Source organism: Lolium rigidum, chromosome 1 (assembly GCF_022539505.1).
Source record: "Lolium rigidum isolate FL_2022 chromosome 1, APGP_CSIRO_Lrig_0.1, whole genome shotgun sequence".
NCBI classification, from domain to species: domain Eukaryota; kingdom Viridiplantae; phylum Streptophyta; class Magnoliopsida; order Poales; family Poaceae; genus Lolium; species Lolium rigidum.
The window spans coordinates 19,873,456-19,944,528 of NC_061508.1; the positions used below are offsets into that span (position 1 = coordinate 19,873,456).

At 45.9% G+C, this 71,073-nt stretch overlaps 4 protein-coding genes and 1 long non-coding RNA gene across 6 annotated transcripts; 1 reads left to right on the top strand and 4 right to left on the bottom strand.

Moving 5' to 3' along the window:
- Positions 1-28,840: 28,840 nt before the first annotated feature.
- Positions 28,841-31,692, bottom strand: LOC124705011 (putative transferase At4g12130, mitochondrial). The gene is made up of 5 exons (XM_047237032.1): positions 31,232-31,692; positions 30,482-30,735; positions 30,289-30,387; positions 29,452-29,610; positions 28,841-29,372 (listed from the first exon to the last, which is right to left on the bottom strand). Exons 1-5 carry the CDS (start codon positions 31,690-31,692, stop codon positions 29,128-29,130), a joined length of 1,218 nt encoding a protein of 405 aa, XP_047092988.1. The 3' UTR covers positions 28,841-29,127.
- Positions 31,693-32,068: 376 nt separating this feature from the next.
- Positions 32,069-33,348, bottom strand: LOC124668696. Its single transcript, XR_006991799.1, has 4 exons — positions 33,299-33,348; positions 32,779-33,196; positions 32,529-32,626; positions 32,069-32,330 (listed from the first exon to the last, which is right to left on the bottom strand). It is a non-coding gene; the product is annotated as an uncharacterized LOC124668696 (long non-coding RNA).
- A 3,061-nt stretch (positions 33,349-36,409) lies between these two features.
- Positions 36,410-39,365, bottom strand: LOC124668704 (collagen alpha-2(I) chain-like). The gene is made up of 7 exons (XM_047205790.1): positions 39,186-39,365; positions 38,682-39,105; positions 38,409-38,575; positions 38,246-38,326; positions 37,835-37,910; positions 37,633-37,731; positions 36,410-36,870 (listed from the first exon to the last, which is right to left on the bottom strand). The coding sequence occupies exons 2-7, from the start codon at positions 39,079-39,081 to the stop codon at positions 36,740-36,742; spliced, it is 954 nt and encodes a 317-aa protein (XP_047061746.1). The 5' UTR covers positions 39,082-39,105; positions 39,186-39,365; the 3' UTR covers positions 36,410-36,739.
- An 8,099-nt stretch (positions 39,366-47,464) lies between these two features.
- On the top strand, positions 47,465-48,916 carry LOC124668741 (uncharacterized acetyltransferase At3g50280-like). Its single transcript, XM_047205795.1, has one exon. It carries the CDS (start codon positions 47,477-47,479, stop codon positions 48,866-48,868), a length of 1,392 nt encoding a protein of 463 aa, XP_047061751.1. The 5' UTR covers positions 47,465-47,476; the 3' UTR covers positions 48,869-48,916.
- A 620-nt stretch (positions 48,917-49,536) lies between these two features.
- On the bottom strand, positions 49,537-55,288 carry LOC124668715 (ATP-dependent DNA helicase DDM1-like). 2 transcript variants are annotated; one of them, XM_047205793.1, is made up of 14 exons: positions 55,235-55,288; positions 54,695-55,063; positions 54,480-54,578; positions 53,639-53,985; positions 53,379-53,565; positions 53,112-53,287; positions 51,986-52,242; positions 51,792-51,896; positions 51,602-51,696; positions 51,370-51,489; positions 50,366-50,485; positions 50,083-50,181; positions 49,902-50,003; positions 49,537-49,781 (listed from the first exon to the last, which is right to left on the bottom strand). In XM_047205793.1, the coding sequence occupies exons 2-14, from the start codon at positions 55,058-55,060 to the stop codon at positions 49,554-49,556; spliced, it is 2,301 nt and encodes a 766-aa protein (XP_047061749.1). In that variant the 5' UTR covers positions 55,061-55,063; positions 55,235-55,288; the 3' UTR covers positions 49,537-49,553. The 2 variants fall into 2 exon arrangements, with proteins under 2 accessions (XP_047061749.1, XP_047061750.1); XM_047205794.1 differs by having other exon boundaries at positions 49,641-49,788.
- Between the last annotated feature and the right edge of the window lie 15,785 nt (positions 55,289-71,073).

Sequence of the window (71,073 nt, forward strand, 5' to 3'; positions counted from 1 at the left end):
TCGACTCCTCTTCGGTCTTCCGGAAGCTTCGTGGCAAAATAGGACCCCGGGCGTTGATTTCGTCCAATTCCGAGAATATTTCGTTACTAGGATTTCCGAAACCAAAAACAGCAGTAAAACAACAACCGGCTCTTCGGCATCTTGTTAATAGGTTAGTTCCAGAAAATGCACGAATATGACATAAAGTGTGCATAAAACATGTAGATATCATCAATAATGTGGCATGGAACATAAGAAATTATTGATACGTCGGAGACGTATCAGCATCCCCAAGCTTAGTTCTGCTCGTCCCGAGCAGGTAAAACGATAACAAAGATAATTTCTGAAGTGACATGCCATCATAACCTTCATCATACTATTTGTAAACATATGTAATGAATGCAGCGATCAAAACAATGGTAATGACATGAGTAAACAAGTGAATCATAAAGCAAAGACTTTTCATGAATAGTACTTCAAGACAAGCATCAATAAGTCTTGCATAAGAGTTAACTCATAAAGCAATAAATCAAAGTAAAGGTATTGAAGCAACACAAAGGAAGATTAAGTTTCAGCGGTTGCTTTCAACTTATAACATGTGTATCTCATGGATAATTGTCAACATAGAGTAATATAACAAGTGCAATATGCAAGTATGTAGGAATCAATGTACACAAGTGTTTGCTTCTTGAGGTGGAGAGAGATAGGTGAACTGACTCAACATAAAAGTAAAAAGAATGGTCCTTCAAAGAGGAAAGCATCGATTGCTATATTTGTGCTAGAGCTTTTATTTTGAAAACATGAAACAATTTTGTCAACGGTAGTAATAAAGCATATGAGTTATGTAAATTATATCTTACAAGTTGCAAGCCTCATGCATAGTATACTAATAGTGCCCGCACCTTGTCCTAATTAGCTTGGACTACCGGATCATCGCAATACACATGTTTTAACCAAGTGTCACAGTGGGGTACCTCCATGCCGCCTGTACAAAGGTCTAAGGAGAAAGCTCGCATTTTGGATTTCTCGCTTTTGATTATTCTCAACTTAGACATCCATACCGGGACAACATGGACAACGGATAATGGACTCCTCTTTAATGCATAAGCATGTAGCAACAATTATTATTCTCATATGAGATTGAGGATATATGTCCAAAACTGAAACTTCCACCATGAATCATGGCTTTAGTTAGCGGCCCAATGTTCTTCTCTAACAATATGTATGCTCCAACCATTAAGGTGGTAGATCTCTCTTACTTCGGACAAGACGGACATGCATAGCAACTCACATGATATTCAACAAAGGGTAGTTGATGGCGTCCCCGAAACATGGTTATCGCACAACAAGCAACTTAATAAGAGATAAAGTGCATAAGTACATATTCAATACCACAATAGTTTTTAAGCTATTTGTCCCATGAGCTATATATTGCAAAGGCGAATGATGGAATTTTAAAGGTAGCACTCAAGCAATTTACTTTGGAATGGCGGAGAAATACCATGTAGTAGGTAGGTATGGTGGACACAAATGGCATAGTGGTTGGCTCAAGGATTTTGGATGCATGAGAAGTATTCCCTCTCGATACAAGGCTTAGGCTAGCAAGGTTATTTGAAACAAACACAAGGATGAACCGGTGCAGCAAAACTCACATAAAAGACATATTGTAAACATTATAAGACTCTACACCGTCTTCCTTGTTGTTCAAACTCAATACTAGAAATTATCTAGATTTTAGAGAGACCAAATATGCAAACCAAATTTAGCAAGCTCTAGGTGTTTCTTCATTAATGGGTGCAAAGTATATGATGCAAGAGCTTAAACATGAGCACAACAATTGCCAAGTATCAAATTATTCAAGACATTTTAGAATTACTACATGTAGCATTTTCCAATTCCAACCATATAACAATTTAACGAAGAAGAAACTTCGCCATGAATACTATGAGTAAAGCCTAAGGACATACTTGTCCATATGCTACAGCGGAGCGTGTCTCTCTCCCATACAGTGAATGCTAGGATCCATTTGATTCAAACAAAACAAAAACAAAAACAAACCGACGCTCCAAGCAAAGTACATAAGATGTGACGGAATAAAAATATAGTTTCGGGGGAGGAACCCGATAATGTTGTCGATGAAGAAGGGGATGCCTTGGGCATCCCCAAGCTTAGACGCTTGAGTCTTCTTAGAATATGCAGGGGTGAACCACCGGGGCATCCCCAAGCTTAGAGCTTTCACTCTCCTTGATCATATTGCATCATACTCCTCTCTTGATCCTTGAAAACTTCCTCCACACCAAACTCGAAACAACTCATTAGAGGGTTAGTGCACAATAAAAATTAACATGTTCAGAGGTGACACAATCATTCTTAACACTTCTGGACATTGCATAAAGCTACTGGACATTAATGGATCAAAGAAATTCATCCAACATAGCAAAAGAGGCAATGCGAAATAAAAGGCAGAATCTGTCAAAACAGAACGAGTCCGTAAAGATGGATTTTATTGAGGCACCAGACTTGCTCAAATGAAAATGCCCAAATTGAATGAAAGTTGCGTACATATCTGAGGATCACTCACGTAAATTGGATTAATTTTCTGAGTTACCTACGGAGAATTAGACCCAGATTCGTGACGAGCAAAGAAATCGTTTCGCGCAGTAATCCAAATCTAGTATTCACTTTACTATCAAAGACTTTACTTGGCACAACAAAACATAAAACTAAGATAAGGAGAGGTTGCTACAGTAGTAAACAACTTCCAAGACTCAAATATAAAACAAAAATACTGTAGTAAAAACATGGGTTGTCTCCCATAAGCGCTTTTCTTTAACGCCTTTCAGCTAGGCGCAGAAAGTGTATATCAAGTGTTATCAAGAGATGAAGCATCAACATCATAATTTGTTCTAATAATAGAATCAAAAGGTAACTTCATTCTCTTTCTAGGGAAGTGTTCCATACCTTTCTTGAGAGGAAATTGATATTTAATATTACCTTCCTTCATATCAATAGTACTCCCTCCGATCCGGAATAAATGTCGGACTCCTAGTGCAGTTTCGTTTTATAATTAAACCCTTTAAAAATCAGTATTTAATGCTTTCCTTGGATGACCATGCACCGTCTGTGTGCATTGATTACCCTGCCTGTGAATTAATGCGGAAGTTTCTCTCCTTGTTTCATGCGGCCGATGGAGTGCGGGTTAATGAACAAATAAATGCGAGGATGTTTTGGTAAAATGGTCGGTCCGACATTTTTTACGGACCGGAGGGAGTAGCACCAACGGTTCGAAGAAAAGGTCTTCCCAATATAATGGGGCAAGATGCATTGCATTCAATATCCAAGACAACAAAATCAACGGGGACAAGGTTATTGTTAACCATAATATGAACATTATCAACTTTCCCCAAAGGTTTCTTCTTAGCATTATCAGCGAGATTAACATCCAAATAACAATTTTTCAATGGTGGCAAGTCAAGCATATCATAGACTTTCTTAGGCATAACAGAAATACTTGCACCAAGATCACATAAAGCATTACAATCAAAATCATTGACCCTCATTTTAATGATGGGCTCCCAAATTTCTAGGAATAGAAGTTTCAAGTTTTAGTTTCTCTTCTCTAGCTTTTATGAGAGCATTTGTAATATGTTTTGTGAAAGCCAAGTTTACAGCGCTAGCATTGGGACTCTTAGCAAGTTTTTGTAAGAACTTTATAACTTCAGAGATGTGGCAATCATAAAAATCTAAATCATTATGAGCTACAGCAATGGGATCATCATCCCCAAGGTTGGAAAAAAATTTCAGCAGTTTTATCACAGGCAGTTTCAGCAGTTTTAGCAATTTCAGGTAATTTTGCGCGCTTTGTACTAGGAGTAGTAACATTGCCAACACCAATTATTTTACCATTAATAGTAGGAGGTGCAGCAACATGTGAATCATTAACATTGCTAGTGGTGGTAATAGTCCAAACTTTAGCTACATTTTTCTCTTTAGCTAGTTTTTCATTTTCTTCTCTATCCCACCTAGCACGCAGTTCAGCCATTAATCTTATATTCTCATTAATTCTAACTTGGATGGCATTTGCTGTAGTAACAATTTTATTTTCAATATCCCTATTAGGCATAACTTTCGATTTCAAAAGATCAACATCGGAGGCAAGACTATCAACCTTAGAAGCGAGAATATCAATTTTATTGAGCTTTTCCTCAACAGATTTGTTAAAGGCAGTTTGTGTACTAATAAATTCTTTAAGCATAGCTTCAAGTCCAGGGGTGTATTCCTATTATTATTGTAAGAATTCCCATAAGAATTAGCATAACCGTTACCATTATTATAAGGATATGGCCTATAGTTATTACTAGAATTGTTCCGATAAGCATTGTTGTTGAAATTATTATTTTTAATGAAGTTTACATCAACATGTTCTTCTTGGGCAACCAATGAAGCTAACGGAACATTATTAGGATCAACATTAGTCCTATCATTCACAAGCATAGACATAATAGCATCAATCTTCTCATTCAAGGAAGAGGATTCTTCAACAGAATTTACCTTCTTACCTTGTGGAGCTCTTTCCGTGTGCCATTCAGAGTAATTAATCATCATATTATCAAGGAGCTTTGTTGCTTCACCAAGAGTGATGGACATAAAGGTACCTCCAGCAGCTGAATCCAATAAATTCCGCGAAGAAAAATTTAGTCATGCATAGAAGGTTTGGATGATCATCCAAGTAGTCGATCCATGGGTTGGGCAATTTTTAACCAAAGATTTCATTCTTTCCCAAGCTTGAGCAACATGTTCATTATCCAATTGTTTAAAATTCATTATGCTACTTCTCAAAGATATAATTTTAGCAGGGGGATAATATCTACCAATAAAAGCATCCTTGCATTTAGTCCAGGAATCAATACTATTCTTAGGCGGAGATAGCAACCAATCTTTAGCTCTTCCTCTTAATGAGAAAGGAAACAATTTCAATTTAATAATATCACCATCTACATCCTTATACTTTTGCATTTCACACAATTCAACAAAATTATTGAGCTGGGCAGCAGACATCATCGGAACTAACACCGGAAAATTGCTCTCGCATAACAAGATTCGAGTAAAGCGGGTTTAATTTCAAAGAATTCTGCTGTAGTAGCAGAGTGGAGCAATAGGTGTGCATAGGAAATCATTATTATTTGTGGTTGTGAAGTCACACAACTTAGTATTTTTAGGGGTGGCCATTTTAGCAGTAGTAAATAAAACAAACTAGATAAAATAAATGCAAGTAACTAAATTTTTTGTGTTTTTGATATAGAGTGCAAGACAGTAAATAAAGTAAAGCTAGCAACTAATTTTTTTGTGTTTTGATATAATGCAGCAAACAAAGTAGTAAATAAAATAAAGCAAGACAAAAACAAAGTAAAGAGATTGGGAAGTGGAGACTCCCCTTGCAGCGTGTCTTGATCTCCCCGGCAACGGCGCCAGAAAACAGTTGCTGGCGTGTAGTTGACGTGGGAGTTAGAAATCTTTGTGGTGTAACTTTTCTTCAGTTCCCCGGCAACGGCGCCAGAAAACACTCTTGATGCGCGTATAATTGACACGTTCGTTGGGAACCCCAAGAGGAAGGTGCGATGCGCACAGCAGTAAGTTTTACCTCAGTAAGAAACCAAGGGTTAATCGAACCAGTAGGAGTCAAGAAGAACGTTGAAGGTTGATGGCGGCGGGATGTAGTGCGGCGCAACACCAGAGATTCCGGCGCCAACGTGGAACCTGCACAACACAACCAAAGTACTTTGCCCCAACGAAATAGTGAGGTTGTCAATCTCACCGGCTTGCTGTAACAAAGGATTAACCGTATTGTGTGGAAGATGATTGTTTGCAAGAAAACGAGTAAAAACAAGTATTGCAGACAGATTTGTATTTCAGGTATAAAAGAATGGACCGGGGTCCACAGTTCACTAGAGGTGTCTCTCCCATAAGATAAAAGCATGTTGGGTGAACAAATTACGGTCGGGCAATTGACAAATAGAGAGGGCATAACAATGCACATACATGTCATGATAAATATAGTGAGATTTAATTAGGCATTACGACAAAGTACATAGACCGCCATCCAGACATGCATCTATGCCTAAAAAGTCCACCTTCAGAGTTATCGTCCGAACCCCTTCCGGTATTAAGTTGCAAAACAACGGACAATTGCATTAAGTATGGTGCGTAATGTAATCAATAACTACATCCTCGGACATAGCATCGATGTTTTATCCCTAGTGGAAACAACACATCCACAACCTTAGAACTTTCACATCACTCGTCCCAGATTCAATGGAGGCATGAACCCACTATCGAGCATAAATACTCCCTCTTGGAGTTAAGAGCAAAAACTTGGCCAGAGCCTCTACTAATAACGGAGAGCGTGCAAGATCATAAACAACACATAGGTAATAACTTGATAATTAACATAACATAGTATTCTCTATCCATCGGATCCCGACAAACACAACATATAGAATTACAGATAGATGATCTTGATCATGTTAGGCAGCTCACAAGATCCAACAATGAAGCACAATGAGGAGAAGACAACCATCTAGCTCCTGCTATGGACCCATAGTCCAGGGGTGAACTACTCACTCATCACTCCGGAGGCGACCATGGCGGTGAAGAGTCCTCCGGGAGATGAATCCCCTCTCCGGCAGGGTGCCGGAGGAGATCTCCGGAATCCCCCGAGATGGGACCGGCGGCGCGGCGTCTCGGTAAGGTTTTCCGTATCGTGGCTCTCGGTGCCGGGGGTTTCGCGACGGAGGCTTTAAGTAGGCGGAAGGGCAACGCGGGGGCCACACGAGGGCCCCACACCATAGGTCGGCGCGGCCAGGGCACGGGCCGCGCCGCCCTAGTGTGGCGGCGCCTCGTGGCCCCACTTCGACTCCTCTTCGGTCTTCCGGAAGCTTCGTGGCAAAATAGGACCACGGGCGTTGATTTCGTCCAATTCCGAGAATATTTTGTTACTAGGATTTCCGAAACCAAAAACAGCGAAAACGACAAGCTGGCTCTTCGGCATCTTGTTAATAGGTTAGTTCCAGAAAATGCACGAATATGACATAAAGTGTGCATAAAACATGTAGATATCATCAATAATGTGGCATGGAACATAAGAAATTATCGATACGTCGGAGACGTATCAAGCACACAACTATAACATTTGGTATAATCCTAGCATGTAATGAATAGTGGTTGGTTTTAGCATTACATGGCATGGTTAATGATTAATTATCATATACTTCAAAAGAATAACTTTTGAAGAACATGTTCTTTAATAAAGAACAAGTATGATAATTAGGGTTGTGGAGTTCTATGGTTTATTATGGTTTCAACTAATTTACGGAGTAAGGTTTAGATGGATCTCAACAAAGTTGGATTCATTAATAACTAGGGCTTGTATGGTTTTAGTGAAGCATAATTATCTTAAGCAATTAATGTTTGCTATTATGGTGATATATCTTAGTGGTAATAGATAGCTAGGGTTGATAGGTCCTGTTAGGCAAGGTTGATGACTACTTCCTATTTACTTCAAAAGAATAACTTTTGAAGAACATACTTCTTAGAGAATAAGAAGTATAACAATTAAGGTTGAGGTTGTCTTGCTTTAGCTATTGGATCTCTGAGTAGAGAATGGTTGGTTCCTAAATAGGATGGTTCATAAGTATCTCACACTAGTAGGGTTTAGTGGACTATAGTGATGTAATGGTAAATAATTGGTGTGGTTGCTACTAGGGTTCATCACAATGGTGTGATGCTAAATCAGGATGAGTAAGGATAAGATTCTTGATAATAAGGACTAAGGTTGATCCTATTTGATCATCTAGGTAGGATAGGTGTGCATACATGGAATACGGAATTATGGATAAAAGGGCTCCTACATTTTATGTGACCAAGACTAGTGTTTAGTTGCTACTATGGTTCTAGGATTTGGAAGAAGGTACCATGATCACATGTTCTAACCTAGGGTTTAGGTTATAAGCAAATTAAGATTTATATGAATTAATGGAGCTAGGGTTTGGTGCATAATTGAATTAGGGTTTTAGGATTCACATGAAATGATAGGGTTGTAATATCATTCAATATGGAATTAGGGTTTGCTATTTAGCATGTAGTTCTATGATTAATAACTTCATTTTTAAAGTTGAAGTTATTAGTAACTTGGAAACAAAAATAATATTGAATTTGGCATTTTATTATTTTTAAACAATTAATAATTAGGGTTATTATTAATTAGGGTTTAAATCTCTCTAATAATTATTTAACAAAATAACAAATATAGAAAATTAGTTTTAATGTTTTCTTTATTTATTTACTGGTTTTCATTTAATTTGGACACTTTTCTTAATTACTGAATTTTAATTGCATTCTGAATAAAAGAAAAGACTTAATCATTAAGTTTAAAACAATTAAATTTTTATTAAAAATAAAAAATTTCAAATTATATTTTTAATGGATAGAGTTTATTTTTAGGAACATTTTGATATCTCATTTGTATTTTTCTGAGCTAAATTGAATTATATATGAATTTATAAAGTTTCTGCTATTTTCAGGAATATTGAAATAACTATAAATGCTAAACGTACCGGTTCGGGTTTACCCCAAGTCACAGACATGTGGGGACAAGGCCAGGTTAGATGCCACATGGGCAAAGACTGGTCAAAGGCCTCGTGGGGGACCCACTGGCCACGTTGGTCTCGCTGGTCAACCACTGCCGGCGAGCTGCGCACGACGGCGACGGCGATTCTGGCCGCCCGAGAGGGGTAAGTGGGTTCACTGGATTCGCCCAGACGCGTTGAGTACGATGGTGGTCACGCCGCTAAGAAAAGGTCACCGGAGACAACTCCGGCGAACATCTCCGCGGCGGCGAACTCCGACCGAGTATCGGGATTGCGCTACGGTTGATCCTAAGACGCATAAAGAGGTGCATGAGATGCGCAAGATCAACCTGAGGCGGTTGGTGAGCTCGGTGAAGCCTCGGGTAGTCGGAGGTGGTGATGAGGTCGCGAATTCCGGCGATGGCCGGCGGACTGGATTGGCTTGATTGCGGCGATAGAGCTTTCCCCTTCTCGATTCCTTTCTCCTAGACACTCACCGCGGCATCGCGCTCCTCCTCATGTACTTCACGGACGGCGGGGTGCTTCACACCGGAAGCTAGCCGGAATTTCTTTCGACAGAGGTGGTGGTGGTGTTTGGAAGAGATTGAGAGATAGAGAGAACGAGAGTGAGATAGAGATGATGGCAAAGATTAGGGGCGTCTCGGTGCTCCTCTCCGTGCTATTTATAGGACGAGGCGAGCTCGGCAGCTCGGTCACGGCGTCGACGACGGCGCAGATGCGTCGATGATCGCGAGCTCGATCCAGCCGCAAATCTTGACGCTACGAGGATAAGGATGGATGCTTTGATCTTGCAGAGCACTCCAAGGTGGACGCGCGAGCTCGACATGGTTCGAAGCGGTGGCGCGGGACGTGGCCGAGGTGCTCCTCCGCCGTGTCGTTCCCAGGGAAGAAGAAGAAATGGCTTCGCTTTTTCTCCTTTCTTTTTATTTACACCGAAACGTTATTTGGGTCGGGTTGGTTCTGGTGGTGGGCTAGGCCTTGTTGGTGGGCTGCTGCTGGGCTCAGTGGCCGTTCAGGTAAGTTAGGTAGGCTCCCTCCTCTTTTCTTATTTTCCATTTTCTGTTCTTATTTTTTTCTGTTTTAATTTTCTATTTTGAATTCAGATTTGAATTTAATTCTGTTTGCAGATATTTGTACTTCTTTAACCTGACAAATACCACTTAGATAATAATTCTACGTGAGACATACTATTTGATTTTTAATATAATGATAGTTTCAAAATACACAATATTTCAAATAGGTATGTTGATAATTTATAATTTCCATTCTCTTTCTTTTGAATTCCAAGTATTGATAATACTTGAAATACTTGTTAATAGTAGATTAAATGTTTGCTTCGCTTTATCTAACAAGAATTAATTAATGGATTGTGATCTTAGTGCTTAATCTCCTATTTTGAAATAGGATTTCAAGAGTGTGATTTCATGTGTCCTAAATTTTATAATTCCAGGAAATGATCTTGTGACATGATTTCATGTACCTAAGTATTTCTAAGGATTTGATCTCTTCTTTGAGAATTTGATATCTTATTTATGATTTTATGGGAACACTTATTTATTAAGGTCTTGGTTTATGAGGATAAGTGGTTGATCACCACACATGGGTTAAGTATATGGTTTAGCACTAGGTTTTTCTTATGTTCTACAATTGGAAACATAAGCATGGATTTACTTATGATCACTAAATGATTCATAGGTTAAGGTTAAGCTATAGGCATAGCTTCTATGTGGATGTTGATACCATGTTAGGTTGACTAGAGTTTGGTTTTCCTCACCACTCATAGGTTATTTCAATCCAAGATCATTTAGATTGATTTAGGGCTGGACTAGACAAAGGTTTGTTACTATTCAGTTGTCTCTCTAATTTTCATATGGGAAATGGTTTAGGTTTGCTAGTAGTTCCCCTATGATTTTATGTATTGAATTATATTTGCTTTAACCCTCTAGGGTTTAATTGGTAATTATTTATCTCCAAGGTTTGATCATGGATTAGCTATGATCAACTTTTTCTTAAGGTCTCTACCTCAAGTTCTTAGGGTTTATGCTCATTACTCAATTTATAATAATCAAGGTTTGGCTTCCTAAGGTATCTCTCATGAATTGGGTTTCTCACTTCCATGATCAAGCATTGTCTGGATCAACTAAGGTATAGCACTCCTATTTTACTTTCTAAGATGGGCCTACTATGGTTACCTCTATAGTTTATATCCCAGGAAATACCTGAGATAATTACTTAGAGTTCTTCTCAAGGTATGATGATATAATTATCCTGATGATAGGTTAATTATCTCCCTAAGGTTTTATTTGTTGCCTCAACTACTTAAGTGTAACTCCATAGCTTGATCCATCCCATATAGGAATAGTTATCCTAGGGTTCCTCTTAAAGATGATGATTTGAATACTTGGATGTATATCCAAGGTTTAGCTTAAGGTTTTCCATTGCTTCTCTAATAAATACTATAGAACTCTCTCATCTCTCTAGGTTTGATGTGTATTAACTTGGAATAGAGAAGAATATCTATTCCTGGGGTGGATCTTCTTGTTATAATTCCAATGTTGAAGTGGAATGAATACCATGAGGTTTCATGGTAGGATCATAGATTAATCTTAGGACATGGAACAGATAAGTGAAGAATGGTTTCTTCATTTATTATTACTTGATTTCCATTTAAATGGATGTTCATATGTTATGGCAAGTAATTCCATGTTATGATCTTTAATAAGATCAAGTAATTGATCCTTGATTAACATGTTATTGTGTTGTTTTTAATCTCATTTGATCTAACCCCTTAGATCAAATCATCTCTACCCAAAACAAGGTTTTACCAAAGTCACATTGAGGTTTATAGCGCTTGACTTGATGAGCTACTTCAATTCCACCAAGGTCAAGTGAAACTTCAGTTACTGTGACTGTTTTACTTTAAAGCGCGAAAATTTCCCAGATTTTCTATGCATGAATGCAATGCACACATCTGTTTCCTCTATTTTTGTAACCTCATTACCTAGGTTATTACATCTCCCGACTTTCACATGTAGCTTGATATATCTTTTTATCTCCAAAAAGAAATTCTCCACGAGCTAATTTTCCTAAATTCTCATGAGGCCATGTGATATTTTTTTCCCCACGGTCTAGGCAGCCGACCTTCCCCCGATCCCCATCACCGGTCGCTACCTTCGTGTTCCCGAATTTTCTCCAGGACAAGACGTTTGGATGAGACGTCCTACACGGTCTAAATCTTATTTGGTTATTGACTTTTTCTAGATAAAAGGCTCACAGAACCCGACTTTGAATTAACAAAGACCTCAGCTGGTCAGGAGTTACAACTTACAACATAAAAACACCGTTGGGGTTACCAGCTTACCATACAAGCAAAAAGATAAAAACGACACCCATAACCAGAGGGGCACAACTACAACGAGCTAAGCTTGAAGTCTTTGTCTCGAACAGTTGAAGAGCGGAGGGTGTCATAGGCGGACAACACCAGAATCCCCACCAACCAACTACACAACTGCACGCGCCGACCACATGTGACCACACAGTAAGTAAGAAAGAGAACAACGAGATCTCCAAGGCAACGCCTCCAGGAAGGGGAGCGACACCGTTGCTTGACCTAAAAGGTCAAGGTTTTCACCTAGAGACATCCGACCATGATGGAGGTAAAGTCGAGGCTTCACGAAGATGCCTCCAAGGAGGAGAATGGTGCCCACGAGTATCAAACAACAGTTTTAGGGTTTGTGGCACACCTCCAACGTGGGGTGGCCTTTGCATTATATAGGGGTACAATACAAGTACAGGTAGGATTACAACACACGTATATCCTAATATATACAGAATCTAACACCCTCCCTCAATCTCAACCAATCTCTGAAGAGTTCGGTAAGTTGAGATTGCGCCTACAACCTTCAAGCTGAGGTAATGGCAGTGGCTTCGTGAAGATGTCAGCAAGTTGATCCTTTGAAGGGATAAACTTGATAAGAAGCAGTTTCCGAGCAACACGCTCTCTAACAAAGTGGAAATCAACCTCGATGTGTTTTGTTCGGGCATGAAATACTGGATTTGAAGACAGATATGTAGCACCGATGTTATCACACCAAAGGACCGGCGGCTGCCTTTGAGAGATTCTCAACTCTCGAAGCAAAGACTGTATCCAAATAATCTCAGCTGTGGCATTTGCAACTGCTTTGTACTCAGCTTCAGTGCTACTGCGAGACAACGTCGCTTGTTTCCGAGCACTCCGGGCGATCAAGTTTGGACCAAAGAACACCGCATGTCCCCCGTGGATCGCTCTGTCCTCCGGACTACCGGCCCGGTCGGCATCGAGAGAATGCGAGAGCACTCCGAAGGCGCCGGCTGCGAAGCAAGCCATAGGAGGCGATGAACCGAACATAACGCAATATGCGTTTAACGAGCGATAAAGTGCGAATCCCGAGGAGCATGAAGAAAGCGACAGACACGGTTGACAGCATAAGAGACATCAGGACGGGTGATAGTCAAGTACTGCAAACCTCCAACAATACTGCGGTACTCGGTAGCATCATCAGCAGAAAGGAGAGCACCATCGAGAGCAGACAGTCTGTCAGTAGAGGACATAGGCGTAGTAGCAGACTTGCACTCAAGCATACCAGACCGGCGTAGAAGATCCATAGAGTACTTCGCTGAGTGAGAGTCAAACCAGAAGCGAGTGAGAGACCTCTAAACCAAGAAAATAATGCGGACGGCCAAGGTCTTTAATAGCAAAGTCACCACTCAAAGCCGAGACTAGACGATCCGCGGCGGTTGCCAAAGAGCTGACCGAGAATGATATCATCAACGTAAACCGGCAGATACATAGTAACCGTCGGACGCCGAAGAAGGAACAATGAGGTGTCGAGTCGTGGAGGGAACAAAGCCAAGAGCCCGAAGAGCTGTGCCAAGACGTGCATGCCAAGCACGCGGAGCTTGCTTCGGACCATAAAGCGCCTTAACAAGACGACACAAATGTTGCGGATGAGCGGGATCAACAAAACCAGGTGGTCGACGCATGTATACCTCTTCTTCAAGAACTCCATGCGGAAAAGCATTCTGAACATCAAGCTGACGAAGAGACCAGCCTCGAGTAACAGCAATAGAGAGCAGAAGACGAATAGTGGTGGGCTTGACCACCGGGCTGAAGGTATCCTCATAATCAAGACCATAGCGTTGTTTAAAACCTTTGGCCACCAGCCTAGCCTTGTACCTCTCAATAGAACCGTCAGCATGTTTCTTAACCTTGAACACCCACTTGGAATCAATGATATTGACACCGGGTTTTGGAGGGACCAAACGCCATGTCTCATTCTTGAGAAGAGCCTGATATTCTTGTTCCATAGCGGTGCGCCGATGAGGAATACTCATAGCAGCCTTAAAATGCCTAGGTTCAGCGGTAGGATCCTCCCGAGCACTGCACCATACATGTCGCAAGCCACGCAACGGTCCCATCGGTGCGTTTCTTGGGACGAACCACCCCACTTGCTGCGCGTATGAGGACGCAGCACGGGAGGGCGGAGGAGCAGGTGACGAGGTAGTCGGCGACGGTGCGGGAGCGGCGAGAAGAAGCGAAGTCGACGATGACGCCGACGAACCCTGCTGTCGAGGAGACAGTGCAGGAGGTGGCGATGGCGTCGAGGCAGCAGGGGACGCCCGACCCGGGGACATCGGCCCAGGTGAGCTGGGCGTAGAAAACCGCACAGGCGAGGCGGTTGGCGGTGGGCTGCCAGGCGGAGTCGGCCCGGCGGGCGGTGTGGGAGGCGCAGGGGCGGAGGAGGTAGGCGGCTGGGCCGTAGCGGTGAGACTCGGCACAGGCGCCGTGGGCAGCAGCTGCGGGGCAGCGCTGGCGGTCGGCACAGGAGCCGAGGGCGGGCATGCTGCATGGGGCATGCAAGCCGGCTGATCGACGTCAACGCCAGCAGAGGAGGCGAGGAGCGGATGCGGCTTCATCCAATAGGCTGCAGCCGTGCGCATCTCCCAATACCTGCACCATGGTGAGACAACAAAGAAGGCGAATGTGCAGCATCTACAAATTGATCAGGCAACATGGGTAATGTGTGTACTGGCGGTGTGGAAATAGTGGTGGGTGGTAGAGCAGAAAACGGGAAAACATGCTCATCAAAGACAACATCACGTGAGATATACACACGATTAGACGGTACATGAAGGCACTTATACCCTTTATGAACTGAACTATACCCAAGGAATACACATTTTTTGGAACGAAACTCGAGCTTGCGATTATTATAGGGGCGGAGATGCGGCCAACGAGCACACCCAAACACTTTAAGGAAGGTGTAATCCGGAATCCGACCAAGCAAGAGTTCAAGAGGAGTTTTCATGTGAAGGAGGCGTGATGGAAGCCTATTAATTAGAAAACAGGCTGTGGTAAAGGCATCACTCCAGAAACGAAACGGGACAGAAGCATGAGCTAGCAAGGTTAACCCAGTTTCTACAATATGTCGATGCTTTCTTTCAGCTGAACCATTTTGCTGATGTGTATGTGGACAAGACACACGATGAGCTATACCAAGTTTCTCAAAAAAAGTGCTAAGATTGCGGTACTCACCCCCCAATACGGCTGAACATAAATGATTTTGTGGTTAAGAAGACGCTCAACATGGGCTTGAAACTTTAAGAATACATCAAACACATCAGATTTGCGCTTAAGAAGATAAATCCATGTAAAGCGACGTAAGCATCAATAAAGCTGACATAATATTCATGACCACTAACGAGACATTTGGGCGGGACCCCATACATCCGAAAACACAAGCTCAAGAGGAGTTTTAACTACATGAGTGGAAACGAGAAAAAGGCAATTGATGACTCTTGCCTTGGCGACGGGCATCACGAGATGGCAACATCTTTATTACTAGACTCGATGGTAACTCATGGCGGTGGAGGACATGGCGAACAATGGGTGAGGTCTGGATGACCGAGGCGAGCGTGCCAGCTGAGATGGAGACACACGGACACCACCGAAGACTCGAGACGCGGCAGCGGAGAGCGGGGAGCAGCGGATGGTTCATCAAGAGCATATAGGCCATGGCGGTAGCGACCTCTAAGAAGAACGTCCCTCGTAGCACGGTCCTTAACAAAGACGAGAAAACGGGTGAAACTCACAAAACACGTTATTATCCTGGGTAAGTTTAGGAACGAGAGAGTAAGTTACGTGCAACGGTGGGAACACGAAGAATATTTACGAGATGTAATTTTCTAGAGGTGTTTGTGAGAAGTGATGCACGACCAACATGTGAGATGTGCATACCTGCCCCGTTAGCGGTGTGAACCTTGTCATGCCCATGGTACGGTTGCTTGAACCGCAAGCTTATCCAGCTCATTCGTCACGTGATCCGTAGCACCGGTATCCATGTACCGGGAAGAGTCGACGGGGTAGGATGGCGTGTGACCCTGGTGCGCCATGTGGACCTGGCGATCATTGCCTTTGCCATTGTTACCAAGACCGAGGAAGTCGGTCTTGAAGCGACGATGACGGCGGGAGGCAACATGATTGAGCAGGCCGCGGAGCTGGCACGGCTGAGCTGCACCACATGCGGCACGGCAAGCACGAGGCCGGCCATCGACAACGACCACCGAGGAGCCCGGACGCGCGGCTCTGTGGCTGGACAGGTGAGGCGCCGGGCTTGGTCGACCCGCCGGGCGAGGGTGCGATAGGAGGACCACGGCCACCTCCTTTGCCGCGATACGCGGCATTGACGGATGTGTCGGAGGAGACGTCGGGGCGGCGCGCATTGAGCCGGCTGCTCCGTTGAGAGGAGGCGGTTGTAGAGGTCCTGAGGGCGAATAGGAACCGTGCGTTCCTTAAGAACCTCGGCAAGGGAGTCATAGTCACCGTCGAGGCCAGCAAGAATGTAGGCGGTGAACTCGGAGTCGCGGAGAGGCTCACCAATGGAAGCAAGGGTGTCAGCCAGCTTCTTGACCTTGTTGTAGAAAGCGGTCATAGTCCCATTCTCCTTGCGAGTTTCGCTAAGCTTCGTGCGGATAGCCATGGACTGAGCCGTCGATTGAGACGAGAAGCTCGACTCCAAGATGTCCCACACCTCATGTGACGTTGCAGCAAAGAGGACCAGCCCAGCAACACCCTCGCCAAGGGAGGACTGTATCGCCGAGAGAATGGCTTGGTCTTGAGCAATCCACGCACGGTACATCGGATGGTGCGAGGGCGGACACGGCAATGTGCCAGCGACGAACCCTTCGAGGTAATGGCTGCGAAGAAGTGGGAGCACCTGAGCACGCCAATACAGATAGTTATCCGGCTTAAGCTTTACCGGGAGAAGATGCGAGAAGATAAACGGCGGCGACGGGATCGCGGCCAGAGCAGCTTCGACATCCAGCGCCGAAGGAGATGGCACCGCAGCGGCAGGGTACAGCGATGAAGCGCCGTACGGGTGCGGGGCCCCAGACGGCGGGACACCATAGGGCGACGGGGAGGCACCATAGTGTGGCGGCTGTCGCATAGGCACCGTGTCCATGGAACGCGCCATACGAGGGCAGCGGCGTCGGCGGAGGTCCATATGGAGCTCCATAAAGAGGGAAGCCCGGGTAGCCACCGTAGCCGGCATAGGCGGCCGGAGGAGGGGCGGAATCAGCGGGGCCCGCTGCGGAGTAGATGGGGGCAGCGGGGGCGGGAACGACCGCGCGCATCATCGGATGGGCAGCGGGCGGAGGCGGCTGTGTGGGCACCGGCGAAGGTGCGACGGCCGGAGGTGGCGGCGGCGCGAGGCACCTGAGAGGGCGGGGCAGTTGCTGATGGCAACGGAGGCGGAGGCCGAGCCGCCACGGGCGAGGACGTCGAGGACGCACCCGCGTACAGTGAGGAGACGGGCCCGGCGAAGAGAGCCCCGGCAGATCGGGACTGCAGGGGGCCGAGGGAAGCCACCTCGGTATAGGGCGCCGTCCCACCATTGAGAAGGTGCGCGAGGAACGGCGGGACGAACGCATGGTCCAGATGAACAGGGGCCGGCAGCACGGCGGCGGGGACGGATGCCAAGGCGGCGATCGTGTCGGAGGCGACGACGTCGGCGGCCGTGGCAGCGGCGTCGCCGGAGGCGACGGCGGCGGAAGGCGGAGCGGAAGACATGTTTTTAGGTTGTAGATCGATTGTCGTACGATACCATATCAAACAACAGTTTTAGGGTTTGTGGCACACCTCCAACGTGGGGTGGCCTTTGCATTATATAGGGGTACAATACAAGTACAGGTAGGATTACAACACACGTATATCCTAATATATACAGAATCTAACAACGAGTGTCACCGTCATCGGCTCCAGATAGACCGGCCATGGCTTTCACCCGAGCCGTCAGCTTTAACCACACATCAACCACTCCACCGAGCGGGTACTGCATTGACATTCAGGAGCACCTACTGAGCGACAACCACCTCACCAGAGAAGCATCGAGAGCACATAAAGTTGGGACCTTTTCCTCGTTCGACCAGAGGAGGCCGAGTGACGACCGGGAGGAGGATGGGACCGAGACGTCGCTCGAACGGTGTCGGTGAGAGAAAACATGGGAGAGAAGGAGGGACCGAGGGAACCACTGCTCCGGTCCCTCCAGAGCGACCCGCAACCAAGGCAACTGGGCAGGCACACCTCACCGAACCCCTCCACCTCTATATCAACCCATCAGCCCCCAGGTCTGAAATCTGCACAAGCCGAGGTGGCATCTCCTGCAGCAACGAGATCTCCAAGGCAACGCCTCCAGGAAGGGGAGCGACACCGTTGCTTGACCTAAAAGGTCAAGGTTTTCACCTAGAGACATCCGACCATGATGGAGGTAAAGTCGAGGCTTCACGAAGATGCCTCCAAGGAGGAGAATGGTGCCCACGAGTGTCACCGTCATCGGCTCCAGATAGACCGGCCATGGCTTTCACCCGAGCCGTCAGCTTTAACCACACATCAACCACTCCACCGAGCGGGTACTGCATTGACATTCAGGAGCACCTACTGAGCGACAACCACCTCACCAGAGAAGCATCGAGAGCACATAAAGTTGGGACCTTTTCCTCGTTCGACCAGAGGAGGCCGAGTGACGACCGGGAGGAGGATGGGACCGAGACGTCGCTCGAACGGTGTCGGTGAGAGAAAACATGGGAGAGAAGGAGGGACCGAGGGAACCACTGCTCCGGTCCCTCCAGAGCGACCCGCAACCAAGGCAACCGGGCAGGCACACCTCACCGAACCCCTCCACCTCTATATCAACCCATCAGCCCCCAGGTCTGAAATCTGCACAAGCCGAGGTGGCATCTCCTGCAGCGGCCGAGCCGCACTTGCCCAGATTTGAAGAGGACAAAGACGGCGCCTCAATCACCGTCACAGAACGACACCGGGCCCTAGGCCACAACTGCTGCGACGAGGTGCCAGGCCAATATAGGGGCATAGCCGCATAGCCACTACACAACACTAAAAACAACCTGAGGACCAAAAGTAAGTTCCTAGTCCAGGGAGGTGACGACAAACTAGATGCAAGGGGTTACATGGATGCCACTTTTTGAACAGACTTAGATTACTCGAAATCTGGCAAAAAGTAATTTGCTCATCTTATGCATACATTTTGTATGATTATGCTATATCAGCTATCATTTTAGATTAAATGATATCATAATTTTCTTATATATTCAACACCTATGTCATAATAATTTTCTCAACTAACTAACTTACTGTATGTTTTTATACTTTGGTATATACTAGTAAAAATGCCCGTGCGTTGCACTGGGTGAGAGGGTGGTTGTACCCCCAGCCCACTAGAGGTCAAATCCCAGGTTTGACACTTCGGTGTCTCATAAAGACGAAATATTCTTTCAATGGGAGGCGACGTTTTCGTTGACAGCGAGACGTCTGTGGTGACTTCGTCAATTTTAAGATCTGAGATCTACTATTTTTTCGTCTCTTTATTTATTTTCTTTTGCTTATAAGCTTCACGGTGTTTTTCAGTCTTTCATGTTTTTTTTCATTGGTCATCCATCCACACCGCTTTTTATCTCATTTCCTTATTTTTACCTTGCCGTGACTTGACTCTTGAAATTATGATCCCGATCACCTGTCTACATGTGAAGTTGCATACCGTAAGTATCAAACCTGAATAATATAAATGATAAATCTAACCGCGAAGTCGCGTCAGCGACGCTGCGTCGTTATCGACGTCATACCATGTACCTAGCAAGCGGATGCTACTGTCTTCTTTAGACGAAAGAGGCCAGTGTCTTCTTATTTGATCTGATTTGAAATAGGCTAGTGGTACTCCGCTTAGCTTTGCATGCTGGTAATCAGTCCATTGCCTGCTACTATTCAGTTTAGGATGGCATGCTGGAAATCAGTCGGCATTTGGTTTCCTATTTCCTGTAATCCTGTTCCTGCCATTGCATGCTAAATTGCAGCATCATGTCATTGCCATCTCTATGTCGTATGTACACTGATTTTTTTTTTTTTTTTGCGAATGATATGTACACTGATTATTAGAAGACTTCTAACAATTCTGTTAATCGGGAGAAGGACGGGCTATTGATCGGGCCACGGACGCGTTCTCCTTCGGCGTGTGAAAACCTTCAGAAACAATGTTCATGTTTTGATTAGAGAATCTGATTAGTTGTTGCGCTGATACCTTTTCTGCCACGGCCGGGATCGGGAGGACCTAGTCGATTCCTGCACAGCGCCGGCCTCCTCCCTCCCTTGGCCAGCTCCCTCTGCCAATTCCCTGCTACCTCCCCTGGCGGGGCATGGAACGAGCTCCCTTTCCCGAACTGATCATCTGCTGCCTCCTGCACCCCGCCGCCGACGGGCCATTGGGCTGGTACTCCTCCGGATGCAGACGCGAGACGAAGAGACGCACCCTGCGAAGCACTACGGTGCAAAAACGCGGCCGAGCAGCGTCTTCCTGGTCCGGGAAGACCAACTTATAAGATTGATTCTCGTCTGGGCGAGCCGACGAGCAAGAATCTCTTAGAGATCTTGGGTCGAAACGGACAAAACCGCGGCCCAGCGCGGGGACGCACCGCAAAAGCGGACGGCCGCGGCGTCCGGAACGACGCAAACCCGGCCCAAATCTGGGCTAGGTTTGCGTGGCCGCGGATGGCACGCGCCGTCCGCTCGCGTCCGGGCGCTGGTCACCTCGTCTCCACAGGGCCCACCTGTCGGTGACCGGGAGTCTATTAAATGGGGGTCGGATGGCTGCATCTCCGTCGGCGGATCCATCCACTCCAGTCCCAGCTCCACTCCCCGCAGCGAAACCGCCGCCATGGCCAAGCGACGGTTCGCTTCCGCCAACGACGACGAGGCGAGCAGCAGCCGCCGTCGCCCGCCGGCGCTGCGGGCTGCGGGAAGAAACCGAGGCGGCCTCCACATCGAAGAGGCCGCCCGCGGCGGTGCGGCATTGCCGCAACCGCCGCCTCTCCTGCTCGAGCCGAAGCCCGAGACCTCGGAGGAGGACCCGGACCTCCGCGCCGCGCTGATGATCTCGGTGGCGGAGGAGGAGGCGAAATGGCTGCACCTCCATGCGGCCATTCGCACCTCCGAGATGGAGGAGGCGGCCCGGCGGGAGGTCGAGGAGGCGGAGGGCTGGGAGCTCTACGCCCAGGCCCGCCGGGCGCGACGGGAGGAGGAGGAGGCGGCGCGGCGGGAGGAGGCCGGGCGCCGCGCCGGCGAGGAGCGCCGCGAGAAGGAGCTGCGGCGGGGAGGCCAAGCGCCGCGCCGGCGGAGAGGCGGCGGCGCCTCGGGGAGGAGGCGGCGCTCCGTGCGCCGCCGCGGCCTCGGGTGGCTCCGGACCCCCGCTCGGCTCGGGAGGAGGCCCTGTGGTCTCCGTGGCCGGAGTCCCCGGCGCGGTCGAGCCACAACAGCGCCTCCCCGCCCGGGGACGTCGTCCACGACGACGACGTCGCCGACGACGCCCACAGGGGCTAGGCGGCGCACCGGCAGCCACCGCGCTACCGACCAAACCCTAATAGAGGGTTTTTAGTTTATATTTAAAAGCCCATATAAGGGCTTCTTTTGTTAGTTATTTGCCCAAAATAGGGCTATGTACAAATTTGCCCAAAATAGGGCATATGTTTAATCAAATAGCGTTTAAATTTGCTATTTTCATTTTGTTTTCGTGTTTCTCCAAATATGCGATGCGTTCGCGCGTTGGGCGCAGCGCGCGACCCAAACGGACACACGAACGCGGGGCGCTGTCCGCGTGTCCGGGCGGCGACCCAAACGGTCCAAAACGGACGGTCCAGCGCGTCCGTTTGGGTCGCGCGGTTGGAGATGCCCTTGGCCCGAGCGCGGTGTGCTTGTGGGGGTTCTTGAGGAAATCGATGACCTACTACAGGTCGAGTTTGGCCTGGTCGACGACGGAGACATCCCGGAAGCTTACCCGGTTTCTGGACGCGGCGAAGAAACGCTCGGTCGGGATCGGTAGCGGGCAGCGATGAGGATTTTTCTTCTCGTTTCCTGCCGTGCAGATGATCGTTCTGCTCGTTTATACATAGCCGAACTTCCATGGGTAGAAATCGAGTTCGGATAGAACTAAGACGTGCGTGTACCATGATACCTCCCTTTGGCCTAAACAACGGACGAAAAAACAGCAACTAACCAGAAGAAACGGACGTACACAATACCGACCAAACTCTCCCATCAATCGACTTGTGCAGAAGGAAATCACCAGGCTTTGCCACTCATGCCGAAGGAAACCAAACACGACCGCGGTTTTCGCTATAGTGGAATTCTCGCTCCTGCGTTCAAAAGGACTCCTGAGATTGGGGATGATGCTTCTGTGTGCGTGTCCCTGCATACCGTAACTTGGATGGATTGCGTGGTGGGAGTAGAGTTGGAGTTCGATTCAACTGGGACAGAGCCCTGCGGGGTTCTATTGAGACGGACGAAGCGCAAAGTACGACGGACGAAAGCGTAAACCGACGGACGAAACCACGGAAACGCTTCTCCCTTTATTATTAGGTAATAGATATAGATATAGATAGACAAAGTTGAGCATGTTATTTTGGAAACGGAGGGAGTATATGAACGGAGGCAATGGCCAACTGTAACAGTACCTCAATTACATTAGCTCTTGCCACTTTGCCAGGGGTGTTGGTGCTTGTGAGCAACTATCTAGATCTCTCCAGTAGATTGGAATTCAAACGAGGAATAGTTAGGAGGCTGGCTGCAACCAACCACCCCTTCAGCCAGTACTCCACGGCATCGCCGCTTAATTACAACTCAGAATAATACTCGACAACTCCCACGATTTTAGCGATCCACCTTATATAGCTACGCTACCGTTCACGTGACCCAATGGCCATCTGCCATCCAGGAAGGAACCCGCTTGTCACGCTTGGGCCGGGCCGGTGCTGGACCGCCGTCTTCAGATGAAGTGGACTTCTCCTCGTGCATAGCTGGACCGCTGACAATCCCCTCCTCTTGAAAAGCTGCTTGTCCCCAAGCAGGTGCATAAGGAAATTGCCGACGAAGAGCGTCCATGTCCTCCCGGGTCGCCTGATCTTCGGATCCACCGCTCCATTGCACGCGAGCTTGAGCGACCGTACGGACTCCCTTACGGCGCACGCGGCTGCTGCAAAATTCGGCCGGAATGCGAAACAAGGCGTCGGGAGGAGGAAGGACCGGAGATACCTGCTGCGCCGGTCCAATGCACTCGCTTCAGTCGGGACACATGGAAGACGAGGGTGGATTTTGCTCGTACTGGGCAACTCCAACTTGTACGCCACTTGTCCTACACGTTCCGGGACACGGAAAGGGCCGAAGAACTTGAATGCTAACTTGTGACTTGCACGGCGAGCAACGAGACGGCGAAGATATGGTTGCGGCCGCAAGAAAACCTCGGCGCCCACTTCGAATGTCCTCTCGGTGCGATGCTTGTCGGCCTGAGCTTTCATCCTCTGCGCATCCGGAGGAGGTGCCGACGCACGGATGCAATGATCGGGGAACGCTCCTGGAGCCATTCTTGCACATCTCGGGAAGCTATCTTGTCGGTCGCAGTAATGCCAAAGTAACGAGGCTGCCTCCCATACAACAGCTCGAATGGAGTTTTACCAAGCGAGGAATGCCAATTTGTATTATACCAGAACTCACTCAAGGAAATCCACTTGCTCCAGTGATGTGGTTGTGAACTGATGAAGCACCGCAGGTAGCATTCCAGCGATTGATTCACGCGCTCCGTCTGGCCATCAGTCTCAGGATGATTAGCAGTACTCATCTTGAGTTGTGTCCCAGTTGCTCGGAAAACAGACTGCCAGAAAATGCTTGTAAAAATAGGGTCACGATCAGACACCAGGGACTTAGGCATGCCATGCAGACGATAGACATTGTCGACAAACGGCTACCGCAACCTTGCTAGGCTGTATAAGGATGGCTGAGAGGAATGAAATGCGCATACTTACTTGAACTTGTCAACGACTACCAAAATGTAGTTGTAGCCCGGGACTTGGGCAGGCCATCAATAAAATCCATAGTAGCCACCTCCCATGGTGCGGATGGAACGAGGAAGAGGTTGCGGTAGACCAGCAGGTGGTAACCGTTCGAGGCTTCGCTTGTTGACGGATGCGACAACGGCGGACATAATCTTTAGTCATAGATTTCATTGCTGGCCAGCTGAAGAGGGAAATGAGCCGTCGATAAGTAACGGGGAACCCGGAGTGACCTCCTTGCGGACTGTCATGGAAGGCGGATATAATCTGTTGTTGGAGCACCAAGTCGTTGCCCACCCAAATTCTTCCCTTATGGCGCAGAACACCGTGCTTCAAGGTATAATGTTCATCCGACTCGGGATCGACCGCCGGTTTCGCAAAATTCTTTGAGTCGTGGCATACGAGCTGTAGCTTGCTTGTACCTTGGACAACCAACTAGGTTGGATTGTCGTAACAGAGAACAGCTGGGAGTCTGAATTCGGTCTGCGCGACAACGCATCAGCTGCACCATTGTGAATTCCTTTCTTGTACTGCACCTTATATTGTAAACCCATTAACTTGGTCAGAGCTTTCTGCTGCCACTCGGTGTGCAAGCGCCGATCGGTGAGGTGAGTCAAGCTTTTGTGGTCGGTTCGATAATGAACTCGCCAACTTGTAAATAGGAGCGCCAGCTGTTGTACCGCTAAGAGGATAGCCGAGTACTCCTTTTCATACACCGAGAGCGTGCGATTCCGAGGGCCCAATGCTCTACTCACATAAGCCAAAGGATGTCCTTGCTGAGAGAGTACTTGCTCCAATACCCACATCGCGGGCGTCGGTTTCAATGGTAAGCCGAAGCGAGAAGTTAGGAAGTGCCAAGGCGGGTGCCGTCACAAGTGCGGACTTCGACGACTTGAAAAGCGATTTCGAGTATCCTCTGTCCAAATGAACATCACACCCTTCTTCAAGAGATTGGTTAAAGGTTGACTCAGGATAGCATAATGTTTGATAAACTTGCGGTAGTACCTAGTTAGGCCTAGGAACCCCCTTAATTCCTTGAGTGTTGTAGGCGTCGGCCACTCTTTGATCGTTTGAATCTTAGTGTCATCTGTTGCTACACCGTCGCCAGAGATAACATGCCCCAAGTAAGCTACTCGCTGCTGGGCAAACGCGCACTTGGATCGCTTGACTTGCCACTGATCACGCTTCAATATCCCCAGAACCGTTGCCACATGTTGCAGGTGCTCCTCATATGTAGTGCTATAGATCAATATATCGTCAAAAAAGACGAGGGCAAACTTCACGAGGACGGGGGCAAGGGACGCGTTCATGGCGTGTTGGAAAGTCGCTGGGGCACCGGTCAGTCCAAAAGCCATTACCTTGAATTCGTAGTGCCCATTGTGCGATTGGAATGCCGTTTTATACTCTTCGCCGGGCGCCAGTCGAATCTGATGGTAACCAGCCTTGAGATCGAGCTTAGAAAACCAATGCGCACCCGCGAGCTCATCCAGTAGCTCATCGATTATTGGTAATGGATACTTCCCCTTTACCGTTAGTGCATTGAGGTGACGGTAATCCACCACCAGGCGCCAAGTATTGTCTGCCTTTTTAACCAACAGGATGGGAGAACCGAAAGCGATGTTGCTATGTGTGATAACACCCTGATCGAGCAGCTCCTTGATTTGCCTTTCAATTTCTGTCTTGAGTTCTGGTGCCACACGATAGGGTCTGACCGAAACAGGACGTGCGCCTGGGATCAATGGAATATGATGATCATAGAGGCGACGCGGCGGCGAGCCGATAGGGTGCATCAAAAGCTGTCGAGTGCTCGATCCGGGACGGACTGTACTTCCGGAGGTAACTCAGCTGGCTGCTCTGTTTGGGCTTCTGCGATCGGATGGAGTTCAATCAAGGCATGTGTAGTCAGAATTTCCCCTTCACCATGCGGGATGACCTGCTGTCCTTCATGCTTGGATACCGAGCCATCCCTGCTCCCAATGAGTCGTCATAGGACTGTACTTGCCCAGCCAATCCAAGCCTATGATACCATCATAGCTACCCAAACGCAGCACCACGAAGGTATCCGAGAATTTGGCACCATCAGCTGACCACTGCAGATCAGGGAAAAAGGTAGTACTCTGTAACACAGCGCCTCCCGCTACCTTAACTGAAATTGGAACAGGTAAACGGTGCAGGCCGGTCAAAAGCTTGGCCTTCTCTTCATCGATGAAACAAGCTGAACTACCAGAATCAACAAGGAACGAGAAATCGTGCCCTCGAATGTGAACCTTCAACTGCATAGTTCGTGGTGCACTAACATCCGGGCTAACTGCTGCCACAGAAAGCATCATCAGTTGCTGATTCACAGGCTCCTGATCAACTTCCAGTGTTTCTTCATCGCTATCTGTGCATGATCTCATGTAATCAATCATTTCTTGCACTACATGTAACTGAATCGATGATTTGCACCGATGTTCACGATCGTACTTTTCTCCACAAGTGAAACACAAATTCTTGGAGCGGCGATATGCTGCGAGGTCTGTTCCATTTGTCGACACTATTAGGCTTCGATCGTACTGCAGCTTTCTTCTCCTCCACGGTTCGAGAGACCCACTTGGATGGTGGTGGCGGTGGAGGTGGCGGTACGGAGATGGACCTTCTCGAGGTAGATGCATCTATTGGCTGAAATTGTTCGCTGATTGTCATCACCCAATTCCTCATACGGAAGAGCCAAAGAATAAGCCACTTCCAAGGTTTTCGGCTGCTGAATTGCTACTAGAACCCGTACGGAAGACCGGAGACCATCGATGAACTTGGTCGTGTAATGAAGCTGGATCCGGCTTGCCCTCATAGACAGAGATCTGATCCATCAACTCGGAGAAACGAGACACATAATCCTCTATAGTGGTTTCTGCTCGATGTGGAACAATCGCCTGCGAGTATCGGATCTTTGGTTTCTGCTGAATCGAGCCAAGACTGCTTCGGTGAGCTGCATCCAAGCCGGGTTGCGGATATTGCTTGTAAGAATGCCTCTAACCAAGTTGCTTGCGACACCCGGAAATGATCGGCAGCAAGGGTGACCCGGAGATTGGACGCCGTCGGGTTCCTCCGAAAATGGTCCTCACAACGTCGTTGCCACGGTTTAGGGTTGGATCCATCGAATTGAGGTAGATCGGAACGGAAACCGAAGCATAATTATGAGAATCACTCCCGGGCAAACGTGAGTTGTTGTGCGGCGATGAGGAAAAAAATTACGGTCGAAATTTGTACCTCCTTCCGGGAGTTCGTGTGCTTGGGCACGGTTCGTTCCCCGGTTCGGTGTTTCCCGTGGCGCCCATCCGGGCCGGCGGTACGTGCGTCGACTTCCTTGGATGCGGATGTCGACGGCCTCCCCGCCACGGCTCCTGGATCAAAGCGCATCTCTCGATCCACGGCGGCCGCGAGCCCGCGATCTCGGAGCCGAGCGTGGACTTGACGGCGTCGAGCTCGGCGCCGATGGATTCCTTCGCCGCTTGCAGATCGGCGCTCACCGTCGAGCGGACGCCATCGACTGTGGTGTGGACGTCCTTGATCTGCTCCTTGGTGTCGTCGACGAACACCTTGACCGCGTCGAGCATCTCCTTCTTGTATGTGTGAAGCGGCTCTCGTACTCCTCCTTCGTCTTCGATCGGAGAAGCTGGTACAAGGCCTTGGATTCCGGCGAGAGATTCTCCATGGCTTCTGCTCTACGTCGGCCGGCGAACCGGGTATGGTGTGGGTGGGAGGGAAGCTCCAGATCTGTGGATCGTATGGCTCTGATTACCAATTGTGAGCAACTATCTAGATCTCTCCAGTAGATTGGAATTCAAACGAGGAATAGTTAGGAGGCTGGCTGCAACCAACCACCCCTTCAGCCAGTACTCCACGGCATCGCCGCTTAATTACAACTCAGAATAATACTCGACAACTCCCACGGTTCTAGCGATCCACCTTATATAGCTACACTACCGTTCACGTGACCCAATGGCCATCTGCCATCCAGGAAGGAACCCGCTTGTCACGCTTGGGCCGGGCCGGTGCTGGACCGCCGTCTTCAGATGAAGTGGACTTCTCCTCGTGCATAGCTGGACCGCTGACAGTGCTAAACCTTCAAGGAGCACAACAGAAATCCGAGCATCCCTCTCTGAATGTTCCAAGAAAAAACACCTTTGTTGGGCAAGTGGCAAACGCTGAACAGGCGAACTTATTTGATTGTTGTTTGGACGAACTACTTTCAGGATCTATCACTGATACAGCTAGGTGAAGGTAGTGGAGAAGAAATCAGTCCAGCAACTGATACACCACAGAACACGGCCAGCTAGAGCTAGCCAGGTAATCTTTATTAAACTGTAAGAAACTACTTCCTTAACAAGGCATCTCTGCTTGGACAAGAAACAACAAACTTCTGCCTTCTTGTTGAAGGATACACTCGGCGCATTGTAGCGAAAATCACTTCATGGGATGAACTCCCGTCCAAATATTTCAAGATAATAGCCATCTATAACAGTATCTCACTTACATTAGCTCTTGCCACACTTACATTAGCTCTTGCCAGAAAGACCGCTGGTGCTATACCTTCACAGAGGACAACCACTACAGATAAAGTGATAAGGGCATCTGTAATAGTATCTCACTTACATTAGCTCTTGCCAGAAAGACCGCTGGTGCTATAGCTTCACGAAGGGCAGCCACTACAGATAAAGTGATAAGGGAGAGAATATCGTATATGATGCAAAAATCAGAGCATCCATCTCTGAATGTTCCAAAAAAGAACATGTTTGCTGCGCAAGAGGAACAGGGGAACTTATTTGATTGCTGTTTGGACGAACTATTTGTACAGTCCTTTATTCAGGATCTATCACTGCTACAGCTAGGTGAAGTGAGTGGAAAGGAAATTAGTCCAGCGACTGATACACCACAGAACACGGCCAGCTAGCCAGGTAATCTTTGTTAAACTGTCTAAAACTACTTCCCAACAGGGCCTCTCTGGAAGTGTCGACCAAACCTGTCCAATTATGCCTCTATAAAATCCAATGAAGCATTACTGGCAATTTTGGAGAAGGAACTAGAACTTGAGGGATCAAGCGGCTGCGCTCTGCTGTTGTACTCCCTGTGTCCACTCAACAGGCCACCAGTCTGGTTTAATCGCCCTCACCCTTACATCCCTATTTTCGCTGATGGCAAGGGATGAATTTTGCTTCAGTGCTTCATCTAGTCGCAACAGGCCCATTCCACGGCTGCCGAGAGCGGTGCTTACTGTACCTACTTTCTTACCGGAAACCTCGTCCACGACATCAGAGCCTGGAGCAACAGCCTGCTCGACTTCTGGTGACACCAAGTTGGAGAATCAGCATCCGCAACAGATAGACTGGATACTTGCATTATTATAGCACAGAGTTAATACCTTTGTCGTTTTCATCTACAAACTTCAAGGGTATCAGGCGCTTTCTAATGACACCACGGTGGTGCGTCCGTGCAATAAGCTCCTGGCCAATATAGCAGCCCTTTTCAAATGAAATAGCATTCAGGCCTGCGAAGTTGTACTCGAGTGGAATTGCTTCGCCTGATTCAAAGAAGATCATTTCAGCAAAAGCAGTAGTGATATAATTAGGTCAGCAAGCAGGGATAAGAAAAAGGATGTTAGTCGTGAGATAAGCGTATAGGGCAATTATATTAGTTCCCATACCGACTTGTATCCTGTATCCTGCATGGTGCTCTGTGCTTCTAAGTTCTAAGCTAAGCCCCTCCAAAAAACCATACTAGACCATTTTATAAAAGATCAACCAGAACTATCATGTTATGAGAAATGTTGTCGCCTATATGACTTACTGTACAGTAGGATTCTAAGCTCTTCTCTGCCATCCACAAGTAACCAACCAGAATGGCCTGACAAACATTGAGTAGGCAATCCAATTGCCTTAAAATTGTTTTAGTACATAGGGATACTATCAGTAACAGCTTTACCATTGTTAACAGGATTACAATTTTTCTGGCACTAGTCAGTATGTGTTGAGTTGTTAACCAGGCATTGTGTAATACCAGTTTCAGTGTCATTTATGTTTTTATAACAGACTATTGGACATAACACCGAATCAATCATTACAGTATCGAAGCGATGAATTCAACTGGAGACACGAAATAGCTATGCAAACCTCACGTATACCAATGTTTCAACCAATCAGGACATAAAACAGCTATGCAAACCTCGTAAGTATACCAATGTTTCCGCATCAAAACAAACCTTTCGGTATCTCAGTTGAGCCCTCTGCAACCCCGTTCTCTATGCGCCAGAGTAAATAATGGCGCTCATCTGCTTCTTTGTCAGCCTCAACAAGCGGTGCTGCGATCAAACCCAAGAGTAACATGTTCAAATGAACATCGTCAGATATTGATCACCATATCAGAATGTAAGCTAGAAAGCATCAACAACTTACGTATTGTATCAGCTGGAAATATTCCTCTGAATCCAAGAATATCGAGCCGGGGATCTTTGAGCCACTGCCAACCATGACCGTTCCCTTGTGCAGATGACTCGGCAGCATGGTCAGTACCTTGTCCCCATCCAATGGATTGAGCCTCAGGTTCTTGAGTGGAAGGCCCAGCATGTGCCACATCGGTTCCAAATCTTTGCCAGCACAAGAACTCCTCGCTCACATTATCTATATCAACCTTGCTTCTAAGCCGGTATCTACAAAAAAAAAAGTCGCCACGGTATAAGACAGTCGAAGGGGCAAGAGATGGAACAGGAGTAGGCCCTCATCCTCCGGGAAGCTACAACAAGATGCTACAAGTTACAGCAAGCATCGAAATTCTCACCTACTCCTACCAGAGCTCATGACAAGCTTACTGCTAGAGTCAGTTCAAGCGTAGCTACCCTACTTCATAGTCCACAAGAGAGCCTACAGAAATTTGGAAACACGATTCCTACTTGAGACCAAAATGTCCAACCGAATTGGCCATGTAACCATCTGCACATCGGCCAAAATCCTAACAGCAGCTAGCAAGGATCACACAGCTTTTGACTAGAGAAACTCCATTTCTCAAAGCGATTGTCCCCTATCACTTGATTAGCAGGTAAAATTCACCGTTGCCCCCAAATTAACATTACTTTTCCGGCCACACAGAGTAATGACAGCAAGTTCCGCGTCAGCACGGAAGGAATTAATTAGGTGTGCGAGTTTCACCTCTTGAAGCAGGCGAGGAGGTCGTCAACCTCAGCGGCGTCGACGTCCGCGAGCAGCTCCCCCTCCTCCTCCGCCTCCTCCCCACCAGGCCTCTCCCCGGTCTCGGGCGCGGACCCGGTGCGGTCGAGCATCTGGGACCGCGGGGCCGGGCGGTAGAGGACGAGGTCGTAGAGGAACCGGCCCTGCGGCGTGAGCAGCGCGGCGTAGACGGGGCGCGGCGCGCGCGCGGGCAGGTTGGGCGTGGGCGCGTACCGGGCCGGCTTGGAGGAGGGCGCGCGGGCGAGGAGGTCGTTGGTGAGCAGCGAGTTGAGGAAGCGCGCCGCCTCCGGGCCCCGGAAGCGGACCACGGCGCGGGAGGCCAGGCGGCAGGCGAGGACGCCTGGGTCGGTCGGCGGGCTCGTGTGGAGGAGGCGGCGGCCGGGCGGGCCTAGCAGCAGGCGGCGGGCGAGCGGCAGCAGCATGGCGAGGGAGGAAGAGGTGGAGGTGGCTGGGTAGCGCGGTGCCGGGGCGTGTGGTTTCGGTGGAGGTTTTGGGGCAAATCTGAGTTTAGGTGCGGTGGAAGCGGCGGCGGAGAGGGACGCGTGGGGAGAGACGTGGCCGGCGCGCGAGCCGCCTAGACGTGTGTAGGCGACGGAGCTGGAACCAAAGGTGTCGTGCAGTGCATTCTTCGGGCGATTCGGGATCCGATGCAGCCAGGTGCCTAGGGGGTAAATTGTATGGATAACTAGTTGATACCCCGCGCGTTGCTGCGGAAAAATAAGATAATAATTATAGAAATACATATAAGCATCAAAATATGCTTAGTGAGAAAATATTTGAAAAAGCAATCCACTATAAGTTAAGCATAACATATTTGGCGCATATTTAGTTATGATTAATTAACATCATAATTTACGGTACATCTGGCACAGTGAAATGTTATTGGTAGCAACGACCGTTTTTACATGACAGTTAAAGACGTTGATCGTCTTTTGGTCGACTCCAACAAAAGTTGAAGATGAGCATCCTTTTTTATTTGATCTTTGCTTTCTAATCTGAACATAATAAGGTCATCTTGGCATCTCTTCTATAAGCATCTCCCAGGGTATTCTTGTAAAACCTGTTAGTCAGCAAGCAGGTTGTAAGCGTACAATTAAAGTAGATATGATTTGCTCCCGAAACAAAATACGATGATGAATTGATGATTGGAATGGATGAATGAGACACGCCGATGTTGCCTAAGTAAGACAGCTTAATCAATAGAAAAATGATGTATGGATGAACAAATTAAAGAGTGCCTGACTATACAGGAACCTACAAAAGTTAGGATCTTAGCATTTTTGTAATGTGCTGTAGTCGATACATCTTTTTAGTGTGCATTCCAAAGTACATGTCACTTATAGCAACTGCATAGGCCTGTAAAGGACATTCAAAACAACATTCAGAAGTATATGGGAAAACAATGAATCGTTGATGTTAGTCGACACATTATGTGGACACTCCAGTATTCTCTTATAAGCGTTTAATAAATGCAAATATAAAAAAATATAAGTTGATAAGCGACTTACCTTCTCAGACTGGGCAAAGAGAAACTCAAGCATAGACTGTTGCCGCGCACAAACCTAAACTGAGTCGCAGGAGCCTGTCCAAGCTGCACACAGGAGCGCAGCTTCATTGGGATTTATTTTCTGGAGAGAGGAAAGGGTGAGCCAACAATCTATTTCTTGGAGGAATCACAGAGAGAAGTGAGAAAGAGGAATCGTTGCTTGCTTCTTTATTGAGAAAGAGGAATCATTGCATCCTTCTTGGAGAAGGCATTTTTTTCCTTCTTCTTTTGGTTCGTGCTTCAGGGCCTGTAAGCAGCGTATACTAAACAGAGAGGAATACTCACTACATGGAGGGAAGCTCGGACTGACCTGATTTGGTGAGCAGTGTACCTAGATTAGTTCCGTCCAGCACACACGTTACATCCTGTTCAGCGAAAACCTGCTAAATCGGACATCTCAGCGGAGAAAAGCTCATGCATATTTGAAGGATATTTTATCAGTGGAGACTCGGATAAGACCAGGGGCACTACCTCCCACGTACCAGGTATGGTGGAGACGACAGGGACGGCAGGGATGAGGAAGGGGGACTACTCACCAGTGGGGATTCAGATGAGAACGGGGGGACTCTCTCCCAGCTTTAAGGGGAGAGAAGATGGTCTGCTTCCATCGGTTACAATGGTTTAGAGGAGATAATAAGAGAAGGTGGAATCCATCAATGCCATGTGTGTGTGAAGTTGAAGAGGAAACGAAGAGAAATGTCTTAATAGAGGAGATGAAAGGTGAGAGCCTAGGATGGCTGCGGAGAAGACAGAGAAAAAACAGTGAAGTTATCTACCAACGTGAACAGACACAATTGTTGGAAGACTACCGGAACGGATCAAACCATACATTTTATATCAGATGGACACAAACAATTGGGGTGATGTGGCTTCATGAGGTTTGAGCTTGCAAACATTAAATGCATCTTAGTGGGGATGAACTTTATAGATATTATAGATTTTCACTTCTAAACCGCTGTGGCGCTGTCTATCTTTTTGAGGATATAGTATGTATTTTCAGAAAAATAGTATGTATTTTTAGAAATCTGCCATATATAAATGTGGATGCGGATAGTAGTCAAGTAGATATTCAGCGGATATGGTATTGATATTATCCGATGGATACGGTCGTCAACGAGAATAATCCGCGAAAATTAGTCTAATCCTAAATATTTAGACAATACACTTAGCTATAGTCTATGATTACAAACATATTTTACATAAAAAAGCATACTTCTATTTTTTATGTCTATATTTGCTTATTAATCCGTTTTTGATTTGAGTCCGGTCTGAATCCCTCCATATCCGTAATCCGATATAAGCCGCACCCGACCATCATCCGCTTCGATCCGTCAATAAAATATGGTAAAGGATATGATAATAGCAATATCCGATCCGATTCTTTTGCATCCCTACTCGAGCGGCTGGCGCGGTTGAGAACTCGGTGAAACCTCAGGGAAGTTGAGGTCGCTCGCACCCTAAAACGACGAGCTCCCATCACTTTGGGGCATTTGAGGAATTTCTGCCACTAGCTTGCTTGTCAACAACATTTTCTCTGCATTAGAGCAGAAACCAAGACTTAATCGTTTGGTTTCTAAAATGTAAATTTTAGGTAATTGCCAATCCTTTGGTTGGTGAACTTACCTAGCATGCTAGATAACAATGCAAGTTCATTAAACGCGGGATTAGTATATACTACGTACCACCTCGTAAAATAAACATACTTAGTATCAGTTTTCATCACGGTCTGCTCCCGACTATACATCATCATCAGCATCGTAACCACAAGCACTACAACCAAAATCAGCACCACTTGTGAGTTGGCTCCTAACTGATAGTGCCTCCTTTGAAAGGTGAGGAAACCAGTGAATCATGCACTCGGAGCTCATCGCAAGATACCTGGTGACATATGCTTTCACTTCATGAGGTAATTGAGAGCGCGGAGTGTCGCGGTCGTATAATAAGTTAGTTCTTGGTCATATGAGCTGAGGAGGAAGTGAATGTACTGAAAAAAGTGCAAATTGATCCAATCTTGATGTGGGGAAAATATACATGGTCTTCCATCATGATTGTTCATGTCTCCTCCGTTTGAGCTTCAGGACCTAAACCCACCATGCTCTTCAATGTCTCATATGATTGTAGAACCTGGAAACTTCCTTTGCAACAACTTCAAGGTCCTTCGATCATCTGAATCCTTTATCCATTGACCATTGGGACTTCATTCTTGATGAACTGACACTCTATTGAAGGCTGAAGGTGGACAAAGCAGGTGATCATGTCATAATGTTCTTCTTTTGGATTGGGTAGTATACTAGTACCTATCAAGTACCGGCAGATATCAAAACGACAACACTGAGATTGCCAACAGATCAGGCGACATTTTCTTCTCCTAGAACACAAATTAAACCTTCTTAATAGAAAAATAATGTTAAGCATTTAACTTACAATCGTCACTCACGATAAGCAACAAATCGCCAATTATAAAATACTAAGAAACTACTAACAAAGCCAGCACATCTAACATACTAACAAGCTTTGTGACGAAAAAATATGCAACATTGTCAAGTTTGTTAACTACTCTTCGTGTCTGCTACTATGTATAAACAACAAGCAACAAGTCAGCAATTATAACATGCTAACAAAGCCAACACATCTAACATACTAACAAGCTTTGTAACGAAGAAATACGCAACATTGTTAAGTTTGTTAACTACTCTTCGTGTATGCTGCCATGTAAAAGAGGATTGCTTGTAAATGGAGAAGAACTATGCATTCCAGAGTCATCATCATACCAACTATCATGCTTATACATGGATTACTACATAGTAATGAAGGTTAGGCAACACAACTAACACTACCACAAAACATCGATCTACTTCTCTCCACACTATATCATGAAGCAATAGTTTCAAAATCTAGTACACAACCTTCATATCTAAGCTAATAAATTTAAACTACCAGAGCTAGGGTTCGATGCTACTACAACTCTGATCATTAGACAAGGAAGACAACATCTCGAAGAAGCGGCCAGTAATGGTCAAAGTAGATGACGTTGCTTATCTGCTTGTTGGTGAAAAAGGAAACTTAGCACGAATGAAAGAAAATGGTGGTACAGAAAATTGATGGGAACAGTGTAAGTAGGCAGTGTAAATCGGAGGAAGGTGATCATTTCTTCCCCTAGTTTTTATCTCCCGCCATCTCTCCTCCGCCGCACAAGCGAGGAAGGTGATCATTTCTTCCCCTAGTTTTTATCTCCCGCCATCTCTCCTCCGCCGCACAAGCTCAAGGTCGTTTTTTCCACCGAGCACATGAAAAAATGGGCTTAGAAACGGCTGATTCGTGCATTTCTCCTCATACAGGCTCTGACTTAACAAGCGTGCTTTTGTAGCCACAATGACAGGCCCTGAATCTTTTTTTGAAACAGACAGGCCATGAATCTGACTTAACAAGCGTGTTCTTGTCATTAGAGCCGGGATGACAGGCCCTGAAGGCCTGAACGAAGGAGCGCGCCCTGTTTCATGAACGGAACAGCAGTCCGAGGAGGGTCGGTCGCTCACCAATGACGCGTGCAGTGTACATAGTCTCTCTACCGTGTGACAGACAGACAGACAGTATACAAACCAGAATAGGTGCTACTACTGAAGAGCCGTGGACATTCAGGAATTCACACAATATTACAGACAGTGGATCTAATACAGGTATACAGACCATACCGTTATGTATTCACGGTCCCGGCCACAAACAAAGGATAGCACGTAGTAGATCACACTCGGACCACCAGGCCTCCATGACCTTGTGTTTAGTACTAGTTCTATACTATGAACTGCTTGCGCCAATCAGCAGTACTTTATTCATCTACTCAGTGGATAATGGGCATCATTTCTTCAAGATATTGGGCGATGAACGTAATTTTGGCCTGCACATCGGCGTCGTTGGCTCTCTCTTCAGGAGATTGGAATGATTCGTGATGATTTCGGCCTCCCGTTATCCCTCCTCCTAGGATCCTGGAGTTGCTGCGTTCCCGGGAGCGCCCAACTCTGTGCAGGCTGCCTGCCACCATCGACATGTCGGCTACCTGTGTCAATCCACGAGTATACATACCGCGGGTTAGAGAACGTTGTGGTAGATAATGTTGTTACCATTAGAATGATATATATCCATCTCAGCAAGTACAAGACAATACTCAAGTCCACATGTTTAATTCACAAAAAAAGTTCACATAATTTAATACTCCCTCCATCCCACGAAGGTGAGATACATCAAATTTTGACAAATCGGGAGTACATGAGTGAGCCGTTTTGAAACTTGATTTAATCCTTGGTGTCAGTCATAAGACCCAGTTAACCATAGCCAAAGTTAACACGACATATCAGAACTGAACCTAATATTTGCACCTCCTCACGACAGACATCATAAAACCAAACAATCATTCATGTAAAAAATGAACCAGCTTACAGGGATCAGAGATATTTCATGTTCCGTTTCTCAGTCCTACTTACTTAATAATTGATCGATCGATATAGCTACCCCTTGTTTTTAAGGACTGACATTGTAGAAGTGTTCAGGTCCTTCTTACTAGGGATAGTCAAGGGCTGAAAACATTTTTATTAAAAGATCATTTCGTACAATGAGGGCTCCATATATTTAAACTAATCTGCTTCTATCAGCTTTCTTAATCTCTTTTTGAAGCCATTTTAACAGGCAAACAGCAAAATCCCTCACACAAGAAGAAATGCTGAAATATTTATGTTTAGTTTCTATCATTTCTCATTGAGCAGGTAAGTGACTCACAGATACATAATATTTGAAGTCCACATACTTATGAAATATTGCTTACCAGAGTTATCACCATTGGATATCCCAGCATTTTGGTTCCATCCTGGTAACTGATGTCCAGCATTTCCCCTCCATGATTCCTCAAACCCTGGTAACTCATCTGCATAGAAAAATACGATGACAAATATATAAGAACTGCACTGTAGGGGGCCTAGGGCCCTAGGGGCACATCCCACAGAGAAAACTAGAAATATAAGACATACCTTCATTTAGATTGTGCAATATCTGTGTACTGTCCACCTTGCCGTCTGATTTCAGTTTCTTTGTTACCGAGTGTCCCTAAAATAAAGTAATGCAATGAGAATTAGCTGCATACTCAAATTCACAGGATATAACCTTAGCTTTACAGACAAGAAGTATTACATGTCAGTGCATTCGTTTCAACTGATCAATACAAGAAAAATTAGCTGAAACTCATATCCACTCGATATAATCTTTTAGCTTTGGATAGTATTAGTCATACATGTCATTTTTTCCTGGTTCAATTCCGCATCTGATAATCCAAGATTGTATCATATATAGACTGTGCTCTAAGATCCAGTGTGCATAAAAGATTTTCGATAACTTCGATTTTTTAGTTAGTCAGTGAACATATCGAAGGGTAATCTGTCTACCTTATCATGAATTCCTCTGGAGATCCTGTGGGTAGCTTCTTTAGTAGTTGTATCTGCTTCCTTGCTTTCTTCCACAGTGATCTGCATGGAATCGGCACTGCTTCATTAGTTCTGAACATAATGAAACAACCATAGATAATTGTGGATGGGGAATTATGCTTACTCCATCACTGCCGCTCCTCCGGGTCTTGGAAGCAGTGTAGTAGGCTCCATTAATACCGCCGTAGGTCACCGAGGAGCTCTGGTAGGTGAACGTGCGGGGCTGCGGCTGGCCGGCACCATTCGCCCTGCTGGGATCTCTCCGCAGCTGAACCTGCCCCCCTTGCGTCCCTGAAATGCACAAGCGAAGGATATGTATAATTTCATATGAGAATCAGTCAGACGGCATCCCAGTAAACAACACGAAGGAATTGGACCAGTTACAGCCAGACCCTACCATCGTTCCCATCATCCGGCTCCTGGACATAAGCCTGATGGCGGGTCGCGCCATGCTCCCCGTCCTCCTCCTCGTCATCGTCGATCTCCGTGATGACGGGCCTTCCGGGATTGCTGCTCCTCGGAGGAGGAGCTTGCTCGAGGAACCCGTCCCCGGCCCCGAACGCGCCGAACATGCCAGGGCCGCCCATCGGCCCGAACAGGCCGGGGCCGAACATGCCGGGGCCGCCCAGCCTGCCCCCGAACGGCGGCTGGGTGAAGAACGGGTCGTCGAACGGATCCCGGCCCCCGAACAGGCTGGGCATCGGTCCCCCGAGAGGGCCGAAACCCCCGGCGCCGAATCCGGCGAACGGGCCGCCCGCGCCGAAGGGGTCGTTCCTTCCGTCGCGCCCTCGCTCCATTTCCCGGTGATCTGCCTCGCCTCTCTGCTAGGCGCAGCGAAAACCATTATAGCGCAATCAGGGACGGTGGCGAGCGAGAAATCGCGACGGCTCGAGCGTCTTACCTGAGTATCTTGAAAGCGCGCCGGGGAAGGAAGAGATGGTTGCGGTTGCGGCGGCGGTGAGCGAACAGCGAAGGTTGTGATGGCCGGAGAAAATTTCCTCGGACGGGGACGCCTTATTTAATTCCGTGTTGGTGGGGTTGGAATTGGGAGTCGACGGCGACGTGGAAGGCTGCGGGTGGGTCACGGTGGCGACGTCTCGGGAAGTCCCCGTTTCCTGAAGGTTCGGGCGGCGGAGGTCCGAGAAACCTCCAGACCGGGCTACTCGTGGCTCAGGGCCAACGTCAGAGAAAAGCTCCCCTCCGGCCCAAACGGGCACCTACGAAGAAATAGCAAGATATTTATGCCGCCTCGAGCTAAATGTTTATATACATCTTTACCACGGGTTATGTAGCAAGATAGTTCGTGGTGTGTTTCAAATAAATTGGATATTCATGTTTTGTAGAATTAGTTTGGCTTTTGATTTTGAGATCATAAGAAGTTAAACGGAATAATAACAACGTATACAATGAGAGATCATTCTCACTAGTTAGACTAGGCACAATAAGCGAGTCGGATCCAAATGATCTCTTGTTGCTCCGTGTAGCCATACCGTCTTGTCTTGATCGTATGAAGGGAATAGTATCAACAAAAAAATGATCAATTCAAAAAATTAAAAGTAAAGGAAAAGTAAAAAAAAACAAATATGTATATTTCACTCCATGATTCTTAGAAATTCCAAATCTATTGGATGTTTCATGTTTATTCTAAATATTGGCTAATTTTGTTTTAAATTTGGTAGAAAAATGATTAAGCAATGTGTAACAAAACGTTAAGTCTTATGGTCGGTAGAAATATAGGCTAAGTGACATGAAGGTAATAAGGTCTTTATACTATCACCATTATGCTAAGGGATGTTGTTGTAATTAGGTAAATAATCCTGAGCAATGTAATGTCTAGTGAGATGTAGATTCATGTCAACACAGTACCTAAGAAGAGTGGCACGATCCACACCTAACTGGTATGGTGTCGCGAGCCAATTTTGATTTGATCACACGTGAATAAATGAGGGTCACCTGGCGTAGGTGGCGCCAAAATATCTTCGGTGCTTGTCACCCTGCTATGACGATCGTAGGATGGCGGCAATGTTCTTTATATCTCTCGGAGTGCGATGAAAGGGTTTCCGAAGTGGCTATATTTATATAGTAGAATAAAGGGTTTCATATTTATGTACTAGAATAAAATCACAATGTATGTGATGGTCTAAGCCTAATGCAATAATGCTACGTTACCTTTTGTCTGTGTGAGGGAGCCAAAAAAAATCTCGACCAGTGTGAGAGATCTAATTCTTACTTTTCCTTTACCTTCTCGACAAATGCAGAAGAGGGTGGCAAGTGTTTTTTTTTTGCAATTACTAGCAATCTAAACGATCAGAGGAAACCTTCTACAATGGTACTTCCAAACAAACACCCTTGCCTTCTGTGTCTAGGGGAGTTGGTATCTCAAGGAGGCAAGAGGGCTAAGGGGATCAGATGGGGGTTGGTCTCTCTAGATCTGTTTACGCGAAAGCTTTGGGGAGCCGATCCGGTGAGGTTCATGCTCTAAATCGAGATCGCGTTGAATGTACATCACCTCTACCGTTATCTAGATGTTCGAGCCGGTAGAACATTAAGTGGTGGATTACTAGATTCGGTCGTGGCCAAGGGTTTTCAACACATGGAACTATGCTACCAACGGTAACCTTTGGCCGTCGGTTCTCCCACCTTATAGAGGAGTTCGTGTTTGAAATGTCATATATCTCATTGACATCTCGTACGATTTCTACAGTGGAATAGCTGAACTGGGCCGAGCAAGTTGAAGGCATGTTAAGCAGGCGCATGTGTAAGGGCGAGTTGAGCAATTTGTTTTTCCAGTAGAGTGGATGGTGGTTATACATGTTCCATAACCTCTATCAGTGAGTAAGGGCGTCTTGCGAGAATGTAGTTAAAGTAGTCGCACACACCGAAAAATCATAGATGTGTAAAGTAAATGAGACACATGAAGTAGACAGACTGATCTTTATTATTAGTTGGTGTCTCTCTCCATACAGTCCACCAGTATATGTATGGAACATGGGTAGGTGTATGTGGGTCCAATACTCCCCTTAGCCCGACATCCCGTATTTTCTATGTCTCAAAGACTCCGAAAAGCCAATGAAAAAATATGGAGAAAGAGCGCATAACACACTGTCTCCTCATGGTACACGAATTGCCTCATCAAAAACCATAACGTGAGAAACATCTAGAAAACTCACATAAGGGAAACAGTACAATACACTCAACACCAGGTTAAGTATTCGATCATATGGATCGAAATTCACAGATGGGAGTGCTAAGAATCTCCCCCTTAGTCTCGCATATCTTTGAGTCTCACCATACATATACCACAATGCACCTTGCCATATCTTTTATCTCTAAATAGCAAACCTCCACTACATGATTTTCCAGCCCTGTGGCTTCACTACCTCGGCCTTCCTCCCACGAAAAAATGTCCGCCGTTCGTCTTCCTGATGCTCTCCGGCCGCCGCCGCTTGCCATGCCCTCTCACAAAAAAAAGGAAGGCGAGCAGGCGGCTGCCTATAATACTCTCCTCCGGTGATCTTCAGCCATCATCTCCAGGCCAAGACGAAGGGCTCCATGCATCCAGTAGAAATATTGCCATGCCCATTCACATGCGTTAGTCTGTTGTCAGATCGAAATCTCAATCGCCGATGGTGAGCCATCTCCTTCCTATTCCCCATCTTCTATATAACATCTCTATCCACATCGTACAGGGTCATCCATGCTCATCGTGTGCGCGCGTCTGGTGGACGAATCTGTAGACCTGGGCGTGGTCAGGCGCCGTTTCAATCCCATCAAATAAAACAGGTTAGTCTAGACCAGATTTCCTGAATCCCATCCTCCTCTTAATTTCTTTGCTCTACGGCTGCTATTCTGGAGTTAGGCTTTGGCGCTTTGCCATATTTGTTGTGAGTATGTTCCATCCATTGATATTCCCTTTGCAGGTAGATAAAGTTTGGATTCCCATCGGCTTGAGTGAATCCACGCCGATCCATCTTCCAGACCTAGAAATGCTCTGGTCTCCTGGCGCTTAATGAAATTTTGGATGGTGGCTACATCCATCGTCAAAAAGAAGGCATTAATAAGTTTCTCTATGGTCCACATCAACGTAGATAGATCAATGAATTCTCCACCTAGTGTCGTAGCATCATGTTTTGGAGTTGTTATTGGTCTCATTGTTCTCACTCTTGGGAGCCAATTTTCATTCCATCTATTAGTGGACTCATATGTACCAATTCTTCGGATAAGCCTTTGTTTTAAGACTCCTAATCCCTCATAAATTCATCTCTAAACTTGCGAAGGGTTACTTCCCTGTTGAGGGATGACAAGATCTCCCTTGGAAAGTACCATGCCTTGAGAATTCTAGCACTCAACAACGGTGGGTTTTATAACAATCTTCGTCCCAGTCTAGCAACATTTTTCAGAAATACGGCATCGTTTTGCAACATCTTTCTGAGAGTCTGTAAAATCTTGTGACGCGTAGCGAGCAACTTTCGCAGCTTTTCAAGCATTCTCATGTAACAAAAAAAGTTGTATGTAACAAATCCCCATTTGTTTGGGGAAAAACCTAAAAATCATGTGGCCTCCAACAAAAAATCAGTGCATCCAACATGTTTGCCTAACTCATCCAACATTAAAGGAACAAGTATGCAACAGTACAATAATCTCTCTGTAGCATACACACAAAAATTACTATAGTACTTTTCACATAACTACATAAAAAAATGATACACACATGTAGCAAATCGGGACAACGAATGTAACATCCACAAAAACTTGGAGCTCCTCCTTGAGCAAGGATACGCCGTGTGCGCCGACTCAAGCTCGCGGTCGACGAATCAAACTCATCGAAGGTCATTTGGAGTTAGATACAGTATGTAGCACCAACATAAATCCCTCTCCTGGTTCATTGTCTTCTCTATATGGTGACGTGGACGTCGCTTGCTGATAACCCACAAGTATAGGGGATTGCAACAGTCTTCGAGGGAAGTAAAACCCAAATTTATTGATTCGACACAAGGGGAGGTAAAGAATACTTATAAGCCTTAACAACTGAGTTGTCAATTCAGCTGCACCTGGAAAAGCACTAGTAACAGGGGTGATGTGAAAGCAGCGAGTAATATGAGGCAATAGTAACAATAACACAAAGACAGTACATGAATAAGAATACGTAGGCAATGGCACCAGAAAATAGTTGATACTACTTCCAATGACGTATAGAACGAGTATATGATGATAAGAGATGGACCGGGGTTTCCAGCTATCTACACTAGTGGTAACTCTCCAATAACAAGTGTTGGGTGAACAAATTACAGTTGGGCAATTGATAGGATTGAAATAGCATTAAGATAGAACATCAAGTCTATTAATCATGTAGGCATGTTTTCCATATATAGTCATACGTGCTCGCAATGAGAAACTTGCATAACATCTTTTGTCCTACCAGCCGGTGGCAGCCGGGCCTCAAGGGAATCTACTGGCAATTAAGGTACTCATTTTAATAGAGCACCGGAGCAAAGCATTAACACTTGGTGAAAACATGTGATCCTCATATCTAAGCCTTCCCCTCCATTTATCCCAGTTGCTGACACTCTGGGGCCTCGGGTTCCGGACATAGACATGTGCAAATAACTTGTAGATACAATCTAAGCAATAATTATAGAGCTTAAATCTAAGATCATGCCACTCGTGCACTAGTGACAAGCATTAAACACAACAAGATTGCAGCAACAATAACTTCACAAACTTATATAGATAGACTGAACATAATGTAACAATTCATCGGATCCCAACAAACACAACACCGATTACATCATATGGATCTCAATCATGTAAGGCAGCTCATGAGATCATTGTATTGAAGTACATGGGAGAGAGAGTACCAACTAGCTACTGCTAGAACCCGTAGTCCATGGGGGAACTACTCACGGAGCATGATGGAGGCGGTGGCGTCGATGGAGATGGAGATGGCTTCCGGGGGCACTTCCCCGTCCCGGCGGCGTGCCGGAACAGAGATTCTGTCCCCCGAAACGGAGTTTCGCGATGGCGGCGGCGCCCCTGGAGTCTTTCTGGAGTTTCGTCAATTGGTATCGGGTTTTTAGGTCGCGAGGGACTTTATAGGCGAAGAGGCGGCGTCTGGGGAGCCGGGGGCTCCCTCCCCATAGGCTGGCGCGGCCAGGGGGCCACCCGCGCCGCCTTATGGTGTGGGGGCCCTGGGCCTCCTCTCCGGGTCCCCTTCGGTGTTCTGGTCCGTCTCGGTGAAATAAGATGTTTGGCTTTTGTTTCGTCGAATTCCGAGAATATTGTCCGAACAGCCTTTCTGGAACCAAAAACAGGAGAAAACAGGAACTGACACTTCGGCATCTTGTTAATAGGTTAGTTTCGGAAAATGCATCAAAACGATATAAAGTATGAATAAAACATGTAGGTATTGTCATAAAACTAGCATGGAACATAAGAAATTATAGATACGTTTGAGACGTATCACTTGCGTCCATAACGAGCTCTGCCATGGCATACATGATGAGCTCACCGGGTGAGGTAGGAGAGGCATCGACCAACTTTACTAGAATGTAGACGAGAAGCGGTAGAGGGTGGTAGGCGACCAGCACGCGAAGAAGCCGGGACAACGACAATCGATGAGTTGATGGGTCCAAGGAAGGGTGCACAAGAGCGAGGGGAGTTGGGGTAGAGGAAGTAGTTGCTAGCCAGGGGCGTCTATGCATGATAGGCGAGAGAAGCAAGTGCAGCTCGAGGGCACCTCACAGAGCTACGTGAAGGCGCGCGGCATAGTTAGGAGGAAGAAGCGGGCTATCGACAGTGGATGGCAGCGCTGAGATGGCTCTCGCGTGCATGCTTTGTGTGTGGTGTCTAGCAGGTTGGGAAGAGCTGATAAGGTTGGATTAAGATAGTTTAGGTGGGAACGAAAAAGAGGCAAATACTTGACATGGAGCTCCGTTGTAGTAGTCGGTTGAAGTGAAGACTTTTCCTTTTCATAAAATATGCATATGCTGAAAGGATATTTATTTGTGGTAATAAGCACACAAAAAACCAATCCTAACCTTGGTTGCCCCAAGTGCACAACAGGACAATCGCTAGGCAAACAAAGGCCAATAGAACCATTAATAAGCATTCAGCCCTAGATCAGGTGAATTCTTGTTACCTCGTTTGCATGGATAATGTCTATATTATTTTTAAAAAAAGTCAAATCATGTAAAGTTTAATTAAGTTCATGCAAGATACAAAATCAATATAGTTAGATATGTAAAATATATCATATGATATCTATGAATATCATAATTATTAATAGACTTTTCTAAAAAAATAATTGAGCTTTACTTGGTTTGACTTTTTTTTAAAAAATATACCCTATTCATTAGAAAAATGAATCAAACGGAGAAGTAACAAATCACGCAATATACAAAGACAATCGACTGAGATTTAATGAGATCTTAGTTGACGGAAGAATTAGAATCAGAGGTGGATTTGCTAGAAATCAGACGGGTGATTTTTATTATGTCTCAGTCGACTCTTTAGCTATCGGATTTGGCTCGTGATTTGTGTTGATATGATAGCTGCAAGTGTGTTTGCAACTGAGATTTTCATAATTACAAGTAGGTTGCAATTGAAGTTTTTTCCTTGGTAACAGAGATTTCCCTAGTTAGAGATGAGTTGCAAATGAGAAAAAAATCCACACTGTTGAATTTGCGTCAAAATTTTTGCTGGTATATAAGTTTTTTTTTTACACTGGGAAACAGCCTTTATTTTACTCAATAATAGTTAAGTCTGATACAAGTTTAGCAAGAATAAAATGAGGAGGATCATCTATCCATCTAGGAGGACCTGCATCATTAGCATGCTTTGCTACCTCGTCTGCTACACTATTTAAATCTCTTGGACAGTATACAAAGGTTGCTTTCACAAAATCTCTCGCTAGCTGAGCACAATCATTTAGAATCGCTGCTGCTGGGCTCATTGAATAACCACCCAGGTTCATTGCATCAATAATTGCATGGTTATCTGAATTTATTTCCACTCTATTGCATCCCATCTCCATCGCAAAAAGGAGTCCATGGTGGAGAGCTAACGCCTCAGCAGACTCCACATCTAGTACCTGCACCTAGTACCTGGCTGGAAGCACCAATAAACATGCCATGGTCATCCCGCAGGACAGCTCCAGTAGCTCCCGAGGCAGTGACTTCAAAGAATGAAGCATCAACATTTAGTTTAACCATCCCCTTAAGTGGCTTCTTCCAATTTAGTTTCTTCATGTTGCCTCTCTTCGACGATGCAGCAGCTGTAAAGTTTGAAGCTAGCACTGTAATAGACATGGCTCCTCGTTGCGGTGGTTGCAATCTTCCTTCCTTTAGGAACAGTCTCCTCTCCCACCAAATATACCATGCTCCCACAAGGATCATTACTTGCAGAGAAGCGTGACCAAGAACAGGGGATTTTTGTTGCTGCATACAGATCAAATGCTCAAGAGAAACTTGTCCTGCCCTATCGGCTAGCAATGCCTCTGCAATTATATTTTCCAATCCTAGGGCTTTCCATACTGCCGCCGCCCTTTCACAAGTAAAAAGAGCATGTCGTATATCTTCTGCTCCACTAGAGCATACTGGACATTGACCCGAAGTTTTTATGTGTCGGTTAGCTAAAATTGCCCTACACGGTAAAGTTCCATGTAGTACTTTCCATGCAAAAAATTTAACTTTTGATGGAACTTTGATTCCCCATAGCTTCCGCCAAACTGGATTTATATCAGCTGATCCAATTCCCGTTGTCCGTTGTAGCTTCCGCCCATGTTGGTGATCCCACTCCACATGATATGCAGATCTAACCGAGAAAAAACCTGTTTTTGTATAATGCCAGGCTATGAAGTCCTCCATTGTATCTGATAGTGGTATACGCATGATACGCTCAGCATCAATCGACCAAAAATTTGCTGGTATATAAGTTGGTTTACATAAGTTGCAACGGGTTGTAACTGATACCCCTCCATCTAAAAATAAGTGTCTTATTTTTATCTAGATACAAATATATCTAGATGCATTTTAGTTAGAGACACCTTGATAAAGTTAAAACAAAAGATTAGGTTAAGATCTATACTTGCCCAATAAATAATGGAGGCGACCTAACATATCGCAATCATACCGCGTACGTCAAAGAAAGGACAGTGTGCTCGTCTGGATTGGCATCATCACAAACAGCGAGCATATGGAAGCGAGCTCGGCTGACACCGTCCGGATCGTGTCCCGGCGCATGGTCCGGCCGTCGTATGGCACCATGCCGATGCCGCCGTCGGAGGACATTCACCTCACGCCGTGGGACCTCTACGGCATCAGCGTGACGTACATCCAGAGAGGGATCCTCCTGCCCAAGCCTTCCGCCGGCGCCGGGGATGAGACCACCAGCCTATTCAACAGCCTGGCTTCCTCGCTCGCGCGCGCCCTGGGCCGGTACTACCACTTCGCCGGCCGACTCGCCGTCGAAGAGCGCGGCGACGGCACAGTCGCCATCCTGCTGCGCTGCACAGGGGAAGGCGCCGAGCTCGTCCACGCGGTGGCGCCGGGCGTGGCCGTGGCAGATATCGTCGGCTCGGTGTACACCCCGTCGTCGGTGGTCCGGGCGTTTTTCCCGTTGAACGGGCCGAACGGGGTGCGTGGCGTGGACGCGGCCATGGACTCGTCGCTCCCCGTGGTGTGGGCGCAGGTCACCGAGCTCGCGGACGGCGTGTTCATCGGCCTGTCGATGAACCACACCGTCGGCGACGGCACCTCCTTTTGGGACTTGTTCAACGCGTGGTCGGCGATCAGCCGAGGCGAGGAGCTCCCGCGTGCGCCGGCCCCGGTGCACCGGAGGTGGTTCGTCGACACGAGCCCCGTGCCGATCCCCCTGCCTTTCGGCGCGCTGCAGCACGCCGTCCGGCGGCTCGAGCTCCCGCCGGTGCGAGAGGGCTTCTTCACCTTCTCCGACGCGAGCGTCCAGAAGCTGAAGGCGAGGGCGAACGACGAGATGGCCGGCGTCGCGGTCGCAGCCATATCCTCGCTCCAGGCCCTGCTCGCTCACCTGTGGCGGGCGGTGTCCCGAGCGCGACGCCTCCCGCCGGAGCAGGAGGCGCCGTACGCCCTGCTCATCGGCTGCCGGGGTCGCATGGGCACCGTCCCGCCGGGCTACGTGGGAAACGCCATAATGCTCCGCGTGATAAAGGGCTGCACCGTCGGCGAGATCCTGGACAAGGGGCTGGGCTGGACGGCGTGGCAGCTGAACCGCGCCGTGGCGTCGTTCGACGAGGCGGCCACGCGGGAGTGGCTGGACCGCTGGGCCCGGGAGCCGACGTTCTTGCCCCCGGTGTCCTCCGACGGCGGCGGGGCGCGGATGGTGGGGAGCTCGTCGCGGTTCGACGTGTTCGGCAACGACTTCGGGTGGGGGAAGCCGGTGGGCGTGCGGAGCGGCTACGGGGACAAGAGCGACGGCAAGGTGACCGTGTTCGAGGGGCCAGAGCAGCAAAAGAGCATGTCGCTGGAGGTGTCGCTGGCGCCGCAGGTGCTGCAGAGGCTCGTCGCCGACCACGAGTTCATGGACGCCGTCACCTCGCCGCCGGCGTGACTCCCAGAATCTGTACTCGCCTCATGTTCCGAGCTGGCAAGCACACTTTTTTTTACTTAATCAGACGTACGTCGCATTAAGTTTGGAACTTTCTACCATAGACACCTGATGCGTATCGAAATAATCGAATCATACACTTAAGCTGATGCGTGGAGTGGATTGAGCACTTAGTGTCGAACATAATGAAATCATAATTGATGGCACTTGCAAAAAGTTACTCCTTAAGCACTTAGCGTCGAACATAATGAAATCATAATTGATGTCACTTGCAAAAAGTTACTCCCTCCGATTTATAGTGGTTTGGTTTAAGTTTCTTTTTATCAAGTTTGAATTAAAACCACAAAACTTATTATGGCCCGACAGAGTACATAAAAAGACAGACACAGCCCAGGTGAAACAGATATGGACATGACGAGCAAGAGAGAACAACAAGAAAAAAAGGGCCAAATTTCTTAATCCATGATATTGCCACATTGCAAAGTAAGCAACAGAAGAATGTCCTTCCCAAACTCATTTTAGGATAGCATCTCAGTCCTACATAGGCTGACTCGGAAGAAGGCACACACGAGCTTAAGCTGATCACACCAGATCGCCAAAATATCACCTCCTAATCTAGGGGTGCAACGCCCAGCCACCAATTACCTAGGGGAACAAACGGGGTGGCATCGTTTGATTCAGGCAGGGCTCAGCTTGCCAGCGCCGAGAGCATGCCGCCGCCGCTCTTCGAGGCGAGCACGACCTCCCACCCAGGACCTTTCAGGGGAACAAGAGGGGCAGCATCGACGGTGGGAGGAGGGCCGGTGAGGTCGCTCCGGTCCATCACCTTCAAGAGGTCGTCGTCACTGATATCCGTCTGGATCATCCTGTCTTCCTCGCCCTGCTCGTCCCTCAGTAGCGCCAGCAGCTCCCCCTCCTGCATTCTCAACCAAGAACAGTAACATGTCAGTGATCATTCCGGGTGTTTGATGATCACTGAAGAAACAATTTACAGTGCAGACTGGACACAGCGAGTAGACAGGACAGAATTTTTTACATCTAAGGTGTTAGGCTTGGCAGCATCTTGTTGGAACTGTCCCTTCCCAATCACGACATGCTCTAGCTTCAGCTTTCCAAAAGCTCTCTTGATAATCCGTCCCTGCGACAATCAAGACATGAGCACCGATGCCACAAATTATAGACAAGCAAAGAGTCCCAAGGTCAACCCCCAACCACACCTCGACTGAATTCGATGTTGCCAACCGATAAACATGAACTGGGTGTGTTTGACCAATGCGGTGGCACCGGTCCATAGCCTGCAGATCCATCTGAGGGTTCTGCAGAACAAAGCAAAAATTCATATATCACAGCTATGGAAGCTAAAATGAAGGAAAGCATTGTTCCAGGGGCACAGCCATCTGTAGTAAAGAAGAAATATAGGGGAGTGCACATCTTGATGGACTTTGCTTTGTGATCATACAATTATTTAGTCTGGACTATTACAGATAGAGAGAAAATTACCCAGTCACTGTCATACAGGATACAAGTATCAGCAGAAGTAAGGTTGATACCAAGACCACCAGCACGCGTGCTTAGAATGAAGACATTCATATTGCTGTTCAAGTCATTAAACTCCGCTATCTGCATCACGAAAATAGGAGCAAATATATACTGTGAGACAGCAACACCCATAGACAGCCATCAATTAATTATTATCTAAAGGATAAATATTAGCATGTAACAAAAAAGCAATATAATAAAAGAACATTATATGGTTTAGAACACTGTTTGGACAATAACAATCAGTCAGGCACACTCAAACCCAGGTTTCATAAAACCACTCCCCTCCAATAGGTCTTCCCTTTCAACGAGATACCTAATCCAGGTTTTAAACAAGTTTTCTCCACAATTAGCTGACTTTCTCTGTTTGCAGTTCTCTACATGAATTAAGACACCACACAGGTGAAATGGCAGTACCTGGAAACTACGAAGCACTGATACGGCATTTTCTGCCGTTATCCTGTCCTAGTACGTGAAGACACACGAGATGCCAGGATACGGCAGGATAGGCATATCCTGGAGTCTTCTCCAAGTTAAAAAGAAGGAAAAAATAGGGATACGGGGGAGCTCACTAAAGGCCCAATAGCAACCCTAGACCGTAGGCACGTGAGGGACTTCACAGCCACACACAGGAGAGACAAGCTGCTCCACTTCAACTAGAGCCTGGATCCCGATCGAAAGTGAAAATAAAGATATGATTGGTTAGTTTATGTATTGTTAGATATGTTTTTCCCACCTACAAAAAGGGTCTGCATGGCTATTGGAATCATACCATCAATCAATCTAAGTTACTTTAGTCCTCTTTCTAAGCTTAGTTAGTAGTAGTTACCTCAAGTATGCAATCCAAGTTAGTTTAGTCTTCTTTCTGAGCTTAGTTAGTAGTAGTTACCTCAAGTATGTACGATCATATCTACGATAGATGTTATCTAGCAAACTAATAATAAAATGGAAGGCTACTACATTACCTGCTTCCTCCTCTCTTCCAACTTAACACTGCCATCAATTCGGCAAACCTTCAGGCCTTTCACATCCAAATAATAGTCAAGGAGATCCAAAACTTTTGTCCATTGTGAAAATATTAGGACCTACAAACATATCAATTCAACTATATTAAGGTTTACAAAATAGAAGCCATGAAACATGTGCTGGAACATGCATGGATACATATAAAGACTACAAAAAGAAGAGAACATCAACCTTGTGCTTTCGTTTGAGGAGCGCATCCAGCAACCTATCCAACAGCTGAAATTTGCCGCATTGTTCTAGAAGCTTATCAACGGGTGGATAGAAACCTGCAAACAGAAGAAATAAATAACAATACAGATAAAAGTCAAAGAAAACAAATAGAGCAACAAATAGGACATGTCCAATGAGCAATGGGACACACTGTTTGAGTCATATGCAGCATCCAAAAGATCAGGGTGAGCACAATTTTTTCTCAGCTGAACGAGTAGGTTATTTAGCTTCGTCTTGATGCCGGGTCTCCGCAAAACTACAATATAGAAAAAAAAACTTGTCACGTTTGAATTTTATTTGCGTATGCACAGATTGGATAATAAACATGCAGGAAGACATGCATACTAATATCTGTATTCTCATGCAAGTAGTTGTCGAATGTCTTCCCAATCAAGTGATTCTGGATTTGTTTCTGATGTTCAGTCATGTTAGCATAAATGATTATCTCTTTCTTTCGCGGAAGCATGTGTTCCACATCTTCTTTCATTCGCCTTAAAAGGAATGGACGCAAAATGGCATGAAGCTTTGAGACAACATGGACTCTTTTGTTCTCATCAGTTTCTTCCTGCTGTTTGTCATCTCCCTTCCCAGAAAAATCAAACCTGTAAGAAGATTGCCATCAGGCCGATGGAGGAAAAATGATACAAATATAAATGATGTATTCAACTAATAAGTTTGGTATCTTTGTAACAAAAACACCCCACGTCAAGGTATCAAAATCCGCCAGTATGTCCGTATAACTTCATTTATCGGTATTACATCTTAGCACAAATAACATGTTGACATACAACATGAATAAGAAAAAAGAGATAAAGTTCTACTAATGTTTAATAGACAAATCAGCAGACATGACATATCAGTATCTGGCATTACAACATAAATCAGGAAGAAATGTCATAACATGTGTTTGCTACATGTCCCACTCTTACAATAAGAACATTTGTATACAAACCATATGCCCACAAGCGGCTGATACACATGAGGTGGCTGCTCCAGCACATGAGCACATCGCCCAGAGGGCCCTGGTAGCAGGCAGTGCTAACCCTCATTTTTCAGGAGTTATCTGTGTGGAAGTGCGGATTGCAATTGTTCTGTCCTGTACCATTGGAAACAGGGCCCCTAGCTATTTCTCTAGCCTTCTTAATGAAGGGGCAGTGCCACAGTCAGGTTAATCGAAAAATCCTTATATTTCAAGAGTTGCATGTGTTCCAGCACAATAAGAACTCGTCTCGATTAATTTAACTTAATAAATTCAATTGCATTGCTTTAACCATAATATGCACTCTTAAGGATCAAACATTGATAAATTTTACGAATCCTGACAAATGTCATAACTCCTGATCAGAAAAACAGACATTTCTGTGCAATTAGTTTCATACATAAATTGACTTCAATACAACATCTAGCCAATGCAGAGCAAAACTATTTGAAAGCTACAAAATGGGGCAGGTGGTAGTTCAGCAGATCATACCATGATTCAAATTCCTGATGGGATGAGAATATATCAGGCAAAATGAAATTCAGTAGTGACCACAGCTCTGCTAGGTTATTCTGAAGAGGTGTCCCAGTCAAAAGGAGCTTATTCTCCATCGGAATGCGCCTTAACTCCCTTAATAGTTTACAATTCGTATTTTTCAACCGATGCCCCTGGAAAAAGAAGTATCAAACTGACACGTCAATACATAGGAAGGGGGAGAAACAAAGAAGGACAATAATACATAACATGCTATTCCATCACCTCATCGACAACAACATACTTCCACTCATAATTAGCAAGATATTTTGCATCATACATGGCCATCTCAAATGAAGTGATTATTATTGGAAAATCAGGACCAATTTTTTTGGGCATGAATTTTCTCCGTAGCTCTGCTCGAGCAACTTTATCTCCATGATAAATCAGACCATTCAGAGATGGAACAAACCTGAAATCAGGTCCACATAACTCATTTAATCAAGCAAACAAAGCACATTGAAAGACAATTTTGGATACTTTACCTTGATAACTCATTTAACCAGTTTGACAGAGTGGAAAGGGGAGCAATAACCATGTATGGACCCTCCAGACCGTTCCCTTTGAGATGGGCAAGAAATCCAATTGTCTGGATTGTTTTCCCAAGGCCCATTTGATCAGCTAGTATCCCATTTAAACCATTTTGCCACAGAGATATTAGCCACTTTACACCCTTTATCTGGTAAGGTTTCAACTTTCCACCAGTCAATAATGGAACAAGGTTGGCTTGCTCTTTTTCCCACTTTTCTTCTTCTGTGAGAGTGCCATCATCAGCAGAATGATCTTCACGCGATCTTGTAAGCATGGCTGCGACTGCTGTCTTTGCTTTCTTCTGAAAAACATTCATATTCACCATAGTCAGAAGCAACAAAAAGGTGAACATAAGGTCTAAACAATGAACAAGAATAATTTCTAATAATTTTCTTATATATTCTTATCAGTACTGACAAATCAAGTTACCACTTAGAATGACGACCCATCTCCAGGGAAAAAAAATCACAATCACTGAACTATTAAGACTCAATACATCAACAAGTCCAGAAAGTCGACCTTAGAGTACTATTACTCCAATGTGTTGATAGCTGTAGCTATGCTGTTGAGCAGGTAATACAGACTACAGAACGAACTGCAGTGCATCAATAGTATATAACAAACAAGACATTTGAATAATCTGGAAGACGGCTAATAGATATTACCTCCATTCCGAAATGTAGTATGTTTTGGAAAGCTAATTTAGCTTTCCAAAACATACTACATTTCGGCACAGAGGTAGTACAAAGTAGCATATTTATGAAGCAGGGGATATTATATGAAATCTGAACTCACATCATTGTACTGTGGCTTAGCCTTTGTTTTCCTTTTTCTACCACGCCCTTTCTTCTGCTCTTCCATAGGTTCCTCTTCATCTTTGATTTCAACAACTTTCTGCTTAACAACAAATAGGCAGCACCACCAATGTCAACAAAGAAGGGAAATAAAATAACCAACTAGCTGGAAATGAAATGGTGGTCAGCACACAGTGAGAGACATAACCAACATACATCTGTGATCTGCTCCATCTTTTCAAGTAGAAATTCCGAATAAAGCTGCGTCTTTGTCAGCAGCTCGTCCAGCTTGCTGAAGCGTGCCTTTGGATCGAGAGCCTGCTGTCTTGCAGCTTCTCTCCTTTTGGCCTCCTCTTCTTCCTCCACCTTAAGCCGGGCCTGATGCAACTGCTCTTCCTCCTTTGTCATTGCCTCAGTGATGAAGCACGCATCACCGTTCTTGGCCTCGAGGTCAATAGGCAGGGATGAACTTGTATCCAGAAACCCATCAGCCGTGTCTTCTCTGATGGAGTTCAGTAGCTGCTCTTCACCCTCCTCTATCTTCAAATCAACAGCTTTTTTCTCATCCTTGGCATCGGGCATTTTCTAATTTTGCACAATATAATCAGTAACAGGGGAGAGGATCCATTTCTTTTGGAGGAAACAAGGATTGAAATAGTTCGACAACCTACGAAATGCGATCTTTTTTTTCGAGGAATAAAAGGAAATGGTGTCCGCCTAGAGATTTCGAAACGGAAGTTTAAAAGAGTAAATCACCTCGTCCTCCAGAACGGATTTGGGAGAATCGGCGTCGGCATCGGGGTCAGTGGTGGCGGCGGTGGCGGCGGTGGCGGCGGCGGCTTCCATCGTAATCCCATTCACCACGGCGACCACCATCTTGGCTTCGACGTCGACAGGCGGTGAAGTCGGCGATATGTCGACGGAGTCAAGGCGGCAGGGGAAGGGGCGCCTATGGTGGTGGCGAGGACGAGGGGTGGCGGCGGCCAATTGCTCTTGGGGACGAACCGGAGGCGTAGGTTATTTAAGAAGACCGGCAGTGTGTGCATTTCAAAAAAATTGATAATCGACCTACCAAAAAATTGATAATCAGTTGTTTTCTTTCCATATGTGTCATATTATTTTAGGAAGATCAAGGTGTTTTTATTTTGTTCACAAAATAAACCTATGGGCATGCTCCCAGGGGATCAAATCCCCAAACCAAGGGTCGGGTAAGCGCCTCCTTGTCGGGGTTTGATTCTCGGTCACAAATTTGTATGTAGGTGGAGAATTTGTAACCACGATTCGATGGGTAACAAATTCGGGCACACAAGAGATATACATATTCAGGCCACATGAATAGATTGCCGGTAACAATCCTACTTCCTGGTGGTGGTGATGGGACTGATAGGGTGGTGCCGGCTGAGGTATGTTCTTCCCGATAGGCCAAGAAATGGGGGTGGTGCCGGCTTTCGGTGGGAAGCCGGCGAGGTCTGTTCTTCCCGGCATGGCAAGAACAAGCTATGATCGGTGGGAAAGTGGAAAGGATCTTGTCGCCTCGTTATCTCAAGGTGCGAGAGAAGGTGTTGCTAGCTGACTATTGGCAAGGCACACTACCGGCGTCAGCAATAACGTGGAACCTGCACACAACACAACTAAAATACTTTGCCCCAACTTACAGTGAGATTGTCATTCTCACCGATTTTGCTGAACACAAAGGATTAAATGTATAGTGTGGAAAAAGATGTTTGTTTGCAGTGGAATTAAAGAGAACAATGTTTGTAGTAAGTAAACAGAACATGATGATTGTATCAGTGTAAAAGAAAGGACATGGGTTCACAGTTCACTAGAGGTATCTCTCCGTAAAGATAAATAACATGTTGGGTGAATAAATTACAGCTGGCAATTGACAGAATAAAGACATACACGACAAGATGATTACTATTGAGCATTAATACTCACTCTTGAAGTCACAAGCATTTACTTGGCCAGAGCAACTATTAGCAACGAAGAGCATGCAAGATCACAAATAACATATGACAAGTATATATAATCGATCTCAACATAGTATTCAATATTCATCGGATCCCAACAAACACAACATGTAGCATTACATAAAGATGATCTTGATCATGATAGGCAGCTCACAAGATCTAAACATGAGGCACAAATTGGAGAAGACAACAATCTAGCTACTACTATGGACCCATAGTCCAGGGATGAACTACTCACGCATCACTTCGAAGGCGGGCATGGCGATGTAGAGGCCTCCGGTGATGATATCCCCCTCCGGCAGGGTGCCGGGAAGAGCTTCAGAACCCTCCCGAGCTAGGGCCTGCGATGGTGGCCGCGACAGAACTTTTTGTGGATGGAGGCTCGGGTGTTTATGTTTTTTCCGAGATCGTGAATAAATAGGCGGAAGGGCGAGGTCGGTGGCCGCCTGGGGGGCCCACACCACCCCTTGGCGCGGGCCCACCCTTGGCCGCGCCATGGGGTGGTCTCGCCGCCCTGTGGCGCCTCTTCGACCCCCCTCTGGACTTTGTCTTCGTTACGGTAACATATTAACTTGGGCTTTTGTTTCATTCAATTTCAAGAATATTTCCTGTATAACTTTTCTGAAATACAAAACAACAGAAAACAGGGAACTGACACTGTGGCATCTTGTTAATAGGTTAGTGCCGGAAAATGTATAAAAGTGCAACGAGGTGTGAGCAAAACATATATAAATTGGTGTAAAACAAGCATGGACAATCAAAAATTATAGATACGTTTGCAACGTATCAGTCTCGCACCTCCCATATTCTCCGGTTAATCCTTCTAGTTTAAGATTTCCACCTTCGCTTCACTCACAGGGACAACTCGGAGGTACCAAACCTGATGGTGGAGGTGATGCCCTGTCGAATCTGGTGCCAATGGAACTTTTGCCATCTTCTCTGATTCCCCTGTAACTGAATCCATCCTCGTGGTTGCCGCCTCATCCTCCTGTTGGCGGCTCTTCCGTCCAACCATCGGGAACATACTTCTTAGGCAATTCTGTTGTTTCGTTGGCGCCAGAGGATAAGTGTAACATCGCGTGAGTTGAAGCTAGAAATAGATAGGAAACATATGTGTGTATTGCATTTATGCATATAAAATCTTGGGAATTTTCGCGCTTTTAAATAAATCTTGTCAAAGTGATTGAAGTTTCACTAGTGTTTATGGAACTGAAGTAAATCATCAAGTTGAGAGCTATAAAGTTCAATGCGGTCTTTGCTAGAAACAATGTTTTGGGGGTAAATGTGATTTGATCTATGTGTTACATCAAATGGAACTAGAATTAAAATAACAACAAAATATAGGACGATCAAATACCAAATCTTCCAAAGATCATAATATGATACTCTTTGCAACAACTTATTGCTACAAATCAAGTGCTAAACAAATGACAAGACATAGAATGACCAAATCCTTATCCATTTATTTTCCATATCTATTCTTACAATGATCCTCATGATATTTCTTAAGCTAAATTCTTGAACTCATGACAAAGAGATCAACATTAGTCTTGTCATCAAGTCTTCACTTATTCTATTCTTCTCTATCAAAATACATTCGCACCACAAATCGGGAGGGACATATGTATCCATATGTTCAGATCATCAGATCATAACATCACCTTCTTTTGAGTTAGAATCTTCGGATATAATCCATTTAAACTTAAAAGTGGGGAGGTAACTCTATCTTAAAGGAAATATATAGAACCATATTCTTAACTTTAAGTTTTAAATAAGAAACCATTTAAAACCAAAGAAGTCGATGAGAACCTTAGGCTATAATCAAGTTAAACTAGAATTTATGAGGTTAAATCAACCCTAAATTAACTAGAAAAATTGAACTTAAGAGATACACATGGAACCATGAGACTAGAACCATTTCTAGCAAAGGTTTCAAATGATAAGTCTTGTGGAATAAAGTAGTAAGTACAAAATCTCTAAGCTAAATGAAGTTCTAAGAGAACATGGTAGCACAAGGTAATCATAGACTTTGACTAGCCAAGTGAAACCTAAGCCTATATGACTAAAGATACCTTGTGAGTTCATTTTAAAGCATACCATTAACAGTGCCAAGTGGAACCTAAGCCTATATGACTAAAGAGTCCACTTGGCTATATATGACTAAATAATCCTTCCACAATTTTTTTAGGGAAGCAGCAGGACATTGCCGCGAGGCTTTATCAATTACCAACTAAGATTACATCGTTTATGAGTTTGCTCAAAATAAAACTAGGGGCTTCATCTAGCCAATTACAAGAATCCTCATTGGAAAAAACTAAATGTAGCAATGTCATGAGCAACATGGTTTGCTTCCCTTGAAAAAAAAAACTCAAAGATACAGTACCGATTAAAGACACTAAGTCAACGTAATCAGCGTAGACAGCCGCAGATTCGTGCCACCACGCTTCCTCTCCCATCACTAGTAGGAAAAGCCTCATCAGTGGCGCACAAAAAATGGATTCTGTGGCGCATGGAAGGTGCGCCACAGAAACTTCGCCACAAAAATAAGGTTTCTGTGGCGCACCGGCTCATGCGCCACAGAATTAAGGTTTCTGTGGCGCACGTGTTTTTAGGTGCGCCACAGAAAAGCGTGCGCCACAGAATTGGTTTTCAGTGCGCCACAGAATTTGCTTGTATTATACACGATTTTGTGCTGCCTGCTATACACATGCAGTTTATAGACAGCAATATACGGGTTATATACAGCAACATTCAGATATAATATAAATATCATGTACATTGCACAGATATACCATAGACATCATCATCACATTACTTAGAGCCCGATCGAGATACATATATAGTGGCAAGTGTCAAATGTTTTGCATACAACTCTTAATTCATACAAAATTCACAATTTCGAGATACAAAGTAATCTTCATCCGGTTCCTCCTTTGCTCCCTCATCTCTACCCACCAGGCTCGCTTGCATCGGGGTCTTCATCCAGTTCCTACTATGATGAAAATGGAAGAAAGTGAGACCAACAAGTCCGATGCACAAGAGAAATGGAATAAATGCCTCATACATTGTTGGTCAACACAAATATTAACATTCAGGGACGGCGTAAGTGAGACCAAGTCCGATGCACAAGAGATTGATATTTGTGCTATCTTACCAGGCTCACTTACGCCACCCCCGAGTGTACGGTGACCAAACATTTTAATCATCGGCATTTTGAAAATCTCAAAGCAAATGGAATGACAAAATGGAATAAGTGCCTCATACTCATAACATTGTGCGAATGCTTCCTTGGAATCACTCCAAATTGGGTTCTTTGGAAACGCATTTTTTGCCTCCGCCGCAATGGCTCCCACAACGCCACTTATAACATAGGTGGTGTTGTTATTTGTGTCCGAACTGACGTTGATTACTTCGACGTCAAATTTCCTGATTCTGTCCAAGGATGGCGCAAAAGGTGGCTCTACATACACGAAGAAAGTGCCAACTCTGTAGAGCACAACATAGTCCCTTTTGATGGAAGTGCCAAAATTCAACGCCGCCGCTCCTGGGATGCTGAAGCTTCCGAAGAAGAGAAAAAGGCGACAGAGGCGCTTATGTCTCGTATTCATGAGCTTCAAAATACTCGAGGCAAAGAGCTTTCTGGTGTTCAAATCACTGCCTACTTTCTTCGGATTAGAGTGCAGCCTCTTCAGGCTCGCAAAAATCCCCTTTGGACGTATGCTCGGTGAAAATGACGCCAATAGGTTGTCGAAAGATCTTGCTTGTGAAGGACTTGGAAAAGCTTATTCGAAGAATTTCCTCGCTAAGCAAGAGGGATCCTATTCCTTCCTCTTGCCGCGTGGAACCATACAGCTCCACCAATCCTCTCCCCAAGGTATTTTGTCTTCTCGAATTTTTATCTTGTTCCGAACTTTTCCTGCATCTCATTGTTTTGATATCTCTCTAATATTTCTTTTGTCGTTATATTTCTGCAGAACCATCCTACTATGGATTCTCTTCCTCCCCTTCTTGAAGGTGGAGATGTCGAGGAAAGGGCCGTTGTCGCCGATGACAACCAGGAGGCCCCCTCGTTTGTGAATGAACCCGCAGATTCTCGAAAATCTGCGGGATCTATTGAAAAGGATGCTGCCTCTGAAGGTACTACCTCAGCACAATCTCCTCCTCCTGCTGTTTCTCCAAAGAACAAAAGGAAAAGGAGTAATGTCGAAGATTCCGGGACCTCCCAACCCGAAGAAGTTGCTCCTTCACCGCGAAAGGCAGCATATGACCCATATCTCGAGAGTCTCATCAGTTCGTGAGTTCCCTGTCTTTTTTCTTTTTTTTTATTTTTCTGTTCGAGGGATTTTCTTTGCCTTGCTTTTTATGCTGCCACCTCTTTTCCTACAGTGATGATGACGAAGAAACACCAACTTTGGGCGTGGCTGCTCGAACGAGTACGTCACGTACCTTAGTTATTTCAGAGCCGCGAGTTGAAGGAGAGGAATCCTCGCCTCCTCAACAAAATGTCGGCGTGTCTACTCCTCCTTCGAGCCCCCTTGTCCCTTCGCCAAAAAGGGCAAGGACTGAAGCAATTCCGGAGCCGAGTCTCCAATTGAGTAGCTCTTCTAACCCTCTTTTGGATGATGTAAGTTCTCCATACTTTTGTCACTCGTCTATACTTCCTCCGTTTGCTTCGAATGCCATTATATTTCTCTCATACCGAAATTTTCTTGCTTTGTCTCTCTCTCTTCTTAACAGCCCATGATCAAAGAGCTTATTCGCATCGGTGCTCAATTCATTGGGTATCGTGATAATGCCAACAAAACTGAAGGTGATGCCTTGCTGCTCTCTTCTTTTACCATTACTCTGTTACTTCGTTGTTGTCGATATTTGAACGAAGTTTTGTCTTTCTTGGCAGAAAAAATGGCGGCTATTAACGAGCGTGCCAATACACTTGCTCAAAAACTAGAGCAAAGTGAAGAGGCTCGTAAGAAGGCCGAATTAGATGCTGTTAATGCTAGAGCAGAAGCTGACAAAGCCAAGACTGAAGCTGCTAGTGTCGAAGATCTTAGGAAGAGACTTCACGCTGCCGAGACTTCACTGAGCGAGCATATAACTGCACAATCTGCTCGCGAGGAAGCGATCCTTAAGCGTATAAAGACGCAAAGTCGCCGCTTTCTCAGTAAGTATCTGAACCATTTCATATCCTTTGTGTTTTCTTTTTTGCACTCGTTTGTTGCTTAAGAAGTTTTCTTCCTTGACAGATAGAACGGGTCAAGAGTTTGAACTTGAAGATCCCGACGATGATCCTCTTCTCGACGCCCTTTCTTTTCTCGAATTTCATGGGTCAGAAGCACGCGAAGGCATTGATCGCGCTAAAGCAGGGCTGTCGCGGCTTTTTCCCTATTTCTTCCCAAAGAAAGAGGAACCCGCAACTTTCCTTAATCTGACCAAATGCTTTGATCCACCAGAAGATCTTGGGCTGAAGCTGCGTCATGAGAATATGAAGATCGCCGTTGAAAATACTGTTGCTTTGGTTGCCGATAGCCAACAAACTATCGACTGGGCAAAAGTTGGCGACACTGAGCAGATAGAGCAATCGAAGTGGAAGTCGCTGATCAAGGAAGCTAAGCCCAATACGAAGAAAATCCTGGCCTATCTTGGGATCAAGCCGTCTTCAACTCCTAGCTCATCAAGGCCGGAGGTCTAGTTGAATGCCTCTTTGCTTTTTCTTTTAGCGTACTTCTTCCTTTTGGCGTTGTCGCCGTAGTGTTCTTTGGCGATAACTCGCTTCCGTAGGTCCGTAGGAGGTCCTTCTTTTGTAATAGACATGTATATATTATGGGAATGAATGGAAACCTATCTTTACTCGGTGATTGATGTCGAAATATTTTCTTTTTTCCAGTTGATTTTTGACAATTATACGCCAGCTCCAGACTCCCTGGTCCTTCCAATATCTCGCCTTCTTCTCACTCAAAGAGAGCTTTTGCTGGTACTACATCTGCCGAAGATTCTTTACCGCAAGAATTGGATGAACTTCGGCAACAAATTTCAGTATGCGAAGAAGCAAACACTTGTGATGATGGAGAAGTCTCGCAAGTCATCTGAAGCCGAAAAAGTTGCACTTCAACAAGCTCACGAGGCCATGGCTGCCAGGGAGGTTGCTGCTTCCGAGGCTGAAAAAGCAACTACTCGAGAAAATTTCATGCTCGAAATACTGAATGAAGCCAGTGCAGATATGTCGGGTATGTTTGTTTCGTTCTCACTATCTTCCGTCTTCATTCTACGTCTCTTGAAGTTTTCTGTTTCTTTGTGTTCATAGGCTCCTTTACTGATACTGTTGCTGAAGAGGAAAGGGTAAATACTAGGACAAACCTCCTTGTTAACCTTTCCCTTGATCATGGCTCTCTGTTTTGGGCTACTCCAGAGAGGACCCGCCAAATTGTCAGATTTCAAGATCGCGCCTCCCAAACTCGCGACTTCCTTGACTTCTGTACCAAGACCTTGTCTATGGTTTATAATTCCATGTTTCCTCGAAACGTTCAACCAAAGACTCTTCTCGAGCTAATGGAAAAGTTTAAGGATGCCCACAGGATCCATGACTTTGTCAAAGCTCAACTGGTAGCTGGCGCCAGATTTGCTCTTATTATGCTTCAGATCTGCCACTCAAAGCTTGATCTGACCCAAGTTGTTGCGCGAGTCCATGAGAAGGTACGGCGCCGAAGAGTTGGTGTCGACCGTATTAACACGAAGGTTTCACCCATAGCTGAGGAAATGATTGAAGACCTTCTTCGGATGGATGCCGACTTTTTTGCAGATGGACATTATGCTGATTTTCTTGGTGCTGCTCCCGAAGAAGACAGGATTACCCTTGACAATATATTGAACCAGGACTAATTTTTTCCTTTGGTAGCTAATTCTTCCTTGTAAATCGTGATTGTGATTATATTGTGAAGCGAACATCATATTTCTATATTTGTCTAGCCCCCGAGTGTTTTCGGTGACTATTCGCTGTATTTGTATAGTGCGAGGTTTTGAACCAAGGCAATAATATGTGATTTTGGCGAATATCAGCCCCCGAGCTTTTTTATTTAGTACTATTTTGTATTTTTATTGACTCACGAGGTATTTTAATACCAAGGCGAGGCTTTTCTTTATGCGAGGAACTATATTGAAATTCGTCGGGTTGGAGACTTGAGCATGTCGAGAAAGAAAAGTTATATTGACACTATCTTTATTATATTGCAGCACCACGAGCCCGCCTCATTAAAAACCTTTCCCGGCCCCACTCGGTGCCCCGAAAAAGGAAAAGAGTGCGTCTGAAAACTCGTGGGCGTTTCAGTACATTGAAGTTTTACAAAGACTATATTTTAGCTCTAGGCGTTGAACCGCCTGAGTTGCGCCACGTTCCAGGGGTTTTGCTCCTCCACCCCTGTCTTCTTGTCCTTTATCCTGTATGCTCCTCCTCCGATTACTTCTGTGACGATATAGGGACCAAGCCATGGTGACTCGAGTTTTTCATGACTTTTTTGCGTGAGCCGAAGAACTAAGTCTCCCACTTGAAAGGATCTTGGCCGCAAACGTCGACTGTGGTAATTCTTCAGGTCCTGTTGGTATTTGGTTACCCTTGATAATACTTCGTCTCGAGCTTCGTCGAGTGCGTCTACGTCGTCTTCCAATGCTGTCCTTGAAGCTTCTTCATTATACCCTGTGACTCTAGGGGAGTCGTGCTCTACTTCCATTGGTAGTACTGCCTCCGCTCCATGGACCAGGAAAAACGGGGTCTCTTGTGTCGCTGTATTTGGTGTTGTTCGGATGCTCCACAACACACTTGGTAATTCTTTAGGCCAGGTATGTCGAGCTTTTTCTAATGGTCCCAACAGGCGTTTCTTGATGCCATTACAGATGATGCCATTGGCTTTCTCGACCTGCCTGTTGGTTTGAGGATGTGCAACTGACGCAAAGTGCAGCTTGATACCCACTTCTTTGCAGTAATCTTTGAATTCGTGGGATGTAAAGTTACTGCCATTGTCCGTGACGATGCTGTGAGGCACTCCAAATCTGAAGACGAGACCTTTTATGAATTTTACTGCGGATGCTCCGTCTGGCGAATTTATCGGCTTCGCTTCTATCCACTTTGTAAATTTGTCGACAACTACTAGCATGTATTCCTTTCCTCCTGGCCATGATTTGTGTAACTTGCCCACCATATCGAGTCCCCATTGTGCAAAGGGCCACGACAATGGTATTGGTGTTAGTTCTGCTGCTGGAGAGTGAGGTTTTGCGGCGAACCTTTGACACGCATCGCAAGTCCTTACTATTTCTTTGGCGTCCTCGATTGCTGTCAACCAGTAGAATCCTGCCCGAAAAACCTTGGCTGCGATGGCTCGACTACTCGCGTGGTGGCCGCATATTCCTTCGTGTACATCCTTTAGAATTATTCTTCCTTCTTCGGGTGTGACACACCTTTGCAGGACGCCTGAAATACTCCGCTTGTACAATTCTCCTTTGATCACCGTGAAAGCTTTAGACCGTCGAATTACTCGCCTTGCTTCAACTGGATCGTCGGGTACTTCTTTCCTGAGGATGTATGATATATATGCTTGCATCCAAGGAACCTGTACCATCATCACAAGCTCTTGTTCCTCATCATCCTCCGTGGTTTCTGTGAGGGGTGTCGAAGTTTTTTCTTTTTTCTGCACCTTTTTTGGCTTCGTAGATCTCTCCGCTATTTCTTCCCAAAACACTCCTGGCGGGACAGGGAGGCACTGCGACCCGATGTTTGCGAGGACGTCGGCTTCATCGTTGCTCAATCTACTGATGTGGTTTACCTCGCATCCATCAAATAGCTTCTCGAGTTCATTGTACACCTCCTTGTACGCTACCATGCTATCATTGACTGCATCACATTGGTTCATAACTTGCTGGGCCACCAATTGTGAGTCGCCAAAGATTTTTAATCGAGTTGCACCGCAAGCTTTCGCCATCTTCATCCCGTGTATGAGGGCTTCGTATTCTGCTTCGTTGTTAGATGCGTTAGGGAACGTCATCCGAAGGATATACTTTAATTTGTCGCCTTCGGGTGATATAAGTACTACTCCTGCGCCAGCTCCTTCTACTCTCTTGGACCCGTCGAAATTCATGGTCCAGGTTCTCGACAAGTCCGGGGTCCTGTGTTTTGCAGCTCCATCCACTCGCGATGAAGTCCGGCAAAACTTGCGACTTGATTGCTTTTCTTTTTTCATACGTGATGTCCCGAGGGGAAAGTTCTATTCCCCAAAGGGAGACACGACCCGTAGCTTCTGGATTGTTCAGTATATTTGACAAAGGAGCCTCATTGACCACTATGATCGGGTGTGCCGAAAAATAGTGGCGCAATTTTCGTGCTGTTGTGAACACTCCGTATGCTAGCTTTTGGTACTGAGGGTACCTTTGTTTTGATGGCGATAAAACTTCGCTGACGAAGTATACTGGCCTCTGTACTCCGTGGAGTTTTCCTTCTTCTTCTCTTTCGACAACTAGCACCGAGCTTACCACTTGGGGCGTAGCTGCGATGTATAGCAGGAGGGGTTCCTTTTCCTTCGGCGCCACTAAAATTGGTGGTGTCGAGATTTTGCGCTTCAAATCTTCGAAGGCTCTGTCGGCCTCTTCATTCCACTGGAATTTGTCTCCTTGCTTTATCAGAGCGTAAAATGGTAACGCTTTTTCCCCCAGCCTGGCGACGAATCTGCTCAAAGCTGCGACTCGCCCAGTTAGTCTGTTGTATCTCTTTCAACTTTGTTGGCTTTCTCATTGTTACGATAGCTTGTATTTTATCGGGATTTGCTTCAATCCCTCTTGCTTGAGACTAGAAACCCCAAGAGTTCTCCTGTTCGGGACGCCAAAGGAGCCCTTCGTTGGGTTCAACTTCAGGCAGAATTTGTTGAGGTTGTCGAAAGTTTCCTTGAGATCTTCGATCAGTGTTGTCCCCTCTTTTGATGTTATGACGACGTCGTCGATGTATACTTGCACGTTTTTACCAATCTGTGTCGCCAAACACTTCTGCATCATCCTCTGATATGTTGCTCCCGCGTTTTTTAGACCAAAGGGCATTGTTCTGTAACAAAACACGCCATATGGTGTAATAAACGCGGTCTTTACTTCATCTTCTTCTTTCAATCTGATCTGGTTATAACCAGAATACGCGTCCAGGAAGGAAAGACGTTCGCATCCAGCCGTGGAGTCGATAATTTGATCGATCCTCGGGAGGGGAAAGTGATCCTTTGGACAATGTTTATTGAGACACGTAAAGTCGACGCACATGCGAAGGACCTTAGTGTTTTTCTTTGGCACCATCACATGATTTGCTACCCATGTGGCTTCTGTGAATATCTCTTTGATAAAACCAGCTTCTTGTAGTCGATTGATTTCTGACAGCATAGCTTTGCGGTTTGGTTCCGAAAAACGCCGCAAAGGTTGTTTGATTGGTCTCGCTGATGGATCCAAATTTAGGTGGTGCTCGGCAAGTTCCCCGGGTACTCCTGGCATGTCAGCTGGACACCATGCGAAGATTTTCCAGTTCTCACGGAGGAACTCGACGAGCGCGCTTTCCTATGCGATATCCATGTTGTTTGCGATAGATGTCGTCTTTTTCGGGTCTGTCGGGTGAATCTGCACCTCCTTAGAATTTTTCTCTGTATTGAAAGTTGATTCTTTATTTGGCCTTCCAACGTCTGGCAGTACGTCGTAATCAGTCATACTTTTTGACGCCAAATATTCAGCTTGCATCCCGAAAGTTTCTGATAACCGATGAAAATCCTTGTCGCACTTATCAGCTAAGGCGAAGCTTCCTTTGATCGTGATTGGTCCCTTTGGTCCGGGCAATCTCCACAACAGGTATGTATAGTGTGGTACTGCCATAAATCTAGCATATGCTGGTCGTCCCAACAAAGCGTGGTACTGCGATGGAAAATCCACGACTTCAAACTCCAGTTTCTCGATTCTATAATTTTCTCGGGTTCCAAACTGAACGTCGAGGTTGATCTTCCCCAATGGGTAACTTGGTTTCTCCGGTGTGATACCGTGGAACCTTGTGTCTGTTGGTTTCAAGTTTGCTAAGGATATGTTCATCTTCCTCAATGTATCTGCATACATAAGGTTTAAGCTGCTGCCACCATCTATGAATACTCGAGAAACATCAAATCCCGCAATAACTGCTGGCAGAATAAGTGCTGACTGCCCTGGTCGAGGAACTTGGTGCGGATGATCCGCTATGGTGAAACAGATGTCTTGCCCTGACCAATTGAGGTACTCAACTGTTGGTGGAGGCATTTTCTCTGCCATGAACACCTGTCTCGAGATTACTTTTTGAGTTCTGTTGGACGGCCTTCCCTTCTGAATCATCGACACCGCTCCGTTTGAGTTGGGATCGACATAAGGTGGTGTGGAGGTGCTGCCGCTATTCTGAGCTGATGCCGATTGTCGTCTGTAATCGCGGGAGGTGGTGGTAGGTGAACTTCGCTCCTGGGCTCTCGAGGATTTCTCTGTGCTGCTCGAGCGTGAGCGTTTTCTGCATATCTGAACATTGCTTGAAAATTTCGACAGTCTTTCTGCAGGTGCCCTGACTGTCTTTTCCCGTTGCTGTCGAGGAAAAAATGCATCTGGCATGGTCCGTTCAGCATTTCTTCGGGGGACACAAAAGGTCTTGGAAACCTTGGCCCGCTACTTTGCCTGTTGCGGGAGTCGTCCCTATTATCGCTTCGCTGCTCATTGCTTCTCTGATAATCATCTCTATTGTTTCCTCCTGTGTTTGCCCGAAATCCTGCCGAGATTTGCCCTGGGGCGTCATAGTTCGGGTACTGCCGAGGAAATCGTCGCCTCGATTGATAATTTCGACCACGGTCCTCCTCTGGCGACCTGTGCCATTTGTTGTGGACAGCATCCTCTCCATCCGCCCATCTATTTGATATCTCCATTAACGCGGATACTGTCTTTGGATTGGTCCTTCCCAAGTCCTCGACGAAATCTCCACGTCTAATTCCTGCGACAAACGCATCTATTGCTCTCTCGTCAGATATATTTTCTGCCGAGTTTTTGATGATGTTCCATCTTTGTATATATTTTCTCATTGACTCATCTGGCTTTTGTCGACATGCTCTCAGCTCTTCTAACGACGCAGGTTTTTTGCACGTAGATCTGAAGTTCTTGACGAATACGTCCTCGAAACTTTCCCAGCTGTCGATAGATCCTGGAGGAAGCTTTTTGATCCAGGATCGTGCAGCTCCACTCAAGTGCACCTGAATACTTTGCATGGCTGTTGCCCTAGTCCCTCCAGTTAACTTCACCGTCTCGAGGTAATCAACTAGCCAATCCTCTGGATCCTGCAGGCCGTCGAATTTTTTGAAGTGGTCAGGCAACTTAAATCCCGAAGGGACTCGAGTTTTTCGTACTCTCCTTGTGAAGCACGGCAAGCCGCACATATCCTCGTCGTTTAATTCTGGAGATTGTCGATGTTCCCTTCTGCCTTGCCGTGCTCTGTCTACCCTTGCTTGTGCTGTCGTATCTCGTGCTCCACTTGGTCCTTCGACGTTTGCTGCTGCTGCAGTCGTAGGTCGTGGACTATTTTGCCTTGCAGCTCCTTCTGGTGGTGTTGATACAAACGCCGTTCCCATGACTTCTTGTCCTCGCTATCGCCATGTTGTACAAAGCCTCCCTTGGATCTCCCGGAGGTGGCCCGGATGCAAGGATAAAAGCTTGTGTCGCCATATACCCAGCTTACGGCGTTTTAGGGATAATATTCCCTCTTGTGTCTATCGACATAAAAGACATGTCGAGATTTTGAACCAGGTACTCTCTTTCTCCTTCGGGTATGTGTTGCAATCTGGACCTTGCTCGTTCCGAGCTTCTCCGTGACTATCTCCCGAGGTTCTAGATTGTCGACTTAGATCTGCCCTTCTCTGCCGGACGCGAAAGCTGCTTCCTTTCTCCTGTTCAACTCAGCTGTCTCTTTTTCCAATTCTTTGGCAGCTCGTGCGAGCCTATATTGATAAGCTTGTAGTTCCTGGACTGTAGCAGTTGTCGTCATTGGCTCCGAACCATCTAAAGCTTTTGCAGCCCTATCCCAGGCCGTTTGTGGAAGTTGAACTCTGACAAGTGGTGTGGGCCCGACATATTTAGTGCCCATACCTCTCCTTAGATCTGAGGGATCGACATAGGGATTACCCAAATCGTCGAAAGCCTCTGATGTTTCCTCCTGATTTTCAATGGCATAAATCTGATGATATTTTGTGCTCAGATCTATGTTGGGTTTGGTGACATCATTGTTGAGATTGATGAAGACCTTGCCCACTGTGATAGATTTGTCGATGAAGTCGTAACTGTCGACATCGCTTGAGCCATCGCTGATATATGAGTCCGCAGATGACTCAAACGACATGTCGCTGAGGATCTTGGCGAGTTTCTCTCTTGCTCTGATGCTGACGTAACGTGTTGCCGAAGTTTCTTCTTCTCCGACTCGGTTGACGATGCATAGCTTGAAAAATCGGAATCGACCGTCGACGATCCCGACGAAATCGGAATTTCGACACGATACGATCCTTCCTTCCCGACGCGAAAGTGAAACCTTCCGAACGTCATCTCCATGGGCTCCGCCAGATACGCATATGCATCCAAACGGGAGGGTGGGTGAGGAACAAAATCAACAAGACCAGCGAGCGATCTGTTTACCTCGATCCATTGTGTTGCTTCCGGTTGACGATGTCGAAGATCTTGAACGTGCCATCGAGATCGGATCCTTACGCCTCTAATTCCCACGAGACGGCGCCAATTGACAAGGTATCAACTTGTCAATGCCTACGGGTTATAGGCTAGGGTTTAGTTAGAAGTAGAGGGCAAGTAGATCTCGAAGGTTTCAGCCGAAAAGTACTCGACGATTATGAAAACTAGGGTTTGTGAACAATGATTCGATGATCTCTTCGTCCCTCGACTCCCCCTTTATATAAGAGGTGGAGCCGAGGGTTTCGTTTCGTACAAGTTGCAGAGTCCGGGACGGTTTCTAACTCATCCCGCCAGATTACAAACAACACTTCCTATTACAACTCTACTTTCCTTAATACATCTTGGGCTCTCGAACCTTCTTATTCTTCGGGTAGTGGGCCTTCATTAAACCCCGGGTACTATCTTTGGCAGGCCCATTTGGGATGCCTATGTCAGTTAGTACTCAAAAAAAAACTTTAATCCACCTTAGACCTGTAGTGACACATTGCAAGAACTCAATAAAACATTAGCTACAGCTCCCCACGTCTAGAAAGCCTCACTTAAAGTCCACAAGAGACAATGCAAAAAACAGAGACAGAATCTGTCAAAACAGAATAGCCAGTAAAGACGAATTTTTAAGAGGTACTTCCGTTGCTCAAATCAGAAAACTCAAAACTAATGAAAGTTGCGTACATATCTGAGGATCACTCACGTAAATTGACAGATTTTTCTGAGTTATCTACAGAGAATCATACCCAGATTCGTGACAGCAAGAAATCTGTTTCTGCGCAGAAATCCAAATCTTCAACCTTCTATTAGAGACTTCACTTGGCACAACATTGCAATAAAATAAAGATAAGGAGAGGTTGCTACAGTAGTAAGAACTTCCAAAACACAACAAAACAGTAGCAA

Excerpts from the sequence above, each read along its gene's own strand:
- LOC124668715 (XM_047205793.1), bottom strand. The coding sequence starts at position 55,060 with ATGCCCGATGCCAAGGATGAGAAAAAAGCTGTTGATTTGAAGATAGAG. Across the intron at positions 53,986-54,479 it reads CTAAGCCACAGTACAATGAT|AAGAAAGCAAAGACAGCAGT; the intron begins GTGAGTTCAGAT and ends AATGTTTTTCAG. Across the intron at positions 51,697-51,791 it reads TGCTGCATATGACTCAAACA|GTTTCTATCCACCCGTTGAT; the intron begins GTGTGTCCCATT and ends TTCTGTTTGCAG.
- LOC124668741 (XM_047205795.1), top strand. The coding sequence starts at position 47,477 with ATGGAAGCGAGCTCGGCTGACACCGTCCGGATCGTGTCCCGGCGCATG.
- LOC124705011 (XM_047237032.1), bottom strand. The coding sequence starts at position 31,692 with ATGCTGCTGCCGCTCGCCCGCCGCCTGCTGCTAGGCCCGCCCGGCCGC. Across the intron at positions 30,736-31,231 it reads CTCCTCGCCTGCTTCAAGAG|ATACCGGCTTAGAAGCAAGG; the intron begins GTGAAACTCGCA and ends TTTTTTTTGTAG. Across the intron at positions 29,611-30,288 it reads CTCAACTGAGATACCGAAAG|GCGAAGCAATTCCACTCGAG; the intron begins GTTTGTTTTGAT and ends TCTTTGAATCAG.
- LOC124668704 (XM_047205790.1), bottom strand. The coding sequence starts at position 39,081 with ATGGAGCGAGGGCGCGACGGAAGGAACGACCCCTTCGGCGCGGGCGGC. Across the intron at positions 38,576-38,681 it reads GCCGGATGATGGGAACGATG|GGACGCAAGGGGGGCAGGTT; the intron begins GTAGGGTCTGGC and ends TGTGCATTTCAG. Across the intron at positions 36,871-37,632 it reads ATCCAATGGTGATAACTCTG|GTAGCCGACATGTCGATGGT; the intron begins GTAAGCAATATT and ends GGATTGACACAG.